Source organism: Corylus avellana, chromosome 1 (genome assembly GCF_965113065.1).
Source record: "Corylus avellana chromosome 1, dhCorAvel1.hap1.2, whole genome shotgun sequence".
In the NCBI taxonomy this organism is placed as follows: Eukaryota; Viridiplantae; Streptophyta; class Magnoliopsida; order Fagales; family Betulaceae; genus Corylus; species Corylus avellana.
The window spans coordinates 11,456,585-11,527,569 of NC_142490.1; the positions used below are offsets into that span (position 1 = coordinate 11,456,585).

Here is a 70,985-nt window from a genome sequence, read left to right on the forward strand (position 1 = left end):
AAAGTCAAACCGTGGCAATATGTTTACTCCTCTCATGTTGCATTGAATTCTTTGTTACCTTTATAGTTGATTGGTTATCCACATAAGTCACAATCGGTTTTTTCTTGTGGATGTTCCAGTTCCTTCAAGAGATTCCGTAGCCAAATAGCTTTTCGAATAGTAGACGAAGCCCCCATATACTCCGCCTCACAGGTAGACAAGGCTACAATTCCTTGTTTTTTGGATGTCTAAGAAAATGCTGTAAAATTAAGAGAGAGAACACATAGCCAGTAGTACTTTTCATCTCATCTTGGTCACATCTACAATCATTATCTGAATAACCAACTAATTTTGCTTCATCACCATAAGCATAGAATAAACCAAGATTCAAAGGGTGTTTGATGTACCTTAGGATCCTTTTTGCAGCTAACCAATGAGTCTCTATTGGTCTCTCCATGTATCAACTCACAAGTCTAACTCCGTAGACAGTATCTGACCACCAAGTTGAAGTTCCAATATATATTTTGCAATTATCATTAATAAACCTTTGTTGAAACCACTTTCTTTTCTTGTTTCCCCCAAATCCAATGACATTAAATTAGTCATTGCAAAATTATTTTCACTACTAAAAATTTAGTTGAAACCTAACATATGAAATTAGGTGGGCCGACATTAAATCATGAATCCCACGTTACAATTACTCTTGACGCATTTGCGGCTACCAACAACAACCTTGTTAATTTCAATCGCGCCTCTCAAAGAGAGTCCTCCTAATTCTTATACTTAATACACAAAAATGATTGGAACAAATGAAAACAAACCACGAGTTTTGAATCTTATAATTTGCATTTGCAGAAGTGATATGCACAGAGCTGGCATGCCGATATGCCATTCTTTTGAAGATCTGTACCTTGCAGCACAAACATCAATGTCCCAGAATAAATAACTTACGCTTTTGAACAAGCCGCAGAACCCAGATTAAAAATTGGGTCAATACCTAAACAATTATTGACCAGCAACTATGAGGATTGAAATCCATATAATTTTATTTAAATTTGAAATTTTCAAATTCATAAATTCCAATCGTCTATCTTATCTAAACATTTAAAATAAGACATATCTCAGAATTTAATAAAGAAATTACCTCATTAAATTTTCTTGAGGGTAGCTTTCTCATTAAATTTTAAAATATGACTTATTTTAAATGCCTAGATGAGATGGACTGTCAATCCCAAATGTGATTAATATAAATTTAGCATTCCAAGGTAGAATTGCCAGACACCAACAAACAATTCCAGGTGAGGAATTTATTGGCACTCTGGTGTTCGGACTCCACTCATCAAGATGTCTGAAACCTCTTATCTTTATTCTGCAAAGCTTCTTCATCAACCTGTTGCTCAAGCATAAGCTTTATACAATAACCACTTGAACACAAATTAGTGTAAATAGAAACGCTTACAAATACAACATACAATTCTCACAAACAACCCAAACAATAAATGCATAGACACACTTAAAGGCAAAAAAAATAAAATAAAAATTGAACACCTCAATCACTCTCACTTTCCCTTGGAGAGCGCCAAGGTTCGAAAATGTTTTGATTTCTGTCTTGAATTGGATGAAAGTAAGGCTGCAGACTCGATTTGGTTGTCTCAGTATGCCACTTCAATGCGTTCCACCAACTTGAGTCTCCTTTTATTTCTTTTATGTTTTCTGCATTTTGATCGGTAAGAGGCAGCTTCCAAACACCATCGCAATTGAACACATGAACTTGCTCTAGAAGTGGCCATGTCTCTTCGTTTCCGGAAAGAGTACTTAATTGGGGAAGGCTCTCCAATTCCAATATCCGTAGGCTTGGAACAACAAGATGTGGAGCAATATTTTGCTCGGAATGATGCCTAAAGAGCTGACCTAAACTGTCACAGTGCCGCACCTTGATTACTTCTAGGTTTGACAGGCTCTGAAAGAAGTCGTCACACGTACCACAGTAAAAAAGATATTCCATTTTGGAACACCACTCCACTTCTAATAATTTTAGATGTTGAAATCCCAGCCTAAGATCATCAAACAGTAGTGAAATGCTTTCTCCATTTTTCAGTTGTCGAAGACAAAGTTTCTCCAGGTTTGGTAGTAGATCACACTTGGCACGTGCTCTTGCCAATACACTGCTGTCACAGTTCCAAATGGTAAGAGATTTTAAACCAGCAAAGCAGCCAACACTGTTAATGACCAAGTCTTCTAGCATATTGCCCAGTCCCAAACATTTATGAAAGTTGAGAGAACTTGCATTACTCAACAATGGCCCAATACGTTCTTCTGAGGTAAGATCAAGACTACTGAGAGACCACACCATCTCTTTTTCATGTCCACTTTCTAAGTAATTCTCCGTTGGGCCAACAGAAAAATTGAATTGTCTTAATCTATCCATCCAGGAAAGATCTTCATCGCTGAAATATGGGATTCTCTCCAATCTGATGTAGAGGACAAGTAATCGCTTGAGGCATTTTAGCTCTTCAAAACATGCCATTTCTTCTTGTACATCTCTCTTCACACTGAAACAGTAACCACTACGTGTCATATCCAAAACTTCTAAATAAGACAATCGAGATATAATTCCAGCTTGAATGGTTTTTAGGTTGCGAGTGCGGGATAGGCTTAGATGCATCAAGTTGCTCAAATTTTCCATCCCTTTTGGCAATTCTCTGATACAAGTGAGAGAGAGGTCAAGCACCTGAAGTTTACTAAGCCCTCCCAGTGGGGGTAACCCTTCAAGACAGGAGCAACCCCCTAAAAGAAGAGCACGAAGTTCACCAAGTTGAAGTAGAGACAAAGGCATTGACTGGATGCGGGTTTCGCTCATATTTAAGACCCTGAGTGCTTCAAATCCTTGCAAGAATCTCTCAGGAACTCTGTTGAGGGGACGATTACCTTGTAGTAGCAAAGTGGAGACCTCTGAACATTGTACCACAAAATCTGGCAGACTTATTAGCTTGTTATTCATGAACGAAACTCTTTTGGGAGAATATGATAACTTGACAACTGACATCTCGCTCAAGCCAATCCCAGAACGAACAAGGGATTTACATCCATCCTCAGACGACGAAGCAATCCATATAGCAACATCACGAACAACGTCATGCATTTTTACCGTATCCTCATGGGCACCATCTTCCAACAAACAAGAATCCTTCAGATTTTCAATTAAATGAATTACACAATTGAATGAATCCTCATAGTTTTCTTGCTCATCTAGCAAACCTTCAGCCAGCCAGCACCGTGCGAGTTCACTTATTGCAATTGAGAAGTCCTCTGGAAACAAAGAGCAATACAAGAAACAATATTTTATATTTTTACCTCCTAATGAGTCATAACTCCACTTCAATGGCTTATAAATCTTATCCGCGATGTTTGGTGGACAAGACACTGGTCTTCGCAATTCATTTAAGGCATGTTTCCATAGTTCGACCTTTGTCTTTTCTCTCATAGCAGCTCCCATGGTGACGAGGGCCAAAGGCAATCCGCAACATTCTCTAACGATTGCTTTTGCAAATGGTCTAATGTGTTCCAAATTAGTCAAATTCCCTGCATTTCTACTAAATAATTGCCAAGATTCTTCATCATTTAAAACAGCCACTTTAACTTGAACATCGGTCATCATGTGCCTACGAACATCAAAAAATCGAGTTGTCAATATGATCGTAGAACCCTTATGATCTTCAGGCTGTGGGACACCCAAATTGTCCAAATCAATTTTCTCCCACACATCATCTAGAATGAGCATAAATTTTTCCTCCTTCTGAAGTCTTCGATAAAGTCGACTAGCCAACTTCTCCATACTTTCTCCCATTTTTCTTTCCAAATTCAATCTTTCAGCTATTTGTTCCTGGACTTTTCTCATGTCCAAATTCAGGGAAATAGTAACCCATATGATGATGCCAAAAGGCTGCATTGAGGAAATGCTCTTAAGCTTATTGTTCAAGTTTCTTACCAGAGTAGTCTTGCCTACTCCTCCCATACCCCAAATACCGATCCTTCGGACTTCGTTATCAGACAATAAAGTCATAATTTCGGCTAAAGTCTTTGATGGTGTTGTTTGATCTTGAATTGTTGGTCCAGGAATGTGCTCCACTGCGCTGGGCATTGAATGATTGACTGCCACAGCACCACAATGTGAACTCCCAGCTTCTAGGAGTCTTTTTATCTCTTTGAGCTTTTCTACCACTTCCCTATTTATTCCATACCGTTTTCTGCAATTCAAGGATTGTCGAGAAAGCTTTTTTTCTTGAATCTGATTGACTTGAAGCTGAAGCTCTTCAACCTCCTTAAGCCACTCTATAACTTGGGTTCTCAGTACTTTCCCTTCTTTCTCAGCTAATTCTGTTTCATTTTTCACTTCATCTTTGACAGCCAAGAGGCCTTTCATCTCCCTTTCCAAAATGTCAAGGTTTGATTGGAATTTGATAATGTCCTTGATCTTAGAATAGATAGAGCCACAGAGAAACTTGCCAGTTGCTACTACCGCCGCTCCAACAATTTCCATGCCTGCCATTTGTTATGTGAGATGCCACAAGCTTAAAAAATTCACAGCCAAAGAACTGCTAAAGAACGCAAAGAGTTATATAATAAAATTAAAATAAAATAAAAAAGAATTAATTTAGTTCATCGTTTCTAAATCCCAAATTAAAATCCTTATTTTTTTTCACAAATATATTTTAACTCCTTCGCTGTATTTTCGTCTAATTTAGTAACGCTCGTTAATACACATTAACAATTTTGTCACCCCACTGCTAGTTGTGGCAACGCGCAGTCACCCAAAACAGAGGGAGCTTAGCAATTGGGGTGGTCGTCCCCTTCCTCCCTTGCGAGGTGCAGGGATGATGTTCTTTTTTTTTTTTTTTTTTAGAATTAATTTTTTAATAAAATATTTGTTTTCTTTTTAAATTTATTTATTTATTTAATTTTTTATAAGTATGTGGCAAAAATGCTACATCAACATTAACGAGCGTTACTAAATTGATTGAAAAACTCATAGTAGTTAATTGAAACTTGCAAAAAACTTAAAAAAGATTTAAAATTCAAATTTACAAACCGTGTACATTGAAATGAAGCTCTTTTAAGGGTTTAGGGATGTAATCGAGCAAAGCCGAGCTCGGCCTGTTTGAGCTTGTTGAACAAATCAAGAAACAATTTTTTTTTTTCCTCAAATCCTAAGCAAATCTTAACCTAAAACAAGCCAATACAAGCATCCAACCAAAGTCCCCTCAAAGCAACAAATCTTCTTCCTTTTCAGTTAACAATATAGAAAGAACCTAAGAATTAACAAAGAAAATAACGAAAAGTGTAACAAACGAAAAAAGTAGATGCAATGTCTGAGGATGATATCTCTCAGCTATGATTAGCCATTAATTAACTTAGTCTTGTTTTGTTTTGGTACTACGGACCTCCCAAAATATATATGAGCATTTTTACGCTTTTACAGCACACGAAATGCACAAACCTAGAAGTAATTAAGGTACGGTGAAGCTTTGCTCATGAGCTTACTCCAAGGCTAGCCGAGTTTCGGCATATTCTTAAAATTATGTTCGAGCTTTGTTTATTTAATAAACGAACCGATACTTAGTTGAATTAATTCGAGTTGAGTCCGAGCATTTTTAAGAGTACCTCCGCTCGCTTATAGCCCTATAGCCCTATGAGGAGTAAAAATAACATTTAAAATTTAGCGTTTAGGAGTAAATATAATATTTCCCTTTATTTTTTATTTATTTATTTATTTGTTGGCTTTGCTTATAAATGATTTTGGGAAAATTACAGTTTACCCCCCCAAAGTTGACAGCGTTTTTCAATTCGAACATCAAAATTTCAATTTTTGCAATTCAACCCCCACAAAGTTCCAATTTTTTTCAATTCAACCAATATTATCCTAAAATTCTCATATTGCCCCTAAATTTTTTTTTTATTTATTATTATTATTATTTATGAAAAATAAATAAATTTGGAGTTGCAAAAATGGCCAGATGGCTACCACCCCAAATTTTATTTTTAATTTTTTATAAAAAATAAAAAAATAAAAATTATGGGCAATATGGAAAGTTTTGGATATAATTGGTCAAATTGCAAAAATTTGAAACTTTGGAGGGTGGATTACAAAAATTGAAACTTTGGTGTTCGAATTAAAAAACTCTGTTAACTTTGAGGGGGTAAACTGTAATTTTCCTAATGATTTTAGCTTTCAACAAACTAAAAACTATAAAATCAAACATAAGATCCAAAATATTCATTTATCTTCCTCATTTTTCTAAGCAACCAAATACAATATAAGATCCGAACAAAATAAGAATAAAAGCTCACTAGAAATCAAGCAAAATATCAAGGTGCCGATTGATTACCTCTTGATATCAGGGGGGACTGCGGTGACAGTGGGTCAGTGGAAGAGATGGAGGCAGATCGAGGAGAAAGTGAGAAAACGATGAGTTATGCAGGAGCCCATTTTTACATTTGCTTATAAAGACATTTTTGGCTGCTTGGGGCCATGTCTCTGTCTAGCAATCTCAATCTAATCTTCTTGTCTTCTTATCTTCCTTAAAATAAACAAAAAATAGTTCACCAACCAGTCACTCCTCTCTCTCTCTCTATCTCTCGTACAAGACTTTTCTTCTTCTTCTTTATTGCAATAAACAAAAATAATAATAATAATAAATTTTTTTTTTTTTTTTTTTTTTAACATGTCCGCACAAGAAGGGTGGAAATTCGAATTAGTAACCTCCATTTTATTAGGCTTGGTCCCAACCAAATGAGCTACGTCTTTGGGGCAAAAAAAAAACTCATCTAAGAGCACTAGCAACAGCTTTCCAACCATTTTTCCTCAACTTAGGGAATAAAACTACTTTTCGATTCCCTATAAAAAAAACATTTCACAATAGATTCCCTTATTTTTTCCTGTATGAATTAAATACTATTTCTTTTTATCATTGCAACCAATGAAAGAGGAGAGAAGTGAGAGAATTGTTGGGACATGTGAAGGAAAGAGGAGAGAGAATGATTTATTAATAATTTAATAAAGCATTGGGTATCTACAATGCATTAAGAAACACTGTAAATACCCTTTGGTGTAAGTTTAATATCGGGCTTTTGATGTGGGTGTATTTTGTGGTTTTTTTTAAAAAAATATTTTTAAACGTAAAAAAGGAAATGACATATAAAACATCTATTGCTAGTGCTTTAAGTTAATGCTTAAGACACATTAGTTTAGAAAACTTTAGGTAAAAATATATTTTGTCCCCCTAAACTATCCGTAGAGCGACAATTTTAACCTCAAACTTTCAAAAGTGACATACGACCCCCTAACTATCCGATGTTAGCAAAATAATACATCTGTTTATTATTTCCGTCATTTTGGATGGAAATATAGTCACATGCCCAAAATACCCTCACTTTCCCTCTTTCTCTCTCTCTCTCTCTCTCCCCAAACGCTTGCTCCCCCTCTCTCGGCCAGCAAGGCACCAGCTCCGGCAGCCCCCATTTTCCCTAAAATTTTCCTACGCTCCTCTATCTTGACGATCCTTGGCCATCAAACACGCCCACGCACCACGACCGGCACGGAACCAGCTCCGCCGACGAACCCGTCCATCAGCTCCCGCCATTACGGAACCAGCTCCGCCACGACGCCCACCAAAGAATTCCCAGAAAATCAACAAAGAAGAACACCCAAACCCAGCCGTGGGTATGAGTTTTAGAGTTTGATTTTGAGTGTTAATCCTTGTTGATTTTCTGGGGTATTCTTGGCTGAATGGGTGATCCTTGTTGATTTTGAGTGTTAATCCTTGTTAATCCTTGTTGATTTTGTTTTGCATTCACCGGCAAACAGAGAGAAAGAACCCCATTTTTGTTTGATGTTGCTGTGCTGTGTTTTGTCAAAAAAAATTAGTAGCTGCCGTGCAATTTGTACCCAGTGAGAGGAAGAAGGGAGAAAGAAAAGAAAGAAGGGACTCAGCAATACCCAAAGAAAAAGAAAAGGAAAAAATGTCTCTGATTGAAGCAATTTATTCAAGAAATGGCATCGCTAAAACTGAGAAAGAAAGAAAGAGACCAAAATCACCAACCAAATTTCAAGCACTCTTCTTCTGCTGCATATCAACCACCTGCGAAAGATCGGCCAAAGAGAATTCATCGCCGGCCAAGAACTGGGTTTCGGTGATTTGGCGGGACCACTGGTGTTATCGCCGACCGGCGCGGGATTCGGTGGCGGGACCGCTGGTCGTTGCCCGCTGGTCCAGCGAAGAAGAGGAAAAAAAGATGAGTGGGAGAGAAAGAGAAGAAGAGGAAAAAAAAAAAGTTTGATGTGTGCTTAGGGGAAGAAGAACAAGAGGAATTTAATAAGTCATGTTTTCTCATCATTAAATGCAGGGGAATTGCCAAGACCAACAAACAATTCCAGGTGAGGAATTTATTGGCATTCTGGCGTTCGGACTCCACTCATCAAGATATCTGAAGCCTCTTATCTTTATTCTGCAAAGCTTCTTCATCAACATGTTGCTCAAGCATACACTTAATAAAATAAGCACTTGAACACAAATAGAAACGCTTACATATACAACAATTCTCACAAACAACCCAAACAATAAATAATTATAGACACTTAGAGCCCCCCTCCCCCCCAAAAAAAAAAGGAAAAAAAAGTTGAACAGTACCTCAATCACATAGAACTCTGATTTGGATAAAAGCACCCAGGTTCGAAACTATCTTGAATTGGATGAAAGCAAGGTTGTAGACTAGATTTGTTTGACAGAATGGCACACCAATTCTCTAATACGAGTGAGAGAAAGGTCAAACACCTGAAGTCTACTTAGTCCTCCCAGTGGGGGTAACTATTCAAGATAGGAGTGACCCCCTAAAGGAAGAGCACGAAGTTGACCAAGTTGAAGTAGAGAAAAAGGCAATGAGCGGATGCGGGTTTCACTCATATTCAGGACCCTGAGTGCTTCAAATCCTTGCAAAAATCTCTCAGGAACTCTATCGAGGGGACGAGTACCTTGTAGTAGCAAAGTGGAGGCCTCTGAACATTGTACCACACAATCTCGCAACTTTATTATCTTGCTATTTATGAACGAAACTCTTTTAGGAGAATATCATAACTTGACAACTGACATCTCGCTCAAGCCAATCTCAGAACGAACAAGAGATTTACATCCATCCTCAAATGACGAAGCAATCCATATAGCAACATCACGAACAACATCATGCATTTTTTGCAGTGTCCTCACAGGCACCATCTTCTAACAAACAAGAATCCTTCAAGTTTTCAATTAAATGAATTACACAATTGAATGAATCCCCATAGTTTTCTTGCTCATTTAGCAAACCTTCTGCTAACCAGCACCGTTCACTTATCGCAATTGAGAAGTCCTCTGGAAACAAAGAGCAATACAAGAAACAATATTTTATATTTTTACCTTCTAATGAGTCATAACTCCACTTCAATGGCTTATAGATCTTGTCCATGATGTTTAGTGGACAAGACTGGTCTTTGCAATTCATTTAAGGCATGTTTCCACAATTCGACCTTCGTCTTTTCTCTCATAGCAGCTCCCATGGTGACGAGGGCCAAAGGCAATCCGCAAACATTCTCTAGCAATGCTTTTGCAAATGGTCTAATGTGTTCCAAATTAGTCAAATTCCCTGCATTTCTACTAAACATTGTTGGTCCAGGAACGTGCTATACTGCTCTGGGCATTGAATGATTGACAGCCACAACACCACAATGTGAACTCCCAGCTTCTATGAGTAAATGCACCATTTCAATTTAGTCCCTCGTTTCTAAATCCCAAATTAAAATCCTTATTTTTTTCGCAAATATAATTTAACTACTTCCTTGTGTTTTTGTCCAATTTAGTAATGCTCGTTATTCCACGTCAACATTTTTGTCACCTCATTTCTAGTCGTGGCAACATGCAGTCACCCCAAGCATAGGGGTTGGCCCGCGCGAGCTACCCCAAACAAAGGGGGATCGGGATTCCCAGCAATAGCTGAGGAATTGCCCATTAAAAATGGTTGAAATCTTAGCCATTGAATTTCATTTAATGGTTTATACACTGCCACATGTCCATTTAATTAAAAAATACTAAAATAATATTTAAGTTTCAAAAAGAAAATATAAAACAAAATAATAAAAAAATAAAAAATAAAAAAGTATGGGGTGGGCGGCCACCCCTAGGGTCGCCGGCCACCCCATCTGAGACTTGGGGGTGGCTTTCAGCAACCCCCTTGGGCCAAACTTCCCCCCCCCCCCCCCCCAAAAAAAAGGGTTTGGTCTCGGCCATCCCATACTTTTCTTATTATTTTGTTTAATATTTTCTTTTTAAAAATTAAATAATATTTTAGTATTTTTTAATTAAAGAGACATGTGGCAAACTATAAACCATTGGATGAAATTTAATGGCTAGGATTTCATCCATTTTTTATGGGCAATTCCCCAGCTATTGCTGGGGATCCCGATCCAACAGAGGGAGCGTGCGATTGGAGTGGTCATCTCCTCCCATGCGAGGTGGAGGGGGGCGTTTTTTTTTTTTAGATTTAATTTTTTTAATAAAATAAAATATTGTTTTTTAAAAAATATGTGGCAAAAACGCTACTTCAACATTAACTAGCGTTACTAAATTGAATGAAAAACTCATAGTAGTTAATTGAAACTTGCAAAAAACTTAAAAAAGATTTAAAATTCGAATTCACAAACTAAGTACATTGAAATGAAGCTCTTGAGGGATTAGGGATGTAATCGAACTGTGTTGAGCTTGGCCTCTTTGAGCTCGGCTTGAGCTCAAGTCTTCCTACTCAAGCTCAGCTCAATTGTTTTTGTATAGATTCGAGCTCGGCTCGAACTCGGTAGAGAAATGCAAAACAACGAGCCTGGGCTCGTTTAATTTTTTTAAGCAATTTTGACCTCGTTGAACAAATCAACAACCAAAATTTTTTTTTTTCTCAAATCCGAAGCAAATCTTCGCCTAAAACAAGCCAATACAAGCATCCAACCAAAATCCCCTCAAAGCAAAAAATCTTCTTTCTTTTCAGTTAACAATATAGTAAAAAGGGGATTTGGCTTCTGTTATGCAAAATGGCACAGTTTTGCATAACAGTCCATGCAAAACTGTGTCGTTTTGCATGTAGTCAAGTGCTGTTTTAAAACTCCTCCCGCGGTTAGAAACCAAACATCAGACTTAAAACCAACTTTCTTCTTAAAAAAAGAAGAAGAAGAAAGAAGTCTTGGTGGTTGAGAAACATGGATTTGTCACTTCAAATCTTGCAGATCCAGTGAGAGAAAGCTGACATTGGTGGCTGAGAAACATGGATTTGGGTTCACATAGAGAAGGGTGTTCCTCTGAAGAACCTCACGAGCTCTCTCTGTATATTTGATTTCGATGTCCTCCAATTCTTTCGCCTCCAAGGCTCCGACAAGCAAGGCAACCACGTAGTTAAAATGGGATTTTTTTCGATGTCCTCCAATGTTTTATATGTTGATTAATGGGATTTTTTATTTTATTTTATTTTTTATTTTTCCGTAGTTGAAATTCCTTGTCTATTATTTTGAGCAATTTGAGCTATTATTTTGACTGACTAATTAGTCAAAAGGGTGTTTATGTTTGAGATATTTTGGCGTCTGGGTGTTTATGTATTTTTCCGTAGTTGAAATTCAATGCTTTATGGTTATTGTTTAATGGAAGATAGTTTATGTGTTTGGTGCTTTTGACTGATTAATTAGTCAAAAGGGTTTGCTTGATTTGGGTTTTTTTGGGGATTTTTAATTTCATCTGTGTGCAAAAAGTTGTTGAATTTCCACTGCTGTTATTTTTTTTTAAGGAATCTTTATGGTCGGTTTTTTTTTTTTTTTTTTTTTGCAGGTTTCTTCATCCTTTGGAACTTTCCTCTCTCTTGTGCAGCAGCTGTGTGTGTTTAAGTCTGATGTTATCTCTTGTGCAGCAACTGTTTTTAAGTCTAACGTTTGGTTTCAAACGGCGTGTGGAGTTTTAAAACAGCACTTGGGGGGCGTTTGTTAAACCCCCCTCACATTCCCCCACATCCACCACACTATTCACTTTATTTTTTTCAAAAAAAATATTCGTACTTTTATATCAAATTATTCACTTTTTATATCACATCATTTATTTATTTTTATTATTCAAATAAAAAAATCACTACAAAACAAAATTTTTTACTTTCCGATACCACTTTTTCATTTTTTTATACTAATCATTATTTTTTTTTATTCTTTTTATCCATGAAGTGCAATGTGGTTTAACAAACACTCCCTTGGACTCCATGCAAAACGGCACAGTATTGCATGAACTGTTATGCAAAACTATGTCGTTTTGCATAACAGCCTACTGCATAGAAGCCGGATCCGTAAAAAGGAATGTGGGAGAGAGAAAACATGCTCATACTATTCTCAAGCTTTCTCTAGAAGCTTTTCTTGGAGTTATTTGTTGAGTTTTAATGCTTGGTTAGTTGGTTGCTCCATTAGCAACAATCATAAAAAATCTCAACCCTACACTTCAATAGCTTTCCCTAACAACCGTTGGATCAGTAATCCAACAGCGAATAATACTTGAGATGCAACTAAACTAATTAGAAAGTTATACATATAACGTGTACGTATAATATATTTAAACTCTAAAAAAATGTCTATTATATATACTGATTAGAAAAAATATATATATATTGTATGGCATGCTCTTAAAAATATATTCAAGCTTTGTTTATTTAATAAACGAACTGATCCTAACTCGAATTAATTCGAGTTGAGTCTGAACATTTTCACGAGTATCTATGCTCGCTTACAGCCTTATAAGAAGTATATATAATATTTCTCTTTATTTTATTTTATTTTTATTTTTTGGCTTTGCTTATAAATGATTTTAGCTTTTCATCAAACTAAAAACTATAACATCAAGAAAAATGCTAGGTTTACTAACAAATTTTACAAAAAAAACGTTTCTCTTCCTCATTTTTCTAAGCAACCAAATACAATACCAGATCCGAACAAAAGCTCACTAGAAATAAAGCAAAATATCAAAGTGTCGATCGAGTACCTCTTGATATGAGGGAGAACTGCAGCGAGGAGCCCATTTTTACATTTGCTTATAAAGTTATTTTTTGCTGTTTGGGGCCATATCTCTGGCTCACAATCTCAATCTAATCTTCTTGTCTTCCTAAAGATAAACAAAAAATAATTCACCAACTAGTCGCTCCTTAATTTCTATTTCTCTCTCTCTCTCTCTCTTTTTCTAATTTTTTTTTTTTTTCCTAATTCCTCTCTCTCTCTTTTATTACTAAAGACAAAGAACAAATAATGAGACTAGAGGAGAGTAGAGGAATTCTTCTTCATATTTCACTTAGGAAAAAACACCTTACAAAGCCTAATAAATATAGGCATACAAAGACAACAGAAACTCATCTAAGTTGATGCTTCCATTGAAAAACTGAAAAACACATCATTTGAGAAAACTAAAGGAACTTAATGACTTCTACACTTTAGAAAACTAAACCTTCTTATGTTTGTTTTGATTTGTAGAGTTTCCAACATGCCCCTTCAAATCAAAATCATCCTCATGCCAAGCTTGTCTCTTTGCCTCATGAAAATTGCACCTGATAATGGCTTAGTAAATATATTTGCTACTTGTTCAATGGTGTGGCAATACTGTCGCTAATTCACATGGTATCTAAGAAAGTCGAACCGTGACAATATGTTTACTCCTCCCATGTTGCATTGAATTCTTTGCTACTTTTATAGCTAATTGGTTATCCACATAAATTACGGTCGTTTTTTTTTTTCTTGTGGACGTTTCAGATCCTTCAAGAGGTTCCTAGGCCCTATAGCTTCTCGAACAGTAGACGAAGTTGCCACATACTCCGCCTCACGGGTAGACAAGGCTACAATTCCTTGTTTCTTGGATGTCCAAACTAAATGCTGTAAAACTAAAATAGAACATATAGCCTGTGGTACTTTTCCTCCCATCTTTGTCACATCTCCGATCACTATCCAAATGATCAACTAATTTTGCTTCATCACCATAAGCATAGAATAAACTAAGATACAAAGTGCCTTTGATGTACCTTAGGACCCATTTTGCATCTTTCAAAAAAAAAAAAAAAAAAGAAGGATCCATTTTGCAGCTAACCAATGAGTCTCCTTCGGTGTCTCCATCTATCAACTCACAAGTCCAACTCCACAAACAATATTTGGCCACCATTTTGCAGCTAACCAATGAGTCTCCTTTGGTGTCTCCATCTATCAACTCACAAGTCCAACTCCATAAACAATATTTGGCCACTTAGTTGTAATTCCTATTTTGCAATTATCATTAATAAGCCATAAGCCTTTGTTGAAACCGGAAAAGGATCCTATCTGATTCATTTATATACGGACAGTTATATTGAAAGGGTATTTTTGTCTTTTTATTATTTGAGAAGACAGAAATACACCCAAATGATCCTAATTCTTTCTTTTCTTGTTTCCCTCAATGACATTGCAAAATTATTCACTACTAAAAACTTAGGTGAAACCTAACACATGAAGTTAGGTGATCCAACATTAAACCATGACTCCCACGTTACAATTAGTCTGACGCATTTGCAGCCACCAACAACCTTAATAATTTCAATCACACCTCTTCGAAGAGAGTCCTCCTAATTCTTATACTTAATACACAGAAATGATTGGAACAAAATGAAAACAAACCAAGAGTTTTGAATCTTATAATTTGGCTTTATTTGTTATATTTCCCACCTTAACAGCCATCCACCATAATACATTAAACAAAAAAGGAAAAACTAACAAAACAAAACAGAAATAAAATGAACCATTCATTGATCTATCGCAACCTATTCTCAAATTTTTTGATACAGAAAAGGAAAAACCAGAAATACCCAAAAAGGATTGCATTGGGAAGTAAATGTTTCGACAACTGCCCCAAAACTATATATATATTGATAGAATTCCTATGAAGGGCTTCCAATAAATAAAATATACTAAAAATTTGAAGAGAAAATTTAATAATGACAAAAAAAAAAAGGAGATTGAAAAAACAAATGACAGCCTAGAGTAAGTTACAGCTCTCCTCCACCGTCTCTACAATGACCGTCTTCCGCTCTGCATTTGCAGAAGAGATGACAGAATAGATATATACAGAACTGGCATGCCAATATGCCATTCTTCTGTGCCAAACCCTCTTCTGAAGATCTGTACCTTGCAGCGCAAACATCAATGGCCCAGAATAAATAACTGACGCTTTTGAACAAGCCGCAGAACCCAGATTAAAAAGTGGGTCAATACCTAAACAATTATTGACCAGCAAATGTGATTAATATAAATTTAGCATTCCAAGGGGGAGTATGGTAGTCGGATATGATATTTTCCTAGGGAAGAGGAATGGGATAATCAATAGAGATGGAGATATTACAATGACATACCAGTCAGAGTAGCTAGATTTAATTTCATCTCGGCCGCCAAAAGCTTGGACCTGAAACACACACGACACAATGAGGAGATATCCTTATAGCCCAAAATTAGCAACTTACCTATAATGAAATACAATATCATCAGAGTATGTGGTTATCCAATTATTGCTAAGCTGATAGCATGGCACAGAAATATAAAAAACTAACCCAAATGGCTAAGCCCCCCATTTTGTTTAACTAGTTTTCAGCCACTTTTTGTTCAAATTGGGCATCTTATAGTTTTAAGGTGAAGTCATTTTGGGTTTCCTCTATTTTAAATAAAGAAAAGAAGTTTAAAATTTTTACTTCTTCAAAATCCTTTTTCCAAAAGGTAGAAACAGGCTCTTTTTCCCTCTCTCTCCTATCCCCATTTCACATACCCACCCTCAACAAGCCACCAAACTCATCCATCACTATGCCAATGTCACCCTTGCCGTACCCATCTGGGCTATAATCTAATCATGCATGCTAATCTCCCTCTCACCCCCCCCCAACCCTTGACCAGTAACTGCAGTTGGCCATCACCCCTTCCCGACCCACCTACATTCACCCACACTGAGCCCCATTACCAGTCACCCCTTCTCTCTCTCTCTCTCTCACACATTAAAACCCATCAAATCTCGACATCAACACCACTTGCCACCATAACTGTCCAATCCTCTCCATAAAACCACAGCCACACCCAAACTCTAATGCCATTTTATCACAACATCAACAAAAGACAACAAAAATTGAGAAGAGGGAAAAAGAAAGAAATAATGAGGTGGGGGAATTTGTTCATTTATGGGTTTTCTGGTGGCGATCAAAGAAAGAAAGGTGGAGGGCCGATGGTGTTCCTTTTTCTTTCTTTCTTTTTGGTGGGGGGGGTGGTCTGGCTAGGTCTGCCGCTGTCCTCTTAAAAAAGATAAGAAAATAGGATTGAAAAAAAGAAGATATAAATAGAAAGGGTAGATATAACAACAAGAGCAGTAATACTAATAATAATACCTTGATTTAGATTTATATTTGTATTACTTTTTTCTTTTTCCATTTACAAAAAAATATTTTGTAAAGAGGGTATTATTATTCTTTGGTCATACCCAAAAAAGAATATCAATAGCATAACTACTTTTCAGTACTTTTCAGTTTCAAATCACCACTTTTTCCAGCACCATAACAAACGTTACTTCTCAGATAAGTACTTCAAAAAAATCACTTTTTTGGAAAATAACTTCTCTACCAGGAGTGAAGAAACCAAACGGAGGCTAAAGGAAAAGAGCCAACTAGCAATTTTATATTTGATAAGACGAAGCAGACACCTTCTCGATCCCCACCCACCCACCCAACCCCAACTATTTGCCAACCTAAGCCACAACTATCCCACAACTATCCCACAACTATCGTTTATCTTTTGCTGACTCTCATTAAATAATAAGTTCCAAAACACACTCACACACACACACACACCTCTGCCTGCCACAGGAATTGGACCTTCAAATGGAGGTCTAAAAGGTATGGCGTTTCTGTGGTTCATCGTCCGAGGGGGAAATCTCCATCCTTGGCCCGGTAATCTTGTGGGTTCATATGGGGGGCCATCATACGGAACATGTGCATAAGATGTTTTGCCCTTGTCGGGATATCTTGGACCTAGGTGGAGAGAAAAGCATGAATATTAAAAGTTGTGCCAAAAATATCAAAGCAAACAGTGCCATTGACCAGAGCCCTCTATTTTTTTTCACAGAACTGCACTTAAGAACCTTACCAGAAAAAGGAGGTGCTGGAAACCTCCAGTGCTCGTGACGGTCATATGGGGGCGGTTTTATTCTCTCATGGTTATTGCAAGAGTTTTCCCTCTCAACATTCTGCACAAAGTGGAATCTGTTGGAGTAGGAAGGTGGCGGGGCATCCCTCCGAGGTCTTACATGCTGGTCTCCATGAAAATAAGAGAACTGATTTGATGGTGCAGGATGAGGCGGCGGTAAAGTGTAGGCCTTATCATGCAAGGTGGCAGCACCATTAGTATGTCGACCATTATTCACTGGTTGCACAGAATAATTGCTGAAAGAGCAAGAGGCAGACTCAGGCATCTGCATTTGAGGATCTCTAAATTCAGGAGAACGATAATGCATAGTTTGGTCAACTCTTGGTGCAATGGGCTGCTGAACCACAGATTGAACTAAGTTGTCTCGCATATTCTACATGTGTACATGCAAATCAAAAAGAAAAGAGTGCATAATGAGTTCACTTCTTCTATATAAACACTGAAAAGAAAGAAAAGGCAACCAAGAATGGGAACGCACATGTGTATCCATGTAAAGCTTTGAATCAGCACCATTGGAGTAGGGATCAGACATAGCAGATGGAGTGGGAACAGGGGGTGGAGGAGGAGGTGGGGGGGATGATGGTAGTGGTGGGGATGAAGGTGGCACATCCTGAGGTAGTGGGGGTGCAAATGGCAGTGGAACATGCTCACATTGACTATGCAAAGTCCGTACAGCATCGACATCAGCAACATGAAAAGATGAATTTGTTTCAACTTCACAAGAGGGAGCCACATCCTCCATTTCAAGCTCACCATCAACATCTTCCAAGATATGTCTGTGCTTTTCGATTGCTGGGATTGATTCACGTTCTTCACGGGCTTCAAGATTATGCTCAGGAGTGACCGCCTCAAAACTCTCTCCATCAGAATCGCTTCCTTCATTGTCATCCTTAAGCATACGGGGCATACAAAACCCAGGAAGCTGAAAACTTGAATTGCTGTGCAAGATGAAAAAATATCAAAAAAGGGCATTTTAAGAGTATATGAGATAAAAGTTACAGATCAAGTAAATTCAAACCTTCCATATTCGTCAACAAGCATACCCTCCATTTCTCTAACAGGATCATCTAAAGCCCTTTCTGTTCTTGACGAGCGTCGAGAGTAGGGACCAGCAGAAGATGAACCACTAAGGGAGTCCAATTCTCGCATATGGTGACGTACAATGGATTCTGGAAGGATCTTCCTTTCCAACCAAAGCCTCAAAACCTATACCGGAAAATAGGGAGGGGTAAGCAGTAAACAATAAGTGAACAACTATAAGTAGATGAGGATACAATTAATGTGAATTTTCCTTATTTCGAAAGGAATTCACTTGCCCTAAGACACTGCTTGCGATTTTCGTGGGCAGTAATTCCAGGAGGAGCAGCAGCTGACAATAAGCGTGGAAGCACTGCTTGGATAGCAGAGGGGTATATACCACCAACATCACCTGAAAATTCAAACTCCATTTTAACATCAACAAAAACCAAACACAGACCAGACAACTTGCAGTTTGTTAATTAGTTAGTTTTATTATTATTTTTAATAATGTAGTAGTACAGAATAACAACAGATGCGTTACCTTTCAAACCACGAGAGCATTGAGTTATAGAATCGACAAGGAAGAATAAGTCCACCCTCCGATGTAAGCTCAACTCAGTTTCCAAATTATGGGCAAGAATTTCCACCACCTAATTTTGATAAATACATCAAAGAAAAACACATGGTGTGAGTGTCATACTTCAAATGCAACCTAATATTAATACAAAGAAAGACCCTGCAGTCTCATCTTCATTAGGCAAAAACAAATGCTCCTTTTAGTGCTCTAGAAAAGGATTTTTGTACACACACATTTACATGCACTTAACAAAGAGAGAAAAGTTAGGGTAAATTGGAAAGGGTGCTCTTGAGTAATCCTACCACCCTTACATCCAGTTTGGGCCGCCAACTAAACTGTGCAGAAAACAGTCTTAGAATTACACAAATGCCATCCCTGATTACAGTTTGATCAGAAGAAACTGAGCCATTTACTAATAACGACTCAGTGGAGTTGTTTCTCCTATTTGAGTTGGCTACCAGATGGAAAAATTCGGGCATTTGTAACCCTCTTTTAGCCATAGAGCCCTGAAATTCTACCTCCAACTTATCTCCTCCAATGATGTATCTTTTTCCAAATCACTAATAACTATACTTTCATCAATTTCTCTCCATTTAAAGCTCTCACTTCCTCCAAACCATCAAAGAACACGTAACTCATCCAAAACAGTTTTTTTTAATTGATCTCCACATGACCAAATACATGCTCATTCCAGACTTTTAAATCAGCTTTCAAGGCCTTAAGTTTACGAGCCAAAATAAAGCTCGAGAAGCCTTGAATGCGATAAGAAGTCCACCACTGTCTCGCATTGTCCACAAAGTCTTCAGCCTTAAACCACATTCTCAAACTTGAAACATCTTTTGCCACCCTAAATACCACCACAATCAACGAGAATGGAGAATGGTCTCAACACAGTCTAGGCAACATTTTCTAATATAAATCAAGAAACTTTGCTTCACATTCCGGAGAGACCAAAAAACCTATCAATTCTTGACCAAGAAGGGGGGTCCCGATTATTTGACCACGTAAAAGTCTCCCTACAAAGGGAAGGTCCATGAGGCCCTAATCAAACATAAAATCAGAGAACTCCATCATAGCTGGACAAAAACGAGCTTCACCCAATCTTTCACTAGGAAAACAGGTGACGTTAAAGTCTCCTCCAATGTACCATGACAGGTTCCACAAAAAAAGCAAGCCAGCCAATTCCTCCCATAAATATCTTCTATCACAATCGGAATTAGACCCATAAACCCCCGCACCATCTTCAATGTTTGTAAAGGAGCATACAAACCCCCTGCCCCCCCCTCCTTCTCCACAATCCTCCTTTCCTGCATAAGCAAAATACTACCAGAGTCCCCTCTAGGCCAATTCCTCCCATAAATATCTTCTATCACAATCAGAATTAGGAACCATCTTTGAGTATTGTCCAACATTGTTTATCAATGACTGAAGAATATGAGCTTTCCACTTATTGTCGTCAGCCGGCGAGACCATCACCATAGGACCACCAGGCATGGTGGAGCCCGAAGAAGCACAAACCACCTCGGGCTCTCTAAGCCCACTCCACAACCGGGTTTTTACCCAAAGAAGATGCCTTACCAGCCTTTGAGAGTCTAATCCACCTAAGGCTAGGCTTGATGTGAAAAGCATGTTTCACTTGTTATGGAGGGGGGACTTGTTTTTTCTTTATCTGCATGTCCCTTTCACTTTTGAAATTGGGCTTTTTTAAGTGAATACAGGTTGGGCCTTCTCTAAATGCTTCGCTGAACTAGAAACAGCCTAATTCAAAAGATTAAACCCTTCCAGCCCAAAAGAGATCAAGCCCTCATCCACTATCTCAAAAGCCAGGTCCACTTCCCCTTTTAATTTCTCTAGTTGACCTCTCCATTTTCGAAGGTTCCCATCAAAATCCACCACATCATCCCCTTGTATGAAAGCTGGGAGTAGACGTACCTGCAAACTTGTCTCAAGCACCCTCCTTCTGAGCTTGAGGTACGGAGGCAAAGGTCGTGGCCCAATGTACAAGGTGCTCGCTCCACCGTTGCACCCGGCGCTGAAGGGCATCCCTACAATTGCCCTGCCCTACCTACCAAGCTACCACCTCCGGGAAGGTCCTTCTGCCACCATCTTTCATCATCTCCTTAACCGTTAAAGACAAGGAATAGCCGCCCACAACGGTTGACTACGAACCATTAATAGGCAGAATTATGCTCCTTTTGCCAAAAGGGAATCTGAATAAAGACACCACCTTTCTCATCTCAGTGGCAAAGCTACTCCATCCCCTCTCTTCTCGCCCCTCTCCGAAAGTACGATAAGGCCTCTCTGACCCCTACTCCCAAACTCCACACCTCCAGAAACTGGCCGGACCTATAAGAGCATCCCAGCTATGAATGCCTTCCATCCCTCCACCATTCCAACCAATTCCTCCACCAAGTTCGACAGCCAAACAACACCTTTTTTTTTTTTTGATAAGTAAAACAGCCAAACAACACCTAACTGACCCAACAATATTACTTGGGAAACCCCTTGGATCCTTTCATCCAAACGAAGAACTTAACACCCCTATGCTAGAGAGAGCTCAAAGGCTTTAGCCTCTACCAAAAAAAGCTCAAGAAACCCATCATAGATAACGAAAACCAAAGGCTACAACCACGCCAGCATCAAAGAGTACACAAACAAAAGAAGATGTCAAACACGGTCGACGAGAGAGTAACTTAAAAATATTACCAAACAGCAAACTTAAAAAGCTTTTCTAAGCCTCAAGGAAGCTCCAAACATTGCAATACATCTTCCAGCCCAAACAACCCTTTTTCATCCCAAACCTCCATTCCATTACCTTCCAACAAACCTAGAACTGTCCTAGGCATCACCCAATTCACCCTCAACAAAGAAAACCACATAGGCTGAAACTCCACTGAAATTAACAGTGAAGTAGAAGAGGGCCATAAGGCAATAGATGCAAGTCAAGTGAAACGAAAGATAGTCCACATTACAGTTAAATGAAAGACATATACAAGCACCCTAGTTTGTGGTCAAGTAAACACAAACAAGATTTGTTCATATCATAGCATGCTAAAACTACCCTTTCCTCTTGAAATATGATAGAATACCCCTTTCCCATTTGTACATTTTGATCGTCCCATCTAATAACTTCATAAATCTTCCATATAGATACTCCAAATTCCAATTCTATAGATGACCGATGAATTTATTCTAGGTAAAAATCAAGGTGCAAAGCGAAGAGTTTAAAGAACATAATTCCAATCAGGAAACAAGGGCTCGTAAAAATTTTACTTTATTGGCATAGGCCAGATAACATAGCCATGTAGTAATGCATCAAAGGCAAAGCATCAAATTTATCTAATTCTAGCAAGTAATTTCCAACGCTGAATTATTCATACTAACCAATGGAAATCTCAAATATTAAATTTATTCTGTTCCAAATTTACCTAACTACAATCACTTTCACAAGTTAACAATTAGACTCAGTATTTCCACATAATCATACCACGTTTAAAGGTAGACACAGCTAAAGAGGAGGGTCATACATCCCAAAAACTATTATGTAAAAAATATTCATGAGTTAAAAGGGAAAAGAAAAGGAGAAGAAAAGGGGAAAAAATAAGGAGTTTTTTGGTAGTACATTTTCTAGCTAAATCCAAAATATCCATGATTTAGCCAATTACTGAACTGAAAATTAGATAGGAAATCTAGAATGACATTATCCTACCTTAGGAGCCACGCCAAACTTTGCACAGTCAATAGCTACGCGTGTTGCTCGACCAATGCTCTCCTTTGTCCTTGTCAAAGTTCCAAGCATTGCCTCAAAGGACGATAGAGCAACATGTGCTTCCCCATGCTTGCCTACAGATTTAGGCCTTTGAGTCATTGATGATTCTATCTTTTCTTCTTCATCAAGTGGAGCACACAAAGTTCTCTTGTGGTGTAAATGCACATCAGGACTACAACTGCCATTATTTTGAACAAAATTACAACTATCTGAAGTAGACATGTTGTAGTTTGAGGTGTGGGGTGGAGACGCCTGAGGAAGAGAATCTCCTGCATCTGTTAGAGACGGACTTGACCGGACACCCGAGATATCCTTTTCACCAAGGTGATCATCAGAAAAAGAATTAGAGCTTGGATCCTCCAGTGTCTGATAATGTTTGAGCTCTTTTATTACTTCATACCTAAATCAAATAAGTACAAGAGTAATAAACAATTAGAATTGAACAGACTAAAGAGGTTAGATTCAGTTCTGTGAAAAAAAAAATTGAGTTCAGATACCCTATGATATTTGTTGCACGCTACACCCCACTATAACTGACCTCTTTCAAACTTTTCATTTTCTTATAAGACTTTCACCTAACAATCAACTCTCAACTATTAACATTTTTTATTTTTCCAGTACTGTCTCCTCAACATTTGTGTCTACCAAGGAGGAAAACTTGCTTTATGATACGGCAAGGGTCAAAGTAGATATAAGAAAAGAAATGGCAAGGACCCAACCTTTGTGATATATTATTACAATAAAGATTCTATTAAATTGCTGTAAAGCTACAGAGATGCATAAAACATATGCTTACATGCCATTTACTTCGCCTTTGTCATCCAGTGGAGGCTTCAAACACTTGTTATCCTCACAACCAGTACCCTCTGCACTGTACTGAAGCACATTGGTACCATTTCTAGGTGAAATTTGAAGAATCTTATTGGGGCGAGGGACAGGAACCAAACTCATACCAGTATTTTCTGAAGTACCAACTTCTTTATCAAAGATTTCAGCTTTACAATTGCTCAATTCATTATTTTTGGTATCGTCTTCATCCTTTGGAGGCGACAAAGGGTGCATTGAAGTCTCATTGGAACCAGGATTAGCCTGTCTGTCATCAAGGTTAGGAGAAAAATATCCTATACGTTGAGAAGGGACTGTAGTTCTAACAGCATGACTAACAAAAGAACCACCAACATCATCCCTAACATCAGCAAAGATATCCTTGGAAAGTTCATGCTGTTGGATCTTCAAAAAATCAACTGGTTGATTGCAAAAGTCCACCTCCATTAATGATTTAACATTGTCCTCCGAGATTATTGGGTTTAAACTTGTAGATGATCCAGAACCACCAGCCTGAGGAGAAATATTGCACACAGAGTCCATGCTCAGCGGACCCAGACCATTACCTGCTTTGCTTTCCACAGCCATATGAGGGCTTCTCTCCATAGAAGAAACATCACCTACAGTTTTCAAGGTTGGGGAAGCTTCAATATTACATGTTTGACCTTCTTCAGCAGCATTAGCTGACATGGCTTCCAGAGCACGATGCAGGCGTTTAGACGGAGGTAAAGCAGCTTCACCATCCACTGAGCAGCCAAATGATTGTTCTTTCTTAACTTTCCAAAGCTGAGGTCTACCTACCGAAACTTGAGTGGAATGCTTTGAAGGTGATGACACATTATCCGGAGCTCCATTCACAACAAGTGAGTCTCTGTCAGCAAGATTATCATCATCACATTTTGCATACATGCTGATCTCCCCTGATGGATCAACCGCAACTTCCTTTATAGTTCTCTCTTCTGTGCGTAAAGAGCCATTGAGCTCCTCCACATAAGATGACTTTCCCATCCTCACCCTTGCCCGTTTCACCAATGGAAGGTGCTCATCTCCATCATCCTTCAAACAAGTTTCCATCATCTTTTCACAGCATCTTTGTGAATTTTGACAATTATTCTGCTCCCCAACCTCCAGACCTCTCTCCTTGTCCAATGTAGCAGGAGCCCCAGCTGTATCACTAGTCACTCGCTTTCTATTTGGTTTCCTTTTCTTCTTAATGAAAACAGCCTTTATTTGGAGATCAAGCCCTTTACTCAACTCAACATCTCTATCCAAACACTCAACGACTGTGTCCAATTGCTCAAGTTTACAACCAGACTCTATAGTGCTGCCTTCATTTTGACTAAATGTGTCAGAGTCAACTGTGACAATTTCATAACTATTTTCTTCAACGCTACCATTTGAAACAAAAGCAGTAGAATCAGCATCATCCGACTCGGACACATCTGGTGATTTCCTGATTCGCTTATTCCTTCTTATAGAACCATCCCGAACTATATTGGCTGATATGTCTCCAGCATTCTTGCCACCATCATTAAATGGCATTGTGAAGTTTTGTGATCTACGAGATTCCAGTCTCGATGAGCTTCTAGACCTTTGAGCCTTTCTGTGTGTGACACAACTCTGTGGCTGTAAGAGACTAGATCTTTTTTTGGAAGAGTACGTAGTTGGCAAAGGTGTTTCTGTAACCACCGCATTATCAGTACATTCCTCCCCTAAGGCCTCTTTATCAATTAAAGCAACAGTAGCTGTTGCAGCTAAGGTATCCTCAAGTGGAAAACGTGGCTTATTTTTATCCATTGTAGAATATGAAGTTTTTAATTGTGAATTAGGAGTCACTTCAGGAACTTCGGTCTGATCATTTGATCCAAAGTCGGGCAATAAGTCAACTGAATTCTCATTCTTAGCTGGTGTAACTTCATCACCAGAGTTAAAATCATTGAGTTGGTCCTGTTTCTTTAACTTCTCATAACTGTCAATAATCTCTTGTACTGCACGTAGAAAATCAGCACTCCTCCCCTGACGTTTGACCAGAAGAGATTGTTTCTTCTCTTCAGTAAATGCTTCAACATCAGCAGGGTTGCAGAAGCCTCTGCATGACAAGATATATATTAGAATAAGGGAAAGTTGCTACCTCACTTCAAATTAGACTCCAATTAGGCAAACTTTGAGAAAAACAAGCACAGAGGTGACTAAAATCAACTAAACAACCGATATCCAAGCCAAACAAGTGCATTCCCCACCAAAATGGATCCAACCCAGATAAGTAACAAAACATATAAAGAGAGTGGGACCAGGTCAATGAAAAGCTCATATATCAAAATCCATATTGCATTAACTCTCTTTTATATATATACATAATAAAAAAATAAAAAAATTGAAAAATTTCCACTTGTATACTTCTTGTGAACTTAGGTGCGCCTTACGCTTTTAATGATATGTGTCGATTACTTAAAAAAAATTAGAAAAAAGTTTGAACATAAAAGTTATAAGTCATAATTATTAGTATAGCACATTGCAATGACATTACAACAGCATGATGCATTTCAGAAAGAAACAATAGTTATCTTCCTAACATGAATTGAAGATTAAATATGTCAAACCACACAACACACATAAGAATTATAAAAATAACAATTCAACAATATTTTAAATAAGAAAATTTGCATGCTTTCTCCTCCGCCCTCAAGAGAAATTAAAGAAAAAGGAGAAAGAAGAATTAGAAGAGAGAAAAGTTAATTTTCTTTGGTCTTGAACATCAAAGTGAAACTAGAGGCTATAGCCTTCCACAGGAAAAATGGAAGTTAATCACAAACTGTTGAAAGAACAGTTTATAATTCAGCATTTGTAAGCTGCAAGTCAATTTTGCAGACGTGCCAACACATTCTAGGTACGAGAATCAGTAATTACAAAGAATACATGGGTCAATAAACTATTTTGCAACTCCATCTCACTAAATATTATAAAGCCATTCCAGACTTTAAGAATCAATGGAAGAAAGCGCCATAAAGTTTAAAACTGCCACACGTTTCAAACTTAACTTCAATACACAAAAGGGTGCATTAGAAAAGTAAAAATAAACAAAAAATTTGGACGCTCTGAACTTTCAAGCGGTACAGTATTAGAGGACATCCAAAGATAAAATAGTAGACAAACAAATGCAGAAGAAGCACAGAACCAATGTTACTTCAAATTTAATAGAATCTCTTCAACAACACTCCCTCTCATCATTTTTTTATAAGTAATGTTTATATATCAAAAGCGCAAAGAGGCACAACCCTAGTACACAAGGAGTATACAAGAGCACCGCCTAACTAGAAGAAGAGAAAAGAACAAGGAAATCAAGATAGTTAATCACTAAAGGAGCAAGTCAAGCTGTTGTCCAAGAGACAAGAGTGTAAAAGAAGAAGGCCGTGAGCTCCTCCAAGGATCTCTCAGAATCCTCAAAGCATCTCGCATTCCTTTCTAACCATAAACACCACATGAGGCATTGAGGAACCATTTTCCACACAACAGCACTCCGAGAACGACCTCCCAACCACCAACAAGCAAACAAACCTGCCACATTGCTAGGCATGACCCATGACAAACCAAACCGACTGAAAATAGCATACCATAAAGAACTAGCAATCTCACAGTGAAGAAGAAGATGATCGATAGTCTCCCCATCCGATTTGCACAAGAACACTCCCTCTCATCACGAGGGGCTCAATCTGCCTTTCCCGTCCCATGATGTATATCCATTTTAAAAAAATGAACACATTCCCATAATGCCCTTTATTATAGAAGAATGTCTATGCACCTCAATTTACGTGGTGATTACTTTTAAAAGGACAGATTTAGAGAGCTACACCAATAGTTTGACATGTTTACTTCTCCTTAAAATTAGTGCATTAGGCAATTGAGCCACTCATCGGACAAAGGAAGTAGAAGAACTACTAGAGTTACATTGAGCATCACAAAGAAGAGGATTGGAAGGGGTATACCAGCAAAATCATCTCCTCCCCCTGTAAGAATGGGTAAAGGATGACGTTGTTGGTTCAAGACCCACTAGTGTGTGTGCAACTTACCAATCTTTTTTTTTTTTTTTTGTGGGGGGGGGGTGTGGGTTGGTGGAGAGAATAACTAAACATCAGACAGAACACCAAAAAGAAGAGTAATGCAGGGAAATATCAGAAAACCAACAAGCAAGAAAAGAAAGGCTAAGAAATAAAGGATATCTAACAAAGAAGATACCCAGTCAAGTAGGAACTTGAACAAAAACAGTGTTAAACAATCAAGCCACATTGAAGACTTCAGAAGAAAGCCCCCAAACTGACTCTTGGGTCTTTTCCCAACCCACATAAAGAAGCTTAGATAGACAACATTGCAAAGCATTTCTCCCTTAAATCCTAGAACATCAGAAGACTAGCCACGTCGAGATTTAGAAATGAAACAGATTTTTTTTTTTTTTTTTACAAGTAGAAATGAAACAGAAATAAGACACCCAAACCAACATAATTAAGGCTCCATCCCATACAAGAAAGGCAAAGCAGCAAACATGATTGTGGTCCACCAAATGCCTATGAGAACAACCATAAAACTATAGGTGTGGATTGAGACCTCCCAAAGCCTAAATGTCATATTTAGGATGACTGAGTTTCAAGCCAAACAGATGTAGACTTTTAGCAAATCTCTACCTACAGCTAAAGACATTTGTAGCAAAACAGAAAACCACCAATTCTCGACCGCATCCCAGACAATTAACTGATTAAGTTGACCACATCCTAGACGAGTAAATTTTCACATACACAATAGAAAGAGTGCAATATATAAAAAAGATTTACATATCTTGATTATAGAGGAAAACAAGTTATCCCAGACGTCAAACCCATAAAAGATGAGCCACTTCAGTGCACATAATTAACAACCAACATTCATTTTTTTTTTTTTTTGATAAGTAATGTTTATATATCAAAAGCGCAGAGGGGTGCAACCCTAGTACACAAGGAGTATACAAGAGGACCGCCCAACTAGAAGAAGAAAAAAGAACAAGGAGTAAACCAACATCCATCTTTTAAAAATATAAGGGGGCCAAGAATCACTATCCAGACGGTTTGAACCCACGTTTTCAACCTCCACCTAGCTCAGAGAGGATGTTGAACTAGAGCTCATTGGCAGTATTCCAACATTATGTATTTGGAGATTTTTTTTTTTTTTTATGAGGATGCATTTAGGTAATCATTTTATTAAATTATTAATAACATTTAAAATTACTTAATAATTTTGTACAATATATAAGATCACTTCTGACTTTTCACACTGACATCATTTACTACTTATCATCATAGCAACTTATCATGAATAATCTGGTCCACAAAACAAAGGCCAAACACAATCATTTTAAGCATAGACTATGCAAAATGAATTTGTGGTTCCAAAAGCTTGCAGGAAAACGAAATAGACCGACTTCATTTCAACAATACAAGCAAATCTTCTAAGAACATGAAAATTCGAAAAACCAATGTGCGTAGAGCAATTGGAGGGTAAAAACATGGGCTGGGTTGCATGCCATTCCGACTCTAGTTTCAGGCAGGTCTGGTTATGCCGGCGGCTTTGGTTGTGAGGGATAAGGGAGGTGAACAGCATATGGGAGAGAAAGGCAAAGATGGGGAGGTTGCGCTGTGTCTCCTGGATGGGGGTGGATGGGGATTCTCCTCTAGGTATCTATCCCCTTGTCCCATTGGGAGAATCCGAGTACTCAGATTGGGCTGTGCTCTGTGTTAAGGACATTTGTCCTGTTGTAGGGATCTCGTGTGTGGGTCATGAGCAGACGACTTTGGCTCTCTTGACAGCCCTTGAAGAGGATCATTGTCGGGAGGAATTGGCTTCTCTCTCCGGTTTTAAAGGCAACAGGGAGCTAAAGAATTTAGAATGCTCCATCAACTATGATATATAAAGCGTGTCTTCTAGTTGTGGAAAAGGCAAGGCTCACAGTTTTAGCGTTGAGCGCTTCGTGTTTTGTGGATCTTTAGGGTGGTGTTTGTGGGGTTTCCCTTGGTTGCTTTCTGTATGGTTTTGGGGGTGTTTGGGGGGAAGTTTTTTTTGCTCATTCTAGTTAGGTGTTTCATGTTGTATACTTCCTTCGTACGTAGGGACACCTTTTTCTTTCAATAAAATTTTTTGATTACTTATAAAAATAAAAAAATAAAAAAATAAAAAAATAAAAAAACCATTCTTGACATTCTTTTCCAAAAATGGTGATGATGGCATGAGCCATTCCATATAACATGGTACGGATGAGGAGTAAGATACAAACAAGATTATTTCCCAACAACAGTCCTTAGACTAAAACGCATCTGCTCCCCCCCTAATAAGTAAAGAATTGATGGTAAGGAGGTAACTGTTTCAATCCAGTGTGTGTGAGTTATGCATTTAGCTATGGAAGAAAAGGAGGAGAAAAAAATAAAAAACAGCTCTCTGCGCTACATTCTTGGATATCAAAATTCTTCATTTAAAAATATGTACTTAAGTGCATCATTTAAAATGTGGAAATGAGGATGGAAACACCTTAGAGCTCCACAAAGGACACCTTCACCACACTAACACCACTACCGCAAACCAACCAGAAAAAGGTCAACTCCTTTAAAAAAAATTGAAACATACAAGGTCATGAAGAAAGACCAGCTTAAGCTCCAGCCTGAACAAGAACAGCATTAGTAGCTTCTATCTCAAACCCAGCCCAAACCTCCCCCTTAAAGGAAACCTTCTTCAATGAACTAAAAAAAATGGCAAATGAATTGGAAATTAACAATTGAAACTTCAAGATCAATCTTCATTTATTTTCCTAATATAATTAAAGCAGGGTAATGCATGTCCCTCATATTTATTGTCTTAGAAACCAATTATGGCTTTTGGTCAATCCAACCAAAAACAAACAGCCTTTTCATAATTGGAAAAATACAGGGAATATGTATGGTACCCTGGTACCATCGATATGTGACAAACCAATTCATTTCTGTTAAGTTAAGGTGAGATTGAGGATCCTAAGCCTGGAAAAGCTGTTAATCCCAATCACTTTTTTGCCTTGATGTATGTACCACACATAAAGGCAAACATAGACAATATGGCAACACTATGTCAATACTACACCTCAGTTTCAAACGTCTTCTAATTCTCATTTAACACTAGAATCCTAATCAAAAGAAGATCCCAGCCTTGTTCTATATAATTGAAAAGAGCAGAAATTGATTGTTGTGGGGGGGGTGGGGGGTGTGGAAGCATTCAACAACAACATAACCTACCAGAATCCCGGCGTACTAATACCAAATTGTACCAAAGTATTCAAAAACATACTTACATCTGTTCCGGCTTGGTTCCAAAGAAGTGGACGACTACTTTCTTCCAATCAGCTGCGAAACCCAAACTCTCAGGCTCTCCTACCTGCCATCAGCAACCAATTTGATAAGCTAAATTGAATAATCATTTTCCCCCTATTCTTAAAGCTTTTCTGAATTGTCTACAGCAAATTTCGAAGGCAGCTTCAACATCCCCAGCCCAAATCAAACAATTCACCCTTAACTTGTATTTCAACTTACGAAGTCTCAACGATCTGATACTAAGTGTATTGGTATAGAACTAAAATCTGAGGCATATACCAACTTATCCAATTTTATTTTCTATCATACCCATATTATGCAATTAAAACCCCAACAACACCAACAAGTATATACTTTTTCCTTCAAATCCACAACACCATCCATCAAAACAATCCCCAATACTCTACCAGACAACTAAGCATATACAAACTAAGAAAATATATCCACACGCTATCCAAAACCCTAGCTGAGGCATATACCTCACAAGCGAAATTACCCAAACCCCCCCCCCCCAACTTTTCCCCTAAATAACGCATAGCGCATACCTTGGCAGGCCAGGCAGGGAAGCCCTTGACTTTGGCGAGCACGAGATCACCGACCTTCCATTGCCGGCGGGCCGCCGCCGCTGCAGCGGCTTTGCTACCGCCCTTCCTCCGGCTCGGTGCCATCGAAGACTCGAATCCTCTCCAATCAAATCAGCTCCACCGATTCGACGCGAAAGTCCCAGAAGCACGCCCAAACAGCCCGTGAAATTGAGCGGTTTGGCTTTGTGTACGGATTTTCAGGCAGGGACTCCCAGGCATTGAATGAAATCGCCGAGGGCTTCAGAGAGAGAGAGAGAAAGACAGAAGAGAGAGAAAAAGAGGGGAAGCGACTGAGTCTGTGTGAAACCCTAATTTCACAGAGAGAGAGAGAGGGGGGGCGGGGAAGAGAGAGAGAGAGAGAGAGATAGAGAGTGAGTTATTTTGTGGAAGAAGCGGATTCACACAGAGATATGAGTTGGTTAGGTGGTGCGGAGGCAGGCTAATGTGCACGGGGGCGTACGAGTAGTGGGCTAACGTACGCCGCGTGTGTGCTTGGCATGAATCTACGGTTTTAGTTTGAGATACTCCCCCTTTTGTTTTGTTTTTTCTTATTTTCTTTTTTCTGAGCGGTTTTAGATACTATCTGTGCAAAGGACACGTGACCTACTTACCAACTAAAAGAAGTAAGACCCGTGCCGGAGTGGGCTTCTAGTCTGAACTCAAAACTCTTCTGCTTTGACTAAAAACAAGAATATTCTTCTACATGGGCTTGGGCTCATTACCCACACAAACAACTGACATTTTGGGTTCTTCTTGTTTAGATGAGAGATTTTGGTCTTCAATATGGGCCAAGACCTGGGTAATACTAAATTTTTGAAGCTCACGGGGCTGACGTGTTTCGATTAAAGGACTTCCAAAGAGCTCCATATAGGGCTATAAAATAAATTCGTATGTTCGATAACTCACTCGATACCCGTTCGGTTTACCCCGATCCGAGCTCAAGCTGAATACTGTAGAAACTCGCTCGATTAGTAAGTGATACATACCTAATTCGTTTGAGAAACTCGATAGGAGCTCATGAGCTCAACTCGTTTAAAGCTCAACACGATCGTTCGCCCATCTCTTTAGCCCGACTCGTTAGCTTGTTCATATATATTATGTATATAATACAAATATATTTTAATATATTACTAAAATTTACTTATATAAATTTAAGTATGTATATTAGTTGTTTGGAATAAAATTGCACTACAAGCCCATCAGATTTTGGATCTTAGGGTTAATAACAAGCCCACAGAGCTATTAATTAAATAGCAGGAGAGCATGAGTCCAATTACAGCTCTTAGGACGCCCAAATCAACTTAAACTAGCTTAGAGCCCGCACCATGTGCGAGATTGTTCACTTATCCCAAAAGCCCCAAAAACTTAAACTAGTAGAAAACTTTATTGATTCATAGAGTGCTGAGAAAACTTAAGAACAATTACAGAATATTAATATTAAAAACAATTACATCAACATCTTCATTTGCAACTATTATATTGTAGTAATTATATTCGATCAAAATGTCGCATACAATTTACTTAGTTTGTAAGCATGATGCTTTTGAACCTTAAAAAGATAAATTGACAACGGTCTGAATTCTAATTAAAGCAAAAAAAGAAAAATAATGCATTAAAAAAAAATTCTTGAACTATTTCTTAATCAATGTTTTGAAACTTTTTGTTGATCAAAGTCTTGTGTTGAGTATGTCGCTTTCTTTTGCAAAGCAATTTGATCGGATCATCATCGTCTATTTCTATATCTTCGATAGGTAAGGAAAAAGACATGGAAGAACTTTGAGTGAAGTCTTCGTTTTCAAAGTTGGACCCCTCAAGTATTGTAATTAGAGGCATGTGTTGATTTAATGGACAATGTAGGCCACTTTGGGGCATAATCCCATCAAAAAGTAATCCTCAATTCTCGAAGCTGTTTTGAAGAGTGGCTTGCCCTTCAGTCTAGTTTTTGGGCCTGTTTAGGATTGTGTTTCAAGAACCTAAAAGTGCTTTAATACTCAAAAAGTCCGTTTGAAGAAAAAAATGTTCGTTTGGTAAACAAAATTAAAAGGGCTTTTAAGGGTTCAAAAAGCCTAAAAATGACCAAAATGCACTTTTAGCATTTTTTACCAAAAGGTCTATTTCTCAAAATGGTAATCCCAAACAGGTTCTTTGTATTTTTAAGATTATTTTGTGTTTGTATTGTTTGTTAGTATTTTTATTTTCAAAATAGAAAATAAAAGACAAAATAATAAAAAAAAAATGAACAAATCAAATGAGACTATTATTTGGCAATTTGCGGCAGAAGTTTGAGATGAATTATAACTCCATAGTAACGAGCTTTTAAAGAATGCTCTTAAAGTTCATCGAATGTGTTTTTTTTTGTTTTTTTGGAGAAAAATGAAAAAAAAATTGTTTGTAATGTAAAGAAATAAGGTGACTTTATTTTCACTGGAGTGGTGTGTACCGTTACAAAGCGGTCGTTGTGGTTATTTTCCACTAATATTATATTCCTTCGAATCTGAAGATATTTTACAAAATCTGAAGATATTTTCGCGTGGATTGATTTGGTTTTGGATTAAATTATGCTATTAGTTTAATAACCATTGGTCAAAAACAATTTTTAAAGTTGCTTGAAGTTATGTTAGATTTTTTTTTTTTTTTTTTAATTCAGTTAGGTTGTCAGTTGCGACCAAAGTAGTATGTACATAAATAGCCTCGGGCATCTGTCATGTTCAAGCCAACGGTAACCCTCCCATAGTCTTCGCCGCCGGTGGGGTTGTTGAAAGTTAATTTTGATGCGACTCTTTTTGTCTTGGCTGCTCTTGATTTTTACGCTTGCATGCTTTAAATCAAATGAAGGGGAAAGCATAGAATATATTAGAGAGGCTAATGCCAGTCCGTCTGAGCTTTTCAAAATTTCGTCTAAAATTTAACAGAATGTTACGTTAGCATTAACCACAGTTTGATACGTGTTCATATAATTAATTAATTAATAAAAAAAATATTTTAAAAAAAATTTAAAAAACTATTAAAAATTTAACTAAATTAAAAGAATCTGGATCAACAGAAAAACTTTATACTATTTGAGATACTGGAATATTATAGCTACGAACTCTCGCTAATCATGACACGTGTAATTGGGGATTTTTTGATCCGCTTATTCTCTTATCTGATCAATACGAAAACGACGTGAGCATATATGTATATGTTTCTCTAAAACCAACTATAACAGAAAGAAAATTATTATATGGTACATCAGCATCAGGAATACAGTGGTCCATTACTGTTTAAAATTCGCCACGTCTCCAGACAAAAACTAATGGGTTGCTCACTACCCACCACGTGTTGCCTGAAGTACAACACACAGTCGCTTCACTACATATTTCGGATTACCCAACAAGAAGAAGCTGGGGACTACCACGTACCCCCTTCTCAAGTAGTTCTTTTGGACACGCGGCACAATATGCGACGTCAGATTATACTAATTCAAAATCGTACCGTTTTAGACTATGAGCATGTTGTGCGTTACGCACTACGTTGTGTAGTGAATCAAGGGATGACTGCTGTGACCATGTCTCCTTCTTACTGGCATATGAAGTTTCCTAGTCCACTCTCTCTCAAAGCGCGTACCTTAACTTTCCATTTGCAAGTGAGCAATTTTAATTAGGCATTATGCACAAAGTTATTTTCTGAATATATTAGTTTTTTCTTATTCCATGCTTAATACGACCAACCATATTGTCTTTCCTTATTTTAAATTTCTGAAAAAATAATTAAAAAATATAAAATAAAATAGACACTGTGGCACCCCCAAAAAGGAAAATGGAAAAACGAGCGACTGTGTCACGCACACCCCCCGGAAAGGGAAACTGATCATTGGCCTTGATGTCAGACCACGTCATGCTTCTGACAAAGTGAACGTTAATTTTGCTTCTTGGTTTTTTTTTTTTTTTTTTTTTTTGGTTTCTCTTCTGTGCGCACTGACTAACCACGTCCCTCTTTAAATATTAATCTTGGCCTTTTTGGTCCATACCCTGACCACGTGATGCAAATAGAAAAGGACCATTCGGAAAAATATTGGAAATATACGTGGCAGCTCAGGCCTTGCCCACGTGTTTGGAAGCATCATAAGCAGCCTAAAATAAAATTTGAAAAGAGAAGGATAAATCAAGGTGGACTCGTGTCAAAACGCGGAAGATGAGTCCAACACGTAGAACCTGAGATATTTTTGAGCCACGAAAAAGATATTTCCGAATCTCAGACCCAATGGGACACGTGGCGTCCGATGCCTGCCTCAATCCTACCGCTGACGTTATTCCTTGATTCTCTACCACGGCACTTCAGCAATAGAATACCAACACGCGTCCTTTAGCGTATAGAAACGGGACACGTTGTCCTCTCCCAAACCAGGATCTAAGTCACTTTACCAGCCATTACCTGCTCGCCACGTGTCCAACTCATACACATATATATACAACCGGGTAGAAATCCGTCGCTTCGCGAAACTCCAGCATTGTTGCAATATGAGTGCGAACCAGCGAGTGAGACCGAACCCGCCGAGCCAAGGGTCCGACTCGCCCGAGTCGGACATACACAACGAGTGGATACTCGACCTCGTCTTCGAGTCCATGAAATGGGACATTCACACCCTCTGCCTGGCTTGTTCGGTCAACCGGAAGCTCCGAGCCATCGCGGAACGGATACTCTGGCGCAAACTCTGCGAGTACCGAGCGCCGCGCATGATAGAGACATTGGCCAACGGCGCGCTCAACGGCCGGTTCGCCGGTGGGTGGCACGCGCTGGCGAAGCTGATGTTCTTTTGCTGTGGGTGTGAGTCAACTCGGCATTTCAAGATGAGTCGGCCCTCGCCGGGTCACTTCGTGAAGGCCTCGCGGTTTTCGAAGACGTCGGGTCGGAGCTTCCTGACCAAGAAGTGTCGAGGCGACCTGTTGTACGTGAGCGACCCGTGTGAGCACCCAATGGGCGAGAAGGAAGATGATTTGGGGATTTATAGAGGGGTATTTAAGGGATTTAGAAGATCGAGAACCAGGGCGTGCTTGATTGGACGGCAAGTAGCGCTGGAGGAAAGGGTGACCTGTCCTTATTGTGGGGCCCGCGTGTGGAGCATGACCACGGCTCGTCTCGTCCCCAGGAGCGCCGCCAGGCGGCTCGGTTCGCACGATGGCGGCTTGGACTACTTCGTGTGTCTGAATGGGCACTTGTACGGCACGTGTTGGCTCGTGCCCTTAACCGATGACGAGGGTTCTGAAGAGGAAGAGGAAGAGGAGGATAACGATGAAGATAAAGATTACGGCAGCGATGATAATGGTGGGGTCCGTGTGATTGATTACGATGAGGATCGGACGGTCACCAATGGGATTGACCGAGTAAAAATGGAGATTTGACCAGCAGAATTTGGTTCCTCTCAGGGGAGGGGAGGCGCTAGGAGGGTGGATGAAACAAATTTTTGCTGACGTGGAATATAGACTTGTACTTTATTTGTTCGAGAGTGCGTAGTTTAGTTTGTTTGACTTTGGGAGTTGCATTAATTGCCCACATTCATGATTTTTTTTTTTTTTTTTTTTGTATAATTTCTGTTGATTTTCGGGTCGGTCATGGCCTTGTGATATTCTAGTGGATAATCCTTCTTTATCTTTATCTTTTTCTTTTTTTGTTTTGTCGTTTCTTCGTTTCTTTTGTTTCTGACAGTTATGTTTGGTCGTTTGTCTTTATTAATAGTTACGTTTTCTAGTGGAAATGATTATTGGATTGTATGGTTGAGATCTTTCTAATTTTCAGAGCTTTCTCACATATTTTTGAAATACATGTAACTTTATTAGACTAATTTGCCATCAATCCATGGTCAAGAGACACCGATCAATTTTCAAGAGACATTGATCAATTGTTATGTGTTATGATATCCACCATAAACGGTTAAGTGCAACAGATGGCAAAAAAAAAAAAAAAAAAAAAATAGAGGAGCGAGTGCAAGTGCAACAATGCCAACAACGCCTCCAAGCTTGTTGTCGCCATGCAACAGCTCTGAGCCTCTCTGATTCCCTAATTCTTGATCCCCAAAAGAAACCATAATTTCCATTTCTTCATCAAAACAATATCGAATTCCCCCGATTTTGCTTTCACAGAATTTGAAAGTAGCGACATTGCCAGGTATTTCCTCTGTTTTCACATTCGTTATTTTCCGTACGTTTTGGTTCCCGGTCAAATGTGGGAAAATAGAAGAGAATATGATTCTGGGGTTCTTTTGGGACCTGAAAAGCACAAGAAAGATTAGCATGTTTATACCAATGGAGAGTGTTTCTGGCTAAATTGGGAGTGTGACAAGTTCAGGAAACGAGGTCAATATAAAACATTGGGATCAGAATTTGTAGTTTTCTTTCCCGTGAAAATAACAGGGGAAAAACGTGTTTTAATATCAAGTTAGTTTCACTGAATGCATATTTCTGATTCCTTATGTTTTCTCTATCTTGGTTCAGTTGAGAATTGTTTAGAATTAAGAGGAACGAACGACATTGATTCTTATAATCTTTTTTCCACTATGAGCTTATACTATATTCTTTGTGCGTTAATTAACATAGTCAAAAGAAAGAAATATGATTCCTTGATTTGTATAATGTGGCACATTTTTCTGTTGTTTTTCTTGTTTCTTCATTACATCATACATCTTTCCTATTTGGTGGTGTATGTTGAGCATAAGCTGGAGTTATTGGTTGTAGTTTGTGGGGCTTTAAAATTATTATGGCATATGTATCATGGATTCATTGAAATGTGTATTATGGCATGAGAGGGTTAGAAATTTTTTTATATTTGAATATCAAATTGACATAAGACACAAATCTAGTGAAAAATTCTAATTCATTCCCACAACCTTTTAAGTAACATACCCAGGAGGATAGCAACTTTTACACAATAACACTTTGTATAACAGGTTAAACTCACTCATTGAGGTGGAATAAAATTTTACAAAGGAAAATCAAATACATGGGATATGGTAATATATTTGTCACAATTATAGCTGCCTGGTTGTCAGAAACTAAGGTGTTCCTCCTTTGTTTATATTTTCTGAATCTAGCAGATCAATAATTTTCCAGGAATCAAATGGCCACCCTTCAAGATATTGCTGTCTCAGCTGCTATTAATATTTTATCTACAGTTACATTTCTTGTGGCTTTCGCAATACTGCGGCTGCAACCAATTAATGATAGAGTTTACTTCCCAAAATGGTACCTCAAAGGGATAAGAGGCAGCCCAATAAGCTATGGGTCGTTAAGCAGATTTGTCAACTTGGATTTCAGAACATACATAAGGTTTTTGAATTGGATGCCTGCCGCATTGAGGATGCCAGAACCTGAGCTTATTGATCACGCAGGGCTTGATTCTGCTGTATATATTAGGATTTACCTTCTTGGGTAAGTTTATGGGTTACATTTCCAGTGAATTTTCATGTATGTATTTTCCACTGCATGGGATCCTAATGCTAGGGAGTACACAAATTACTACATCCACTATTAATAGCTGACTCTGTTTCTGGTGTGTGTGTTGTTTTTTTTTTTGAAAAAAAAAAAACAATCTTGATGGGTTAAGTAATTTGAAGTGGACATAGATTGCACTGTTTCATATTGATCTTGTTCTTTAGTCCTGATGGATCGATTAATTTGAAGACATTTGGTTTTGCAGTTTGAAAATATTCATCCCCATTACCATACTTACTCTCGTGGTTTTGGTACCTGTCAACTGGACTGGGAAGACATTAGAATTAGAGCAGTTTAAAAATCTTACATTTAGCAATATCGACAAGCTTTCAATATCCAATGTTCCTACAGGATCGAAAAGGTGAGAAATGATATACTTAGACATACATATATACATATAATTTAAAGGGGAAAGTCCACATAACCCCCTCAAACTACCACTCAATTGACAATGTCCCCCCCAAACTACCAAAAATTGTCAATATTCCCCCCATTGACGAAATTACCCTCAGTAAAATTAAAAATTAAAAAAAAAAAAACAAACTAAAACTTCTAGGAAAAACCTAAAACTAACAAAAAAAAAAATCCAAACGTTGGCCAATTTTTTTATAAAAATTGAAAATTTTAGTTTTTTATTTTTTTTTATTTTTATTTTATTTTATTTTAGTTTTATAATTTTATTTAAATAAAAATTTTCATTTAAAAAAAAATAAAATTTTCGTTTAATAAAATGAAATTTTTTGTTTTTTAAAACTAAATAAAAAATAGGTTTTTTTTTTTTTAAATAAAAATTTCCGTTTAAAAAAAAAATTAATTTTTTTTTAAAAAAAAACTGTTTTTTTAAAAAAATATTATTTTTAAATTAAAATTTTTCCTTTTTTCAAAAAATCAATTTTTTTTTGAATTTATAGGGGTATTTTTGTTTTATTGAGAAATCTATAGGGGCATTTTTGTCTTATTGCTAGTCTTGGGGGGGACATTGACAATGTTTTGGTAGTTTGGAGGGGACATTGTCACAATCGAAAGTTTGGGGGGGACATTGTCAATTGGATGGTAGTTTGAGGGGGGTATGTGGACTTTACCCTAATTTAAATGATTAGTTGTGTTTTTTTCCCCATTTCTCTTAGGATTATAATATTTTGGAAAAGTACATTTACTCCCTCTACTACCAAGTAATTTGCAATGTCTCTTTGAACTATCAATTTGTGCAACAATGTCTCTCCCAAACTATCATTGGGGTTGTAATGTCTCTCTTTTGCACAAAAAACAACAAATTACCCTTGATAAAAAAATTCAAAAAAAAAAAAAGAAAAAAAAAGGAAGTTTGCAATAGTATAATTTGACCCATGGTCATTCTTGACCTACCTTGCTTATAATACTGGTAGAAAAAATTAACCCGATATTGAAAATCATAAAGCTGTTAAAAATTGAAGTTTCCATGTTGAATTTTAGTACCCTGGAGGAAGTTGCTTGAGTGTTGATGTCTCACTAACGTTAGGCAACAATAATAATAGCTATTCATCCAAATTTTTAGTAGTCCTGCATTTTGTCAGTTTAGTTAAGTTATGGTGTTGGTTCATTCTTATTTCCACAAATGAATCTTATGTTATTTTCTTCCAGGTTTTGGGCACATCTGCTAATGTCGTATGTGTGTTCATTTTGGACATGTTATGTTCTTTACAAGGAATACAAGATAATAGCTACTATGAGGTTGGAATTTTTGGCATCTCAAAATCGCCATCCTGATCAATTCACGGTATATTTCAACAAACTTTCCCTACATTATGGTCTGTTGTTTCTTCATGGCTTGTATACATACAGAAAGTCAAATTCTTGTAGTACTTGAACTAGATGAATTGAATTGCTTAAATATTTTTAAATTCCATATTCATAAAAGTAGAAGAGTTACTGTAGCCTCTTTAATTTGAACGGATAAATATGTGGAAATGTCAAGATGTTAACACAAGTTAGAAGAAGAAAACATACGGCTGAGAAAGGAAAATTACGTATTGAAGAAGAGAAGTGCTGAAGAAGAATACATGTTGAGGAAGGAAAGGGAAGTTACAATATGCGTTTATTTGATTCCTATTATTGTAATGAGAAATGGTAGGGGTACCAAGAGATGGGTACCAAGATAATGTGGAGCTTATTCATTTCGAAAGGCATTTTCCTATGTTCACAAAGAGGAGAGCTGCATAAGTATCATGCTCCATTCTTCTTCCCATGAACGACCAGCGTTGGTGACCACATCTCATCACATGGGAAAAGGAGACTCCAAGAGTCATGATAGTAGGAAAGCAATTGATGTTGTTCAGGATGAGAATGACAAGCTATTTTGTAATCACTGCTATAAATCATGCCATATTCGAGAGAGTTTTTGGCGACTCCATAGTTAGCTTCATCTCTAAATGTAACTTCCACTGGGAATATAGGCAATTCTAATGATCCCTAGATAATTGATTTAGAGCCATATGACCATATGACTGGTTTATCAGCTCTTTTTTCTTCATATCATCTTTGTTCAAGCAAAGAAAAAGTTAAAATAGCTGATGGATCCCTGTCATATGTTTCTGGAAAAGGTTCAATCCTTGTAACTGCATCTATGTATCTTTCCTCTGTTTTACATGTGCCTAATCTTACAAATAATATACTCTCCATTGCTCAAATCACAGTTCATTTGAATTGTTGAGTAGTTTTTAATTAAGTTATTGCTTCTTTTAGGACCTAGTCATGGGGAAGATGATTGGCAGTCGTAGCCGATATGATGGTCTTTACTTTCTGGACTCGCAAATAAAGCAATCTGGTTGGCTTAAATATGCATACCACATTACACATACTCATGATTCCATGGCAATAATTTGGCTTTGGCATCGCAAATTGGGGCATCCTTCTTTCACTTTGTTACAACATCTTTTTTCTTCTTTGTTTTCACAGAATAATTTATCCCAGTTTCAATGTGATACTAGTGAACTGACAAAACACCACTGAGTGTCCTTTCCTGCTCATGGTATTAGAAGTATTGCACCATTTGCTATTGTTCATTTTGATGTATGGGGTCCATCACATGTCATTTCCCTTTCTGGTTGCCACTTTTGATGATTATTCTCGTACTACTTGGGTGTACTTGTTGAAGGATAAAGGTGATATTTTGTCATGTTTTCAAACATTCCATAAGATGATTCGCACTCAATTCAATACCTCCATTAAGATTCTTTGTTTAGAGAACGAAGGAGAATAATGTTCTACTTAGGGAGAATGGTATCATACATCAAACAACTTGTGCTCATACTCCACAATAGAATGGTGTTGTTAAGCGAAAGAACCACCATCTCCTAGAGGCAACCCGAACATTATTGATGTACATGCATATTTGTAAGTCCTATTGGGGTGATGCATTACTTAATGCGGCACATCTCATTAATTGAATGCCATCTTGTGTCCTGAAATTTAAGATGCCCGTTGATGTTTTGTCCCCGTCCTTGTCTTCATCATTATTTGTTTTTCCTCCCTGAGTTTTTGGTTGTGTTTGCTTTGTCCATCTTCCTAGTTCCTCCCATGGTAAATTGGATCCTAGAGGTCTTAAGTGTATATTCTTAGGGTATTCACCAACTCAAAAGGGTTATCGGTGTTATCATCATCCTATGCGAAAACATTTTATTTCTATGGATGTCACTTTTTTTAGTCCCAACCTTATTCTTGTTCTTTTGAGATTTCTCTTCACATTCAGACATGAAGAGAAGAGAAATCCTCAGTAGATCCTTTACCTATAATGATAAATTATAATAACCCCAAGGGGTTGGCCCAAGTGGTGAAAGCCTTGGTCTTGAGGGTTTGCTCCCTTCAATGTCCAAGGTTCAACACCTCATGGATGCAAACAATTCCTTGAGGCCACACCCCCTGGTGAAAAGCCAGTGATTTAACTAGTTCCGTGTAAGAAAATTTTCGAGGGTGCGGTGCACGGGACCGGGGTTTACTCTGTAGGGGTGGGTCCGAAAAGCCTTGCCTTGGAGAGGTTCCCCAACATCACAAAAAAAAAAAAAAAAAAGTGTGTGGATGACATAATTCTGACCAAGAATGATAATGAAGAAATACAAAAGTTAAGGAAATATCTTGCCCATGAATTTGAAATCAAAGACTTGGGAAGTCATAAATATTTTCTTGGCATCGAAGTAGCTAGATAAAGACATAAGATATTTGTCTCTCAATGAAAATATGTACTTGATCTACTCAAGGAAACATGGATGCTTGGATGCAAGACAGTTTACAACCCATTAGAGCAAATCAATAAGTTAGGAGAGAGTGATGAAAGTTCTTTAGTGGATAGAGGTAGGTATTAATGATTAGTTGGCAAATTAATATATTTGTCTCACACTCGTCTAGATATTGCCTATGCAGTTAGTGTCGTGAGCCAGTTTGTGCACTCACCCCGGGAGTCTTATATGGAAGTGGCTTACCGAATACTTTGATATTTGAAATCGTCACTAGGTAAAGGGTTGTTGTTTGCTAAATATGATCATCTGAAAATAGAAGCTTATACATATACTTATTGGGCGGGGTCAATCACAGATCGAAGATCTACTTTAGGACATTGGACTTTTGTAGGAGAAAATCTAGTTTCCTAGAGTAGTAAGAAACAATCAGTGGTTGCTAGATCTAGTGCGAAAGTTGAATTTCGAGCCAAGGCCCACGAGATATGTGAATTATTATGGTTGAAGATACTACTGAAAGAACTCGGATATAATTATAAGAATTCAATGAGATTATATTGCGACAATAAGGCTACCATTAATATTGCTCATAATCCTGTTCAACATGATCGAACCAAACACATTGAAATTAATAGACATTTTATCAAGGACAAACTATGTGCCAGATTGATTTGTACACCTAATGCGATGACCGGGGAACAACTTGTGGATATATTGACAAAATGAGTGTCTAGTAGCATTCTTCATTTAACATTGTGCAAGCTGGGCATGCGAGACATCTTTTCCTTAGCTTCGGGGGGAGTGTTGAAGAAGAAAACTTACGGTTGAGAAAGGAAAATTAGAGAAATGTTAAAGAAGAAAATGTGTTGAGGAAGGAAATGAAAGTTATGATTCGCGTTTATTTGATTCCTATTATTGTAATACATAAGTGTATTTTGATAATTGGTTGTAGAATTTTCTATTTAAACTCGTGTAAATGTAAGAAGCATATCATTGGGAATAAATTTCTCATCTTTCCTTCCCAATTTTTTTGATAAGTAATTGTATATATTAATAAAGCACAAAGGAGCGCTTTCCTTTCCCATTTTTCTGTCTTCCTTTTCAATTATAGATCCTCCGGAATTAACTTTCTACCCAACGTTGATTTAAGCTGCTTATTGATAAAAATTGCACTCCTGGAGGAATATAAAATATTCTTGCAAATAGTTATGTCCCAAGCAAAATGCATACATGTATAGATACCCATTTGTTGCTCCCATTAGCTTTGATTTTAGTCAGCAGTTTATAATATTGACTCTGAAGTCCATTTGCAGGTTCTTGTGAGAAATGTTCCCCCGGATCCAGATGAAGCAGTCAGTGAGCACATTGAACATTTCTTTTGTGTAAATCATCCTGATCATTATCTGACACATCAAGTGTGTAACTTTACCTTAGTTTTGACTGATGAAGGAAGTAGCATATAGTCTGCTCATGAAGCACCATGTCTTTTAAGTTTTGTAGGTTGTATACAATGCAGTTAAGCTTGCAAAATTGGTTGCAAAGAAGAAGAGCTTTCAAAACTGGCTTGTCTATTACCAAAATAAACATGAGAGAAATCCCTCGAAAAAGCCAACTACAAAGGTACTTTTCTCAACATGTTTGACTTGTTTTCTTGCAGAATCTATATGGTTTTCTAACTGAGATCTCCTTTTGTCTTGTATAAAATGAAAAGGGTAAATTACACTTTTTCCTCTTAAACTACCGCCCTAATTGTACTTGCGCCTTTAAACTATGACTCATTGGAACTTGGACCTAAAACTACTAAAATATTTTGAGTTGTCCCATGTGTTAAATTTGGCTGTTATTTTAGATGGAAGACATCATATGTGGCTAGCACATGCATTTGACACATTTCAGAGTGACTAATTTGCCTTCATTTGTGTGAAATAGTGATAAAAAAAAGAGTTGATGCAATGTTCAAATGGAAATGTCTTTTTTTTTTTTTAATCATTATTATTAAAAAACTGTGTGTTTCCACACAAAATATGGGCAAATTAGTCACTTTGAAATATCTCAGATGCACATGCTAGTTAGGTGTGATGTTTTGCATCCAAAATAACGGCCAAATTTGACAAGGTGCAATGCCAAACATTTTGATAGTTTAGTGAGTTGTAGTTTAGAGGTGTTAGTGCAATTGGGGTGACAGTTTGGAGGAGCAAAGAGTACTTTACACAAATAAAAATGATCTAATATTTCATCATGGTTGAGAATTCATGAGATCATCTCATATTCCATTACATATAGACAGGTTTTTGGGGACTTTGGGGGAGTAAAGTGGATGCAATTGACTACTACACTACTGAGATTGGGAAGTTGAGTGAAGAAGTAAGTCTTGATTTTTTCTATTTTCCTTCTTTAAGATTCTATCATTTAGTGCACTATTTCTTTAAGCTTCTTACTTTGCTATCATTACATTATTCTTCATAATTATTATTATCTATGGCCATGTCTGCAAGCATATAGCAAAGGATGTTGCAGTTCCATCTCATTCTCTGTCATGTGGTGGGTTTTACATTGTTGCCTTTTCTGTGTTGGTGGTAAATAGTCCATCCTATATCATATTTGTTTGAAATTCAGCATTATAAAATAAAATATGGAGATATGACAACATGGATTAAACAATTGTCAACATACAGTTGTCTTGGTGATTTGGTGGAAGAAGAAAGCACATAAGAGTTTTTAAGCCATTTGTGGTGATCCTACTATATAACACAGACCCTTTTGATTTTAATTATGGTTTTATGTAAAACTAGAAGAGAGAACCTCAGCTGACATGATCTAATTAATAGATTTATGATTCCTCTTTTGTCTCCTCTAGAAGTTTAATAATGTTACTTCATTCAGGAAGATGCAGAAAGAGAGAGGGTAATTAGTGATTCTGAGGCTATAGTTCCTGCAGCATTCGTTTCATTCAAAACCCGATGGGGAGCAGCAGTCTGTGCTCAAACTCAGCAATCAAGTAACCCTACAATTTGGTTGACAGAATGGGCTCCAGAGCCACGTGATGTCTTTTGGGACAATCTTGCAATTCCATATGTCGAACTCACTATTCGAAGATTGCTCATGGCTGTTGCTCTATTTTTCCTTACTTTTTTCTACATGATACCAATAGCATTTGTTCAATCTCTTGCCAACATTGAGGGCATTGAGAAGGTTCTTCCTTTCTTGAAGCCACTAATAGAAAAGTAAGTGTCTTTTTCTTCTACTATTTAATGCATTCTTTCTGTATGGCACATTATTCTTACTTTGCATATAATCTATACTGTTTATCCTTAGCTGTACGCTGAATTATTGCAAAAAAAATGTAGAGTATCTTTTACCTTCCTCTTATCACCTTATATAAAGTAGAAAAGCCATTTCCAACTTTCAGGTGGTGGGTATTGAAAAATAGCTAAAGCTTCAAATGTTTGAAATCTTTGTTGCAGGGATGTTGTCAAGTCTTTTATCCAAGGATTTCTCCCTGGCATTGCATTAAAGATATTTCTTGTTTTACTTCCAACAGTTCTTATGACTATGTCCAAAATAGAAGGTTTTATATCACTCTCATCATTGGAGAAGAGATCAGCTTCAAAATATCATCTATTCATACTTGTTAATGTGTTTCTTGGAAGCCTTATTGCTGGAACAGCACTTCAGCAGCTTAAGCAGTTTATTGAGGCACCCACAGGAGAGTATGTTGCTCCTTTGTAAAAATGGTCTAATATCAAGTATATTTTTTGAAGTCTTCTCTTATTTTATTTGCTCTATGTAAACTGCAGAGAATTTTAATTGCCTTCATAATATTAATCTCTGGAGATATCATAACATATTTTCCTACTGGCTGCTCTTGCAGTTTCCCCAAAACCATTGGTATGTCAATCCCAATGAAAGCAACATTCTTCATCACATATATAATGGTTGATGGCTGGTCTGGAATTGCTGTAGAGATCCTCAGATTGGTTCCTTTAGTTATGTTCCACATAAAGAACACATTTTTGGTTAAGACTGATCAAGACAGGGAGCAGGCAATGGATCCTGGTTGCTTGGATTTTGCTACATCTGAACCTCGGATACAGTTTTATTTCTTGCTGGGGCTTGTGTATTCAGTAGTAACACCAGTACTTCTTCCTTTCATAGTTGCCTTCTTTACTTTTTCCTTTGTGGTCTTCCGTCATCAGGTACATCAATGAACATAATTGGCTAGCATCTTCAAATCTTTTAACATGTGTGTATAAATGCATAAAGTAGGAGGTGGTCTGTGGAGAAAAAGCAAAGAGATAATGAATCAAATGAATGTGTATTGATGAGCTTCGTTCAATGCCATGAATTTACTTGAGTATTCATGATTTTAACTCATTATGTGATGGTCTCATGGCCTTAATTCTTCTTTTTTGGCCTTTTTTTTTTTTTTTCAAGATTATCAATGTGTATGACCAGAAATATGAAAGTGGGGCAGCATTTTGGCCAGATGTGCATCTTCGCATACTTATTGGCTTGATTATAGCTCAAATTCTCCATATGGGATTGTTAAGTGCGACAGGTGCTGATAAATCAACAACACCATGGCTCATTGCTCAACCAATTTTGACAATCTGGTTTCATAAATTCTGCAAGGGACGTTTCGAATCTGCTTTTGTAAAATTTCCATTACAGGTTAGTGCAAACACCTTTAAGTATGATTGTTTGCAAAAATTATGTTATAATGGCCCGAGTTGCATTGAGCATTTGTCTTCCATCTTTATGATAATAGTGAAATCATAAGAGTATGGTAAAAATATAAGTAACCTTTTTTGAGTTTTGATGATATCACCGACATATCCTGAGGTTGTGGAGCAGCTTCATTCTGGCTTCTTCAAGTTATCATCTTTACATAAAGGACAACCCTCACTTCTGATTTTGATTAAAATGGAGACTAAGATCAAAGCAGGAATTCTTTTACATGCCTTTTTGTGTTAGGACCTCTTATGGAAAATAGGCTTGCTTTTAGGGCAAGCCTAATCCTCCTACTAATTGATTTTGATTCCAAACTTCTCCACTTCATTTGATAACACAGAGTTCATTTTGAAATCACATTCTACCAGGATTCATAAGTTCATTTTGAAATCACAAAGATTTATTTGTTATAAGTTCAAACAACAGGGGACCAATTCAGCAAATTTTCCAATTTCCTATGAATGACATTTAGAGCATGATTGGGATTGTATTTGAGAAATATAACTTTTAAGTTAAAAAACGCTTTTTAATCATTTTTGGACCTTTAAAAGGGCTTTCAATTTTTTTAACCAAATGGGTATCTTTTTCTTCAAACAGACTTTTTGAGTGTTAAACGAACTTTTAGGCCTTTCAAAATGTGCACCCAAACAGGCTCTTAGCCTAATAAACCAGATGGGGTTGCCAATGGTGTCCTTAGAAAGCTGAGTGAACCTGATAAAAACAAGTTAAACAACCAACACCACCTTATTATGAACTACTGGGGAATTGTTGTTTTTCCTTGGCCATAATTTTTCTTAAAAGATTTTTGTACGACAGGAAGCAATGGTGAAGGATACACTTGAAAGGGCAACTGAACCAAACCTGAACCTGGAAGCCTATCTTCAGGATGCTTACATACACCCAGTCTTCAAGGGCGGTGAGTTGGACATACCAGTAGCCATGGATGAGGAAGAAAACAATCCACTTGTTCCTACAAAGAGGAATTCTCATCTTGGTAGTAAACATGGTTCTGAAGTCAGTCCTGAAGCTGATATTTGAGATGATAGGAAAAATGTCATCTGGATTCTTTGTAGATGCACAATGATTTTTAATATTCTTCCCTCATGAATGCTCATAAAGTGATGATATTACATTTCCCTTTTCTTTTCTTTTTTTTTTTTTTTTTTTTTTTTGTTTCTTATTCAAATTTGGGAATATACCAGGTTAGAAGTAGGGTGGGTAATTTTTTATATGACTCGTCTATCCGACACGAAATTAGCAGGTTATAGTTGAAGGGTTTGACTTGTTTAATTTAATGAGTCGGGTTAGGGTTAATCTACATAATTTTATACTCATACTATGACACGACACGAACTTGGCCCAAGACATTTATGGCTGATAATTTTTGTCACGACTCACAAACTCGATTTGATCCTACCTACCACCTTTGATCAATGTCACTTGGCATTGTATCCCGTGAGAAACAATTGATGGTAGTCCAATCTTCATGTGATATCAACCAAGTTCATCAACAAAGATCCATGCAACATGATTGTCAATTTCCTTTCACATATTAGTTTCCGACAAAAGAAACCCCTCCCCCACCAAAAAAAAAAAATATAGAAAACAATTTTCAAAAATATCAAAAATCAAGCAATCCTTGCCACAAAAACTAGTTTTTTTTTTTTTTTTTGCCACAAAAACTAGTTGATAAACATAAGCATTCTCCGGTTAGTAAAATGGTTCCTCAATCATGTTAATAGAAAGCCCTTTTTGTAAGCTCCCTATAAATTTTATCTCCAAGAGAAAATTGAAACTTATTCACCTTTCAATCCAAACCAGAGCCTGCCAACAGAAATATTGAGCATGAACCGAGATCTCCCGCAATTGGGTAACTTCATGTAAAAGACTGTCCAAACCTTACTTATTAAAACAAGTGCTTAAACGGTTTGAACAATTGGAATTCGAGCAGCTTCAACCTTACTACACAAGATTTAAATCTGGTTTAATATATGTCACTTAAGGTCATTTAAATGAGGATTGCATTCTCTTTCTTTTGGGCATTTAAACTTTTATGCCAACATTGACACACTTTTGGCTTGCTTCATAAATAACAAACAAAATCTAGACAATATCATCACCTTAATATAAGCAGTATAGTAAATTTGTTTAAGTATGAATTATTAGTATTAGCGATATTGGATTCTCCTTAATACTCTGATGGGGTTGGGTCAAGCTATGGTTAGGGAGTACCCTCCTGTGCGGATAGGTGCTACTCTAATCACGCCTAAGCATGATAGCTACAATGAGTTTTCCCGATCTACCATTTTCGCTCATAAAATATATATATAAGAAAATGGAGAAATTATACTTTAAGTATGAATTATCAAAGGCTTGAATTTAGTAAATTTATATTATAATAATATTTTTATTATTATGCCATGAAATTTTTTCTAAAAACGTGACCTCATGTGAATAAAGTGTTAAGTATGAATTATCAAAGGCTTGAATTTAGTAAATTTATATTATAATAATATTTTTGTTATTATGCCATGAAATTTTTTCTAAAAACGTGACCTCATATGAATAAAGTGGAACTCGAGTAATACGATCCACAAGGAAAAACTGTTCCTTCTCAAAGTCTCAAGATCTAACGGCCAGGATTGAGCAACCTGTGGTGTTCTTATAGGGAAAGCGAAGTGCGATTAACGAACACTAGCACTTCCATGTTCTTCATCTCTATCAGCTTAGCTGCGTTGTGCGGTGACAATACAATCTGTCCCTGCATACTTTGTCTTCCTCTCAACTTTTCTTCTCTCTCTCAATCTCTCCCCCCATTTATCCAATGGAAAATTTCGGGTTTTCTCAGTCGATGGTGTAAGTTTCATTGCCACTCTCACTTGATTGTGCTAAATTTTTGGTTTTGGGCTTCTGGGTATCATTGTTTTGATGATTTGAAGTATTTTTTCTGTACTCTAGCTTTTCTCTGATTTATGTTTTTTCATATTTCAATTGGGTATAGTTCAATTTTAGAGTTTATTAGCTTCTCTTTTTTGCTTGGATGTTGATGAACTCGTTAATGATTGTATTATCATATTTCTATTTATGATCAGTCAAACACCCTTTGGTCATTCTCAGTGGTTGCCTTTTTTTCTCTCTCTATTTTTTTTCTACAGAATTCAAATTATCATATCTTGGGAAGTTACTTTAGCCATTTGATTTCCATGGATCCTTCGTTAAGATCTTGAAGTGTGATTTTTGTTCCATTACACGTATACATATTTTATTTTTCTTTTGTTTAGTTGAAGCTATGCCGGGATGGTTCAATTTAAATTTTCATGCATTATATTTTAGTTTGGATTCTTTTGCAATCTCTATACTTGTCTACCCTCAGAAATCTGTGATCGTGCAATTGTTGGTAAACTGTAATGTATTTTCTCATCCGTTTCTGAGGGTGTTAGGACATCTTGTGGACATTGAATCAGTTAATTGCATTTTAGGTGGAATTTAAAATGATTATTTTGTTTTTTATGTTAGCAGTTAAAATGAGTCTATGCATTGCTGTGAATGATTATTTTACATAATTGCATCTTAGGAAAATCAATATCTTGTCTGTACATATTTTGGAAACTATTCTGGTGATCGTGGTGGTCAATTGCTACTATTCTTCTGACTTGTGTTTCGCTTTAACTATATGTTAAGTTTTCTTCCGTTACTGCATGTAATTCAGCCTTTTTAGTCGGGCTCTTTTTCTCCAACAATACTGATTGAGTTTGGTTATGCAGTTAAGTCATTCAAGTAAAACATTTTTTCTTTAGTGTGTTTATTGCTATAATTTAATATTGCGGAAATTGGCCACTACATTAGATGTTTTGCTTTGATCCATGGATTAACTAATTTCTTACTATTTTGATCAGAAAAGTGTTTCAAATTTAGGACAGTCTCCTCGTCACTTGTGAACATCCTATCCTGTTCTGTTTTGGGATTATATGCATTTGGGACAATAGATGGCAACGCTTCCACCATCACTTGCTATTAGGGCCTACTGTCTAAAGTGTGGAACCAGTGAATCTTCTAAGCTGTCACCTACCTGTCATTATATATGTAGAAACCAAATCAGATATGGCTTCGAAAAAATTAATTTGGAGAGAAAGCTTGTTTGTGAAGAAATTGCGCAGACTGTCGGAAAAACTTCTTACCAGCGTCTTGATTCAAAAGTTTATGCTACATCACGAGTTTTTATTGAGGAAACTGAACAGAGAGTCGCTACAATTACTGAAGCTGAAGATCTGGAAAGGGCATCAACTTACTTATTTTGGACAGAAGATGGTGGTCAGGTGAAAGTTTCAGTTAGAAAGAAAAATGTCAAATATGCTGTGTATATTGAAGTTTCATCCTTGCAACTACAAAGCAGTTATGATAGACTGGTATTGAGTTGGGGTATGTATAGAGCTGATTCATCATGCTTCATGCCTCTGGATGTTCGAAGTTCAGTGCCAGATAGTAGAACCACGACCAGGGAAACCCCATTCATGCATACAGCTTCTGGCAGGTTGGTACTTGACTTGGAGTTTGAAGCAAAACAAATTCCCTTCTATCTCTCATTTGTTGTAAAACCGTCTTTAGGTTCTGATCCGAGTAGCTCAGAAATTGAAATTAGAAGTCATAGAAAGACGAACTTTTGTGTGCCAGTTGGTTTTAACAGAGGCTATCCTTCTCCTTTGGGCCTCTCCTTTTCATCTGATGGTTCCATGAACTTTGCAATTTTTACAAGAAACACAGAAAGTGTGGTTTTATGTTTGTTTGATGACACAACAGCAGATAAACCCACTTTAGAGCTTGATCTAGATCCTTACGTCAATCGATCAGGTGATGTCTGGCATGCCTCATTTGAAAGTGCGTGGACGTTTGTGAGCTATGGTTATCGATGCAAAGGGCCCCTTCTTCAGAGAAATGAAGATCAATTTGATGCGGGGAAAATTCTTCTGGATCCATATGCTAAGATCATTGGGAATTCTGCTCCTAGTAGTGATGGATCTAGGTCGGTTCTGAAGTATCTTGGACGATTATGCGAGGAACCTGCTTTTGACTGGGGTGATGATGTTCATCCTGACTTACCAATGGAAAAACTAGTGGTTTATCGGGTGAATGTGAAGCACTGTACTCAGCACAACTCTAGTCAGCTACCTACCGATGTAGCAGGGACCTTCTCTGGTTTGACAGAGAAGTTGCAGAATTTTAAAGATCTCAGCTTGAACACCATTTTACTGGAGCCAATTTTCTCATTCGATGAGAAAAAAGGACCATATTTTCCTTGTCATTTCTTTTCGCCCATGAACCTATATGGGCCTTCTGGTGGATCTGTATCTGCTATCAACTCAATGAAAGAGATGGTGAAAAAATTGCATGCCAATGGGATAGAGGTTTTGTTGGAAGTTGTTTTCACTCATACTGCTGCTGAAGGAGCACTGCAAGGAATTGATGATTTGTCCTATTATCGTGTGAATGGAGTTGCAGATTTGGAAGCAACAAATTCTTTGAATTGTAATTATCCTATTGTGCAACAAATGATTTTGGATAGTCTTCGACATTGGGTGACTGAGTTTCATGTTGATGGATTTTGTTTCATAAATGCTTCATCTCTTTTGAGAGGGTTTCATGGAGAGTACTTGTCTCGACCTCCTCTGGTTGAAGCAATAGCTTTTGACCCACTACTTTCAAAGACTAAGATCATTGCAGATTGCTGGGATCCACATGACATGCTACCCAATGAAACTCGATTTCCTCATTGGAAGAGATGGGCAGAAATGAATACAAAATTTTGTAATGAGATGAGAAACTTTTGGAGGGGTAAGGGTCTTCTTAGTGACCTTGCGACACGGCTTTGTGGGAGTGGAGACATCTTTTCAGATGGGCGAGGCCCATCATTCTCTTTCAATTTTGTTGCCAGAAATTTTGGACTATCTCTTGTGGACTTAGTCAGCTTCAGTAATGATACATTAGCTTCACAGTTGAGTTGGAATTGTGGGGAAGAAGGACCTACGGATAACATCACTGTCCTTCAAAGAAGGCTTAAACAAATCCGAAATTTTCTCTTTGTCTTGTTTGTTTCACTGGGTGTTCCTGTTCTTAACATGGGAGATGAATGTGGTCAATCTTCTGGCGGTTCCCCTTCATATACTGACAGACAGCCTTTTGATTGGAATGTTCTACAGACAGGTTTTGCCGTTCAAACCACGCAATTCGTCTCATTTTTGAGTTCATTTAGAATGAGGCGAGGTGACCTACTTCAGAAAAGGAACTTCTTGAAAGAAGAAAATATTGACTGGCATGGAAGTGAGCAGTCTCCACCTAGATGGTCAGACCCATCCTGCAAATTCCTGGCCATGACATTGAAGGCTGACAAAGTGGAGAGCCCCTTGAGCTCTGAATCTTCACATCTAAAGGGTGATTTATTTATTGCTTTCAATGCAGCTGATTGTTCAGAGAGTGTTATTCTACCCCCACCTCCAGACAGAATGTCATGGCGCCGATTGGTCGACACGGCCCTCCCATTCCCAGGGTTTTTCTCAACCAATGGTGAACCCGTTCTTGAGCAGATGGCAGGATTAGTTGTTTATGAGGTGAAGCCTCACAGTTGTGCTCTATTTGAAGCTAGCAGCCTAATAAGTAACTGAAATCTTCCCCTACCCCCTCTTCCCCTTCCAAAATGCAAACTAGAAGTTAAACTCTTACTGATGTAGATAATGTGAGAATAAGCTTAAGTGCATCAGATCAGAATGTCCTTAAAGTAGGCAATAGCTGCAGAAAACCCTGTGTATATTCATCAATTTCTTCAATAGGATTATTATTTTATTTTGAGCAAAGGATGTCAAAATTATTTTTGTCTTCCTTCACTTGTATGTTCAAAATTACAAGATAAAAAATTAATTTTTTTTTAAACTGCTTCGAGCGATTATCGACATAAATTGGGGTTAAAGCACTCTCACCAATGAACACACCATTATGTGCAAAAGTGGATTTCCGTGACATTATAATTTTTGGTTATGCAGGACCAATAGACTGAAAAAAAAAGTTATATTCAATACAGCATGGTATACATGACTCAATGTATAAATGATCACTGCTTGAGTTTACTGCATCACAACATGGAGAAAATAATTCCCATTATCTTGGTCCACCGGTTGGTAAATTTGACAAATTTTACAAGAATGGATGAGACAATTACCATGCATGTTTTGTTTCACTGAAATAAGCTTCATTAACATAACAGCACTGAGTTCTTTGAAGAAGAAGAAATTTTTTTGCTGTTTTCCATTTTAATCGTTTCCTCCCAATATTTTCTTAAATATGAAGCTTGGAGTCGTTTTCATGTACTCTTTCAGCTTGGTTTAATGATATTTCCTTTTATCCATGAAGGGAAGAATAGAGACAAACTCCAATTCAAAATAGTGGGCAAAACATACCTTTTTACAGATTAACCTTAATAGGAGTAGAAAGTTCATAATATAAATACAAATGCTTCATCAAACTGTGGATAACATACAAATTTGGTCGAAAGTCTTTAACACAACCAATTAGAGGTGAACCAAGTGGCAAAACTGGGATTCCCAAAACCCCCAGCCTCTCTCCTACAAGGGGAATTGGCCACAGAAGGGACCTGAGTATGGATGGCTACCATTTCAAATTTATAGCCAGGTCTAACAGAGCTTCTACTTGGCGTATGGTTTGTTGTTTCTCCTGTTTCTTCAACCTACTGGCAACAGATTCAGGATCAAGCCCCTGTGCATTCTGTGCTTCACTTTGTTCAAACTTTACCTCTTGTAGCAATGCATCAACCTCTCTAACAAAGTCTACCCTTAAAAGTGCATCATCAGCTTCAAGTGGAGGTCTAAGTGGCCCTTGATGCTGTCAAAAAAAAGAAAAAGAAGCAAGCTGTTAAGAAGCTAAATAAAACATAGTTTAATTTGATCATTAGGTCATATTCAATCTTGTTGACATATATCATCTGCTCTAAAGTTCAATGAAGCAATCCCTGGATGGTTAATCTTATCCTGAAACGGTACATAATCTCCCATTAGAAAAAATTCTACCATCTTGGATGTTGGGAGAACTGTGTTTTCCATTTTCTCCCCAATGGAAGAGAAATTCGTTTTTTCCCCCATTTTGTCTAGCTGTCTAGGAATTTTCTACATGTTATTCACAATCAATACCAACTCCTATAATATCTCAACCTATGCTTTCATGAAAGAAATAGTTGATGCATTTGTCCCTCGATGGAGAGATGGTTCTGGTTCTGACTTAAGAGGGACTGATGCCACTCCTGATTATTCAACACACATTTAAAGAGAGAATGTTTTTTTAGAATCACCAATATGTCAATGTATACCTCTAAAGAAAGATTTCTTTGGTATCAGCTAAAACAAAAGGCATCATAGAGTTGAGACGAAACCTAAGATCCACGCATTCAGGACCAAAAAGAAAAATGAACAGCTGATTGTAAGATGTTAAAACAGATCCTTGAGTTCCAAAAGAAACATACTTGTTAGTTGTGTCTATCATGTAATTCAGCTAAAACCATAAGCCATTCAATTTTCATTTTTGCACTTAAAAAAAAAAAAAAAAAAAAAAAAAAGAAGTCATTTTTGCAGTATACCTTATCAATGTCAAATCCTGCTGGAACAAGAATGCTAAATGGATCTTCTCTTGGAAAGGTATCAATCATGCGTTTTTTGCATTCTTTCAGCCAGCCTTCGTCATCAAACCCATCATGCATATTCAAAAGATCGTTGAGCAGTCTCATGGCAGGAGTGGCCTCCCTTTTCAAAATCTCAGTCTATATGAAGTAAAGTACAGATCTTGTGATTCATTTCCCCCCAAGAAAGGTATAGATGAAAGAAAACTACAAAATGAAAAGAAAGGGGCTAAAGGAATAATTATGGTGCAAGATGTGCTAGGCTGGAATAATTCTGTAAGGGTTTTAACTTCAAATCAGCATGATTTCAAACAAGATTTAATGAAGTTCAACATTTGGTTTCAACTTCAAATATCTCAAATTTCAAGCCAGTCCACAAACTAATCCCAAGTAGCATAACAAAAATCTTGCAGAAAAAGCCAAACAAATAAGGTTATTATTTCAACCAAGACCGATTGATGCATAACCAGATTAAGAAATGCAGTAAACTACCTTTTTTTTTAAGAGACAAAATGCTTTATAAATGAAGGCAGACATTCCCAAATCCCAGGTGCATGTTGGATGCAATGTGAATAAAGAATGAAGAACAAGGAGAGAATGACACATAAGCAAAACAACATGTTTTGAGATTCCGATGATACAAAATACTTGGAAAGCATTATTAAGAGAGGAGAAATATTATCAAGGTTTTAAAATTCAGCATTAGAAAGGTTAGAGGAAAATTTTTAAGAAAGTTTACAACAAGAATTGCTTTTTAGAATTTTTAAAAGCTTATTTACAGCTAAATATTGTACGGAAGTAGAATTATTTTCTCAAGTTCTTGAGAAGTTTAGGAAGGTCCAAAGCCATTTGCATATTGAAACTCACAACTTTAGGCCTGGCAGCTCTTATATATGAAGAATAATGCACACCTCAACCCTTCTGTATAACAGATCAAGACTTCTTATAGCATCCTTTTCTTCCTGGAAAAAATGAAAGAAATATTTGAATCAGCACTAGAGAGAGAGCACTATCAGAAATCCTATTGACCTCATACTATAGTAGAAAGATTTACAAGGAAGAAATAAAAGGAAAAGGAAAATCCATATACTGAAAAGAACAAAGGAGTTCCAAAATTTTTGCTTTAAAAGAAAAATACAAAGTAAGATGTCTCAGGTAATTTTGTTTATTAGACATATATGATTACAGATATTTTGTTGGATATCAATATTCACACTGAAGGTTCAATAGTCTTTTGTTTTTCTACTTGCATGATACCTTGTTCTTTTGCAAGTGAGAGAAACTCCTAGAAGAAGACATTTAACTCCCTCTTTCTTAAAACAGTCATATTTAATACAATACAGAGTAACTTTTGTCGTGAGTCCTTAATATGGACGGCTTGCTCATAAGAAATAGCTGATGTCACCACCTTCTATATTTTAAAAGACTCAACTACTATTCTGTCTTCTATAGCACTTCTCACTTATTTGCTCTACCACATGAGGATTCTGGGACATTATTGTGATTTGGAAATTCCAGGCCCTTTTTTTCCGGATGAATAGAACTTCCAGATCTAATCAATGGTACAAATCGTTTTCTTCAAAATTTTGCGTAACCAGGTGTTTTTTTCCGGAGGAATAGAAATTCCAGGTCTAATCAATGATACAAATCCTTTTCTTCAAAATTTTGTGTAAAAGCTGACCTTCACAAAAATGCATTTGCATATTTATTTAGAAATCTTTGAGACTTATGAAACTAATGCTGGAAAGCAATAAACACTCCTATAGATAAAGAGAAATGTTATAACTGCAGCCGTCAAATTTGAAAATTAACAGTGATGACAAACACTCACAGTGAACATTAAAAAGTAAATTCACAAATAAAGAATGTATGGAGATAATTACACTACAACAACATTGCATTAGAAGAAAAGATATCAAGGAAATATTAAAGATAATAAAAGACCAACTTACATCACGTCGAGCAAGATCGCGGCGGTTCCATATGACCATTAGAACAAGCTCAGTGAGTTCTCCTTTCTCTGCAGCTTCCTCAATTTTCTGCATACAAGAAAGTTAAATGACACAAAGAATGCATGAGGATGGACAACATTGAAATGGGGTGTCTTTAATTAGAAGGCAGAAAATTTTACTTTGTAATGAAAAGAAAAGCAGCCAAAAAAAGGAAAAAAGAAAGGGCTTTTCCTTTACAGAAGGATTTATATCAACTTGTAAAGCCTAAATCTCTTGACAGATTAAGCCATTCATGAGGTAATGGCTTTTGCTATTGTAATTTCTGATTACCTCTTCCACTTCTTCAGCAGCTAGGATGAAGCTTGCAACCAGTCTCCGTGCTTTTTTGACATCTTCTTCTGGATACCCCTTCAAGCGCATGCCAATTTCACGATACTCTTCGACCTTTCTTTCCTCTTCTTCCTCTTCATCTTGACGTCTTCGATGCAACTCCTTTGTCTTTTCACGTTGCCTGGCTTGCCATTCCTAACCTAAAGAAGGTTAATGCCAACTCCAAATAACGCATATTACAATGACCTCAACATAACAAAAATTTCAATCTAAGTTTTATATTCATGCTACAAATTGTTATATATAGAATGAACACTATTCAAATATTCATAAATCAGGACCCATGTGGTCCATAAATCAAGGCCAGATGATCCTAAATTGAGGATTACTCATAATTGAACAAAATATATCAAGAGTAAGGAAGCTTAACATTGGACTAAACAATACGATAATAAGAGTAATAAAATGGGGAACACAAAATGAAATGATCTAGTTGATTTACTTCTAAGTAGTTGTTGCCATACTATCAAATACATCAAGCTTGAGTTTGAAGGACAAAGAAAGGTGAATAATATTCAAAATCAATTTTTCTTAACTCCTAAGAGTTGATCGTGAAAAGTGCTTCATCTTTTAACTTGGATGTCACTTGTAATTGCAGAAACATATAAACTCAGATTACGCAATTTATAAGCTGTAAAGGCATTATGTTAAGGTTGTTATGGAAGGCACTTCTAATTGACCACGAGAACAGTCTCAACTTAGGCTATTGTGATATTTTTCTTAGTTGCTGGGTGACCATTCATGATGTATAGCAAACATACATTAATAAAATTTAATCAATGTCAGACCTACTAAATTCTTCAACATTGCTAAGTGAAGTGCAAATGAATCCGGAGTAACTTGCTCAGTTTGTGATATCAATGTAATCCAACCCACAACTTTGCTTGTAGTCAGGACTAAGTTGACCACAATCAGTGGTCATTTAGTTATCTACTCAAAAACAAACCAATAGGGCCCATTACAATAATTTCCTTTAGCAAATGTATGCATAGAGGCTGCAATTAAACCTTTGACCGTACACTATATCTATGGACAAAAATACATATAACTAAATCTACAATAGACCCATCTCAGGAAACCGAGAAATTTGAACACCCTTTCAGCTGAATCCTCCAAAAGTAATGAATATCCGAAAATCGACATAGCAAAACAAGAAAATGAGAAACACCCAACTAAGCAAAAGTGCAAAGCATTTCATAGCTCATAACAACGGCTACATACATCATCATAATACTCCTTGGGAAGCCCATCTATGAGCGGCTCATCCTTACTCGTGCTCCTCCTCAGAACTGATTATCAAATCCACAACAGAAAAAGATAAAAAAAAAAATAATAATAATAATAATAAAAAAAAAAAGCTTGTATAATTGGCAAAATCTGAACTTTAAAGGAGCAAAAGCCGTATTTGTGGTGGCGGGTACTAACCTGAGTGGGTTGAGTATTTAGGCTTGAAAGGAGACGGGTATGGAAATACTGGAAGCCTTGCGAGGACAACAGAGCGAGTTGATAATGGCGGTGGAGGTAGTAAGCACATTAGCTCCAGGACCCTTGCCTCCATTTTCTCCTGAGATACCTCCCAGAGAGAACTAATAGGATATTTATATTCATGTACTTTAACCCCTAAACTTTTATCCGATTTTACAAACTCTTTCTATGACGTTTCAAATCTCTCATTTTAGATCCTTAAACTTTCGATTACTCTTAATTATAATCATTCTGTTAATTTTAACCGTTAAAAATATAAAATATCCTTGGTTTTTATTTTTTAAAAAATAAAAAAAATTTGAAAATTAAAATTTTATACAAAAGTCAGGAGTATAAATATCATGTAACGTTTAAAATCTGACGAAAGGGTCCACATTGAGAGTAATTGAAAATTCAAAAATTCAAAATGAGAGATTTAGAAGTTTATGATGAATTTGTAAAATTGAGTGAAAGCTCAAATGACGAAAATGAAGTTTCCTTATATTTTTAATAATGCTTCATTTTAGCATGTACTTGGGCCTGACAACGACTGCGATTTGCCACTCACTTTGGGCTCCTCTCAGCGGATTTGGATCCCCCATTGATTTTTCTGGAAAATTTCAGTAGAGTTCTTAAAATTTTAACTATCTTTTAATTAAATAATTTATATTTATTATCTCAGTATTTATCTCTCAACTCATATTTAATAACAAACAAATGTCTCACAGTCCAAAAGAAAGCATTTTTCTAAATTATTCTAGATATGCTTGAGTGAATCCAAATAGGGTCGTAAATGAATCGAATTATTTATAAACAATTTGAATCGACTTGTATAATCTTGATTTGAGTTTAGTTCATTTATTAAACGAATCAAGCTTGAACTTATCTCATTTATTAAAACGAGCTGAACATCTATAAACTCGGTTCAATTCGTATAAGCTCGTCTGAATTCATATTACTTTATTTTCATTATTTTGTATAGTTTTGTTTTTAACTTTATAATAAAAATATCTCTAGTATTTTAAAAGATAAAAGGAAATTCTCTTTTTAATGTTATAGATATCACTTGAATTGTTGTGATTGTAAATCTTGATGTTATAAGTAGGGCTCGGTATCGATCTGGTTAATGGTCTTATCAGTTGGTAACCGATAAGCTATCGGTTAACCAAATCCTAACCGATTATCGACCGGTAAGAAATGTTACTGAAATTATCGGTCATATCGGTAATCAGTTAACTGGTCAGTTAAATCGGCTTTTGGTGGGCTTTTAACTGGTTGCTAATTGGGCTAAAAATTAATTGTTTTGGAGGCCCAAATACGTTTTGTTGGGTTAAAGCCAAAAATAACTTATTAAAAATTAGTTATTTTGGGGTATATTTTTGGCTAAAATAGCTTATTGAAGCTTTTTTTTATTTTTTATTTTTTATACTGATCCACTACAATATAAAATAAAAACCAAAACGACGTCATTTTGGTTTCAATAATAAATATAAAATTATAAAAAACTAAAAATTAAAAAATCTTATCGGTCATATCGGTTTTTCGATAACAAATTATTAATTGACCGATTACCGACCGATAAGCTTATCGGTATAAAATTTTTAACCGATTACTGACTGATAACTATCGGTTACGGTTACTATCGGTTCGGTTAAATTCGGTAATTAGTCGGTAATCAGTAACCGGTTAATCTGCCCACCCCTAGTTATAAGATATTGTAAATAGTACATTAAAAAAAAAACAATTATATGATTTATTACAAATCTAAGATTGGTGATATTAATTTTTAGGGATAAATGCAAAAATGCAAAATTAGTCTATGTAGTTGGCCTAATTTACAAATTACTCCATATGGTCTAAAAAATAATTTATAGGTCCCTAGGGTAAGCCAAAATAACATTTTAGTCATTGAACTCATTTTCTGTTAAATGACTTAACAGAAACCGTTACATTGCCACATCACATCCAATAAAAATAAGACGCGTGATATTTTTTATTTATGCTTTTAAAAAATGACAAATAAGCTTTTCCACGTCATTTTAAGGCTCCAACACACACTCCACGTCAAATTAAATAAACATAATCCCTCTATATCCCTCGTGCCGCCGTCGTCTTCATCTTTCCCCAACAATTCTTGTCGTCGTATTCATCTTCATCTTCATGCCATCGTCTTCATCTTCCCCAGCGATTCTTGCCGCCGTCGTCTTCATCTTCCCCAAATAAAATGACACACACAGAGAGAGAGAGAGAGAGAGAGAGAGGAATAGATTGTTTCTAACGTCCAGAAACAATTTTTGAAGATGCTTCAATGCCCAAAAACAAATCCGAATTTTCATAGAAAGACCGGCCAAAAATGCACTAATCCAAAAATGCAGATGCCCAAAAATCTTAAAGTAACTCACAAATCGAAGATCATACCCATCGGAAGATGAAGACGATGGACGGCAAGAATCATTGGGGAAGATGAAGATGACGGTTGCACAGGGGATATAGAATAATTAGGTTTATTTAATTTGACGTGAAATGTGTGTTGGAGCCTCAAAATGACGTGGAAAAACTTATTTGTCATTTTTTATAAGCATAAATAAAAAAGAACACGTCTTATTTTTATTGGGTGTGATGTGGCAATATAACGGTTTCCGTTAAGTCATTTAACGGAAAATGAGTTTAGAGAGTAAAATGTTATTTTAGCCTACCCTAGGGAGCTATAAATTATTTTTTAAACCACATGGAGTGATTTATAAATTGACAGAAATTTCCTCCAAACTGGTATGGAGGAAATATCCTCAAACCCATGTAAAATAGTGCCAAGTGTCTATAAACATTTAAAAGATACATTAAATTTAGTCTAAATTAGTAAACTGATATTAATAAGGTTAAGAATTTAATGTGCCTTTTAAATGTTGGACAAAATTTTCCTCCAAACTGGGTTGGAGGAATTTCCTCCAACATAATCTATAAAAGTTACATGTGTTCCTTGAACATGTGAGATGCACATGTTTTTTTAATAGTAGGTACAAAATTAAAATAAATTTTATTAAAAAAAATTTGCATATCACATGTTATTAAAAAAAATGACACATGACACTTTTATAGACTAGGTTGAAGAAAATTCCTCCAACCCAATTTGGAGGAAAACTTTGTCCTTAAATGTTTATAGACACTTGACACTATTTTATATGGGTTAGAGGATATTTCCTCCATACTGGTTTGGAAGAAATTTGTGTCATTTATAAATTAGGTCAACCACAAGGACCAATTTTGCATTTATTCCTAATTTTTATGAGTTTATAAAGAAAATTAACTTATCTAATTAACTCGAATGATAAAATCTTAACAATAATTAAATAAATATTTATTAATACAGATTTTCAAAAATAAATAAATATAAACAATGACGATTACGTTGCAAAAGAAATGAATAAGTTAGTTGATCAACTCCAAAAGACAGGATAAATGGCTCCCAAAGGCAGCCTTCTTAATGTTTTTATATATAGAGATCTTCTGTGTACAGCTTTAATAAGACCCATCCTACCTGCCTTGCTGGCCAAGATAACCAAAATAAGCATTAAAATTATAGAGGAGGAAATCTCTGTTCTTCTTTACAACCTCCTTGAGATTTTACAAGAGCTATGATTGTACAGAAAGCTCTATAGTGTAATTAGATGAATTCTAATGAAGCCTCTACCTATAGTGTTAAAGATTACAGAACACACAAATTCAATCAGCAATTTTTTGGTTAAAACTCTCTTTCAATAATCAAATCAGCTGCTGCACCCATTGCACCTACCCCTCCAAGTCCCAGCAGTGCCAAAGCCAATTCTTCCTCATTCCACTGCCTTAATCCTTTACTCAGCCTCTTCAACACATCCACATCAACCTCCAGCACCCACATTGGGGTGCAACCCACCAACAAGCTCACAAACCCTGATACATATGCCTGCCAAGTGGCACAATCACAACCAAGAGATATCTTTCCATCTAGTGCTCTTGCAAGAAATTCTAAGTGGGCCCCAAGAATCCTTGGCCGTCGTTTTGATGCTGTCGATGCCGAGTCAACTCCCCAAGCAAATGTCCCACAAAGCAGCACAAAGTATGCAAGAGCATAACCCCCCAGCATAGAAATCATACCTCCAGATTCTTCAACTTCCTGCCCTAACACATGGACTGACAGAAACCAAGAAGGTAGGGTTTCTCTGATCAAAGATTGAACCAAACCTGATCCACCAGATATCCAAATCAATGAAGCCCCAAGTGAAGCCGCAAGCTTGACACGCACCATTGCTGCAGCAAGAGAAACCTGCCCATATCTCAAACCATACTTGGCCTTCTTCCATTTCTCCACTTTATCTTTAGGCAACCCATTACTTGAAATATCTCTAACAGAAAGCATTAGTAGAGAGACAATTTCTTCCGTCATGAACATAACGTCTCTGATAGACCGATGCACTCTTAGGTAAAGAATTCCAGGGGCTACTGGAGTGATCCCAGCAGAGAATTGGGAGCCAATGCCATGGCCAAGGAGGGCACCCACACCACCATTGCTGTAAATGTGGGAGGAACTTAGCCCAAGAGTGGATGTGAAGCAGGTTTTAAGAAGCTGTACCACAGCATCACTGTTATGGTGGAAAACAGTATGCGAAGCTGAGAACACAAGAAAATCACTCCAACGCTTTATCTTCTGGGCCCACAAAGAGGCTACGATGGGCATGCATGGCCAGGGGCAACTAGAAGCAAGGGAATTCAAGGCTGGGCCAATCATGGCGAGGAAGCGTTCAGTGACTTTGTCAAATTTATAAGTAATTGTGAGGCTTACTAGGGCAGCCAACGGTAAAGGAAGTGTAGCTGGAGAGCTCCCACCTGCAAAGAAAACAGTTAGCTCTAATGACGACAGGGGGTTTGACTCAAACCCCAAGTTTCTAGTCCAACATATGTTAAAATTACATGCAAGCTCAGAAAATTCCATATTCCTGCATCTTCACCATGAGAAGATCATTCTGCAACAATAATTATAGGGTTTACTTATATTACAATAATCTATTGATCTTCGATGAAGTGTTTTCCATATAATCAAATAGATTTACACAATATATGATATATAATTTGGTTCAGAGTCCACCGTCCCAACTTTTGCTGAAAAGTCACTTAGGATAGGATATTTGATCTTTGCAGTGGAGGCAGAGTGAATGGAGATTTTTCATTTGTTAAATAACACATATTCAACAACCCAAAATGACAATGCATTATCTAGAGAATACAAGGAATTACCTACGGCAAGGCTTGGGACATCAACACCAGTGGCAGCTAATATTTTCTTAATCTGTTGCTCAACAATGGATAAGTTTGCAGCTGGGCTTGGCCAATCAGTTCCATTCATAAAAGCTGGCTTCCATATGCCTCGTGTTACTTCGGCGGAAAGGTAGCTTAGAATGGTAGCCAAAGTTGCCGGAAGAAAATCAGCAAGATCTTTGACTCCTGGAATGAAGAGCGTCAAGTCTTGAGGAATTCAATCAACAATCTAACAACAGAACATAATCTTTTTCTAAAAGTTCAAAGAGAAGACACGACTAGGAAATCAATCGTTCAGTCATTCCCAAAAGTCCTTTTCTATTTTTGGAAAGGGCCATGCATTTCTTTTTTGTTAGGTAAAGGGAGGATCGTAAATTTTTTATTGAACCGCAAAAATATACAGAAACACCAACTTTAGCGAATTCACCACATATTTCGTCACAAGTGTGACCAGACTTCTGCAGATAAATGCATATTAAAAATTCTAAGGAAAAAGAAATTGTGATGATAAAATAAGGTTCAACTTGCTCACACATCCAGGGTCAGTGCTTTGCCTGTTTTCTTTAAAATTCTTGTTCTTATGATTTGATAACCTTTAAAGCATGAAGATTAATAAAATTTGAATTCTAGAGATTCTAAGAAAACTGGATATACCTGTAGCAAGTTCACGGGGAGAGAGTCTTCCATGGGCACAGGCCGTAAGAGCAGCATCAAGCACAAAGGGAGTAGCCTCCAGGATATCCCATGCAGGCACTTTGAGTCTAACAGAGGAATCCAGAGCCCCAGATCCTGAGGAATTAGTGGTTCCTGAAGTTTGAGTTAAAGGCTGACCGCCTCTATTTATTTTTCTGAACATCATATCGAGGAGTGTATCAACAATCTGATGAACAGGGGTCCCAGGTACAAGACCAGAGAGGATGGAAGCCATACATTCTTGATGCTGCCGGTACCAGAGTTTTAAGTTTGGAAAGGAATCAATAAATATAGGTTCTCTAGAAAAACTTAAGAATCTGGAAAGTCTTCTGCTTTTCATCTGATCCTTAGGTAATCTTCCAAAGGATGATAATTCTGAGTTCCGAACCAATAAGAGGTATTCAGGACTTAGCTGGGAAGCAATTGGCGGTGCATCTCCCATCACATGCTCAACAGGTGGCTGATCAAACCTCCATAACTTCAGCAGAAGTGTAAATGCATTGCAGAACACTGCATGACAAGAGAGTTCCTCCCCTGTTGTGAGAGCCCATGACACATTGGGTATACAAGACCCAAAAACCTCACAGATGGGCATCAATGCACCTGCAAGCAATGGAACCTGGCAATGAATGGAAAACAATATCAGTTCATGGAGAACATGAAAGCAATGGAGTTACTAATTTCTTTGTATGGTCCACGTATGCTATCCTCTCTTTTTATTTCAATTAAGTTTAAGTACATTCAATAATTGTGTGTGCATGTATGCAGAGGCAGAAGAAGGAATCTTGCCTCCTCCCAAACACCGTTCCAGTAACTAATTCAAATGCAACCTCCATAAGCATATCTTAGTTAGTAGACCATTTTAAAAAGCAACCCACCAAGCCATGTAAGGAGAAAATCTGAACACAGTCTACAGCTGATATTCCAACAAGGAGAACATTCAAAAATGGAGCACAGCTGATCAAATGGCTATCACTCCCAGAGTAATCTGCAGGGACTGGAGGCAATAGCAATCTCATAATAAAAAGAATGGTGTGCTCCTGCAAACAATTGAAATCATAACAAATTAAAATAAATGGAGATAGCCAGGGGGAGGGGGGGGGGGGGGGTGTCAATCAGATACGGTCCATATATATATTTAGCCATAATTAGTCTTTCTAGTTATGGCATGTTCTTGTATTATAGCAATAGTATATTGTAATTAATAGATAGATTTTAGTTGCCTTATTGGTTTCCCTAGATTACTGTAATCACTAAGATACAGCCTGTAACCTAGACAATTTCTCTATATAATACGAGCAACCCTCAATTGAGAGGTATTCAGTACAATTGACATGGTATCAGAGCCATCATCTAAATTAGGGTTGTTTTCAGTTACCTGTTGAGGGCCGTAGGAATTGTCAAGCTTGGGTTGGGACTGGGTCGTTGTTTTTTGTGGCGGTCGATAATTTCAAGGAAATTGTCGATCATTCTGGTGGGTTCTAAACTGCTGTTCAGCAGTTTCTTGGTTTGTGGAGGATCCTTGGTAGCTGTCGGCAAGGTCTGTGGTGGTTGTCGGCAGGTTCTGTGCAGCCTTGGAGCATTCCCGGCGATCTGTGGTGGTTGTCGGCAGATTCTGTGCAGGCGTGGTGCAGTCAGCGTGGTATTTCCGGCGAGTTGGGCTATCGGCGACGTGGGCTGTGCAGGTGTGGTGCAGTCGGCGTGGTATTTCCGGCGAGTTGGGCTATCGGCGACGTGGGCTGTCGGCGATTTGGGCTGTCGGCGGGGTGTTTCCGGCGAAGTTGGGCTGTCGGCGATTTGGGCTGTCGGCGTGGTGCGGTTGGCGCGGTGTTTCCGGCGAGTTGGGCTATCGATTTGAGTTGCTGAAATTGTGTTTTTTGGGCTTGGGCTTTGTTGGGTTTGGACTTGCTGATTGCTGGGATTAGACTTGCTGAGTTGCTGGTATCTTTGGGCTTGCTGGGCTTGGGCTTTGTTGCTGTTCAGGGTTGCAGATTGCTGTTTGACTTGAGTGGACTTGGACTTGCTGTCCAACAGATTTGGTGGGCCTGTTACTTCTTTATCAGGTTGTCTAATTTCTAATTTTTTGGATTTCATTATGTCTTCTAGCGAGACTTTTGGGGTTCGTTTTACTGGAAAAAATTATTCTGCTTGGGAATTTCAATTTCAATTATTTGTTACGGGAAAAGAGTTGTGGGGCCATATTGACGGTAGTGATCCAGCTCCTACGGAAGCTAAGGATTTGGCTAAGTGGAAGGTTAAGGATGCACGTGTGATGTCTTGGATCTTAGGGTCTGTTGATCCTCTTATTGTGCTCAATCTGAGGCCCTATAAGACTGCGAAGACTATGTGGGAGTATTTGCTAAAGGTTTATCATCAGGACAATACCGCACGCCGTTTTCAACTGGAATATGAGATTGCTAATTACACTCAAGGCAATCTCTCCATTCCGGAGTATTTTTCTGGTTTTCAGAATTTGTGGGGAGAATTTTCTGATATGGTCTATGCGAAGGTACCTGCTGCATCTCTCACTGCTGTTCAGGCTGTTCATGAGCAGAGCAAGAGAGATCAATTCCTGATGAAATTACGCCCTGAATTTGAGATTACTCGCTCAAATTTAATGAATCGGGATCCTTCGCCATCTTTGGATGTTTGTTTTGGAGAATTACTTCGTGAGGAGCAGCGTCTTCTCACGCAGGCTACGTTCCAGCACGATTCCAACCCAAATCCAGTAGCCTATGCAGCCTATGGGAAAGGGAAGGGTAAGGATATGCGCAAGGTCCAGTGTTTCAGCTGTAAGGAGTATGGTCATATTGCCGCCAATTGTGCCAAGAAATCTTGCAATTACTGTAAGAAACCGGGCCACTTTATCAAAGAATGTCCCACTCGGCCTCAGAATCGTCAAGCTACTGCCTATCAGGCTGCAGTACACACCTCTTCTGCTCCAGTGATGTCCTCAGCCTCTTCTTCTGCGGCCGGATCAACTGTTCTTACGCCTGAAATGGTCCAGCAGATGATTATGTCAGCCTTCTCTGCCTTAGGGCTCCAAGGTAATGGTACTGTTTCGTCTAAGTCTTGGCTTATTGATTCTGCAGCATCCAATCATATGACCAGATCGTCTGATACTCTTTGCAATGTTCGTCCATATCATGGTTCATCTCATATTCAAGTAGCTAATGGGAGTCATTTAGCTATTAATGAAGTAGGAGATATTAATCCTTCATTCAGAGATGTTTATGTCTCTCCTGGCCTTTCTAATAATCTTATTTCAGTTGGCCAGTTAGTTGAAAAAAACTGTGATGTCCATTTCTCTCGTGATGGTTGTCTTGTGCAGGATCAGGTGTCGGGGAAGATACTCGCGAAGGGGCCTAAAGTTGGCAGACTATTTCCACTGCACTTTTCCATTCCTAGTTGTTTATCTTTAGCTTGTAGGACAGTTAACACTTCGAACGAAGTATGGCACAAACGTTTGGGTCATCCAAATTCTGTTATTCTATCTCATATGTTAAATTCTGGTTTGTTAGGCAATAAAGAACGAGTTTCTCAAAATTTGTCATTTGATTGTTCTGTATGCAAACTTGGTAAGAGTAAAACTCTTTCGTTTTCTTCTCATGGTAGTCATGCTACAAAATGCTTTGATGTTGTGCATAGTGACGTATGGGGCATTTCTCCTGTAATTTCTCATGCTCGATATAAATATTTTGTCACATTCATAGATGATTTCAGTCGATATACTTGGGTCTATTTTCTTCGGGCCAAATCTGAGGTTCTGTCTGTTTTTCAAACCTTTGTAGCATATATTGAGAATCAATTTTCTACAGGCATTAAGATTTTGAGGTCTGATTCTGGTGGAGAATACATGTCCCACGAGTTTCATGATTTCTTACGTCATAAAGGAATTGTCTCTCAGCGCTCTTGTCCTTATACTCCTCAGCAAAATGGGGTGGCGGAACGAAAGAACCGCCATCTCTTGGATGTTGTTCGCACTTTATTACTTGAGTCCTATGTTCCTTCTAAATTCTGGGTCGAGGCATTATCTACTGCAGTTTACTTAATTAATCGACTGCCCTCTCAGGTCTTGCATTTTGATTCTCCTTATTATCGTTTGTATCATCAGCATCCTAGCTATCTTAATCTGCATACTTTTGGATGTGTTTGTTTTGTTCATTTACCTGCTCATGAACGTAACAAACTTTCTGCTCAGTCTGTTAAATGTGCCTTTATGGGTTATAGTGTTTCTCACAAAGGTTATGTTTGCTATGATCCTTGTTCTGACAAATTGCGTATATCTCGTAATGTTGTGTTCTTTGAGCATCAATGTTTCTTTTCTACACATGTTGAATCATTGCCTGAGATTAGTATTCTACCTTGTTTTGATGAATTGCCTCTTCTGCCTGAGCGGTTCAAACCTGGAATTGTGTATACTCGACGTCCACCAACTTTGCCCCTTCCCGAGACTGATCCTTCATCTGAAACTGTTCCGACAACTCCTCCGATTGACCCGCCATCTGAGACAGTTCATGAGTCTGGTCCTCGACGATCTGCTAGGGTATCACGTCCTCCTGATAGGTATGGTTTTCCCCACACTTCCTTTAATGCCACTTTATCTTCTATTTCCATCCCTACATGTTTTTCCGAGGCTGTTAAATATGAATGTTGGCGGAAAGCGATGGATGAGGAACTTCGGGCTCTCCAGGACAATCATACATGGGACATGGTTCCTTG

At 37.4% G+C, this 70,985-nt stretch overlaps 6 protein-coding genes and 1 pseudogene across 9 annotated transcripts in view; 3 read left to right on the plus strand and 4 right to left on the minus strand.

The window, feature by feature from the left end:
* Positions 1-1,528: 1,528 nt before the first annotated feature.
* LOC132171792 (disease resistance protein At4g27190 pseudogene) lies at positions 1,529-6,499 on the minus strand (annotated as a pseudogene). The gene is made up of 2 exons (XR_015911448.1): positions 6,366-6,499; positions 1,529-4,521 (listed from the first exon to the last, which is right to left on the minus strand). The product of XR_015911448.1 is annotated as a disease resistance protein At4g27190 pseudogene (transcript).
* An 8,316-nt stretch (positions 6,500-14,815) lies between these two features.
* Positions 14,816-31,795, minus strand: LOC132171140 (protein HUA2-LIKE 2). 2 transcript variants are annotated; one of them, XM_059582378.2, is made up of 12 exons: positions 31,358-31,795; positions 30,794-30,876; positions 23,429-25,546; positions 22,573-23,032; positions 18,828-18,936; positions 18,583-18,695; positions 18,285-18,472; positions 17,745-18,204; positions 17,207-17,639; positions 16,912-17,091; positions 15,439-15,488; positions 14,816-15,208 (listed from the first exon to the last, which is right to left on the minus strand). In XM_059582378.2, exons 1-11 carry the CDS (start codon positions 31,478-31,480, stop codon positions 15,463-15,465), a joined length of 4,293 nt encoding a protein of 1,430 aa, XP_059438361.2. In that variant the 5' UTR covers positions 31,481-31,795; the 3' UTR covers positions 14,816-15,208; positions 15,439-15,462. The 2 variants fall into 2 exon arrangements, with proteins under 2 accessions (XP_059438361.2, XP_059438359.2); XM_059582376.2 differs by having other exon boundaries at positions 14,816-15,301; positions 31,358-31,793.
* A 4,100-nt stretch (positions 31,796-35,895) lies between these two features.
* On the plus strand, positions 35,896-36,777 carry EDL3 (EID1-like 3). Its single transcript, XM_059580164.2, has one exon. The coding sequence runs from the start codon at positions 35,896-35,898 to the stop codon at positions 36,775-36,777; it is 882 nt and encodes a 293-aa protein (XP_059436147.2).
* A 1,711-nt stretch (positions 36,778-38,488) lies between these two features.
* Positions 38,489-48,839, plus strand: LOC132169077 (hyperosmolality-gated Ca2+ permeable channel 1.7-like). The gene is made up of 11 exons (XM_059580165.2): positions 38,489-38,799; positions 39,068-39,223; positions 40,483-40,618; positions 44,384-44,485; positions 44,571-44,690; positions 45,354-45,434; positions 45,954-46,294; positions 46,535-46,780; positions 46,942-47,266; positions 47,505-47,741; positions 48,618-48,839. Exons 1-11 carry the CDS (start codon positions 38,489-38,491, stop codon positions 48,837-48,839), a joined length of 2,277 nt encoding a protein of 758 aa, XP_059436148.2.
* A 1,599-nt stretch (positions 48,840-50,438) lies between these two features.
* On the plus strand, positions 50,439-54,627 carry DBE1 (debranching enzyme 1). 2 transcript variants are annotated; one of them, XM_059582802.2, is made up of 2 exons: positions 50,439-50,657; positions 51,698-54,627. In XM_059582802.2, exon 2 carries the CDS (start codon positions 51,788-51,790, stop codon positions 54,455-54,457), a length of 2,670 nt encoding a protein of 889 aa, XP_059438785.2. In that variant the 5' UTR covers positions 50,439-50,657; positions 51,698-51,787; the 3' UTR covers positions 54,458-54,627. The 2 variants fall into 2 exon arrangements, with proteins under 2 accessions (XP_059438785.2, XP_059438787.2); XM_059582804.2 differs by having other exon boundaries at positions 51,703-54,627.
* A 595-nt stretch (positions 54,628-55,222) lies between these two features.
* On the minus strand, positions 55,223-60,395 carry PAC (pale cress protein (PAC)). The gene is made up of 7 exons (XM_059581679.2): positions 60,243-60,395; positions 60,039-60,106; positions 58,758-58,952; positions 58,428-58,514; positions 57,387-57,437; positions 56,437-56,616; positions 55,223-55,688 (listed from the first exon to the last, which is right to left on the minus strand). The coding sequence occupies exons 1-7, from the start codon at positions 60,373-60,375 to the stop codon at positions 55,455-55,457; spliced, it is 948 nt and encodes a 315-aa protein (XP_059437662.1). The 5' UTR covers positions 60,376-60,395; the 3' UTR covers positions 55,223-55,454.
* Positions 60,396-63,715: 3,320 nt separating this feature from the next.
* LOC132170251 (mediator of RNA polymerase II transcription subunit 33B) overlaps positions 63,716-70,985 on the minus strand; it is a 16,583-nt gene continuing 9,313 nt past the window's right edge. Inside the window, exons 9-12 of the mRNA XM_059581156.2 lie at positions 67,142-67,303; positions 66,225-66,882; positions 65,550-65,756; positions 63,716-65,141 (exon numbers count right to left, since the gene is read on the minus strand). Of these exons, the coding sequence (XP_059437139.2) occupies positions 64,021-65,141; positions 65,550-65,756; positions 66,225-66,882; positions 67,142-67,303 (2,148 nt within the window). The 3' untranslated portion in view covers positions 63,716-64,020. The remainder of the gene's footprint in view (positions 65,142-65,549; positions 65,757-66,224; positions 66,883-67,141; positions 67,304-70,985) is intronic.

Excerpts from the sequence above, each read along its gene's own strand:
- LOC132171140 (XM_059582378.2), bottom strand. The coding sequence starts at position 31,480 with ATGGCACCGAGCCGGAGGAAGGGCGGTAGCAAAGCCGCTGCAGCGGCG. Across the intron at positions 30,877-31,357 it reads TCCCTGCCTGGCCTGCCAAG|GTAGGAGAGCCTGAGAGTTT; the intron begins GTATGCGCTATG and ends TGCTGATGGCAG. Across the intron at positions 18,937-22,572 it reads AGTTTGGCGTGGCTCCTAAG|GTGGTGGAAATTCTTGCCCA; the intron begins GTAGGATAATGT and ends TATCAAAATTAG.
- EDL3 (XM_059580164.2), top strand. The coding sequence starts at position 35,896 with ATGAGTGCGAACCAGCGAGTGAGACCGAACCCGCCGAGCCAAGGGTCC.
- LOC132169077 (XM_059580165.2), top strand. The coding sequence starts at position 38,489 with ATGGCCACCCTTCAAGATATTGCTGTCTCAGCTGCTATTAATATTTTA. Across the intron at positions 44,486-44,570 it reads ATCATTATCTGACACATCAA|GTTGTATACAATGCAGTTAA; the intron begins GTGTGTAACTTT and ends TAAGTTTTGTAG. Across the intron at positions 45,435-45,953 it reads TTGGGAAGTTGAGTGAAGAA|GAAGATGCAGAAAGAGAGAG; the intron begins GTAAGTCTTGAT and ends TACTTCATTCAG.
- DBE1 (XM_059582802.2), top strand. The coding sequence starts at position 51,788 with ATGGCAACGCTTCCACCATCACTTGCTATTAGGGCCTACTGTCTAAAG.
- PAC (XM_059581679.2), bottom strand. The coding sequence starts at position 60,375 with ATGGAGGCAAGGGTCCTGGAGCTAATGTGCTTACTACCTCCACCGCCA. Across the intron at positions 60,107-60,242 it reads TAAATACTCAACCCACTCAG|TTCTGAGGAGGAGCACGAGT; the intron begins GTTAGTACCCGC and ends TTTGATAATCAG. Across the intron at positions 57,438-58,427 it reads GCGATCTTGCTCGACGTGAT|GAAGAAAAGGATGCTATAAG; the intron begins GTAAGTTGGTCT and ends CATTTTTTCCAG.